At 37.3% G+C, this 72,089-nt stretch overlaps 1 protein-coding gene and 1 long non-coding RNA gene across 2 annotated transcripts; both read left to right on the forward strand.

Moving 5' to 3' along the window:
• The first annotated feature begins 25,463 nt into the window (after positions 1-25,463).
• On the forward strand, positions 25,464-42,886 carry CUNH11orf58 (chromosome unknown C11orf58 homolog). Its single transcript, XM_036259390.1, has 5 exons — positions 25,464-25,685; positions 31,647-31,730; positions 34,834-34,894; positions 36,446-36,555; positions 41,695-42,886. Exons 1-5 carry the CDS (start codon positions 25,623-25,625, stop codon positions 41,923-41,925), a joined length of 549 nt encoding a protein of 182 aa, XP_036115283.1. The 5' UTR covers positions 25,464-25,622; the 3' UTR covers positions 41,926-42,886.
• Positions 42,887-52,168: 9,282 nt separating this feature from the next.
• On the forward strand, positions 52,169-55,696 carry LOC118628220. The gene is made up of 3 exons (XR_004959267.1): positions 52,169-52,195; positions 52,289-52,409; positions 55,570-55,696. It is a non-coding gene; the product is annotated as an uncharacterized LOC118628220 (long non-coding RNA).
• Positions 55,697-72,089: the final 16,393 nt, after the last annotated feature.

The raw sequence follows: 72,089 nt of genomic DNA on the forward strand, positions 1-72,089 counted from the left end.
AATACAATGATTAACTAGCTAAAGGAAGTAAGAAATAGAGAAGAATCACAGATGGTAGAGAGAAAAGAGGCAAAGGTGGCAGAACTCTTCTTTTACTCTAGACTTCAGAGGAATGTGTGTGTGTGTGTGTGTGTGTGTGTGTGTGTGTGTGTGTGCTGTTTGTTACCACAACCCAGCCTATCCTTATGAACAAGCATTATCCAGACCTACCTTGTTGATTCCTACATATGATCTTTGGTTTCCTGTTGGAAAATTATAACATACTCAATCTCAGTTCAAATCTGTTTCTTCCTTAATGTCTTCAACTATTCAAGCTCAATAATCTCTCCTTTTATTAAAGTTCTATAATACATATGGTACTACACTATTATTACATATTTGACCCATATTTTCTTGCATTTTTAAACTTTTCATGTAAAAAATATATTTTCCACATTTATATTACAAACTCCTTAATGGCAGGAATTGTTCTTCAAAGATCTGAATATTTCCCAGAGTTTTTATATCTAACTATGCATTAGTGCTTAATAAATACATATTGAATAAAACTGAGTGAGTTGCTTTGGAGAAAATAACAGAAAAATCTTCCAAAGAGAAGTTGTTCTAAATCATTGTTAGAACAGGTAGGAGTATACATAAACTTAAATAAAATATATACATAAATATATAACACATACATACTTCCAAACATACTTCCAAAAGAAAGTCTAGTTTGATCTGAATTTTAGCATTAGCTCCATGTCCAAACATAATCCATCTGACCCACGCAGATGTCAACCTACATGCCTATTATCGAGTAATGATATATGGTAGGAAATCTTAAGTATAAGTTATACCTGAAATGTGGCTTCAGCCACTACAGAAATCAAAACTATTTGACTGAGCACTTAGATCAGTGCTATACAATAGAACCTTCTGCCATGTTGGAAATATTCAATATCTGTCTGGCAACTAGGTACATGTGACTATTGAGAATTTTTTGTTTGTTTTGTTTTTTTATCCTCACCCAAGGACATTTTTTGCATTTATCTTCAGATACAGCGGGAGGGGGAGGGGGGGAAGAGAGAGAGAGAAACATCGATGTGAGTGAGACACATTGACTGGTTGCCACCCACACAACCCTAACTGGGGCCGGGGACAAACTGCAACCAAGGTACAATGCCCTTAGCGGGAACCGAACTTGGGACTCTCTGGTCCGCGGGCCGACGCTCTAGCCGCTGAGCCAAACTGGCCAGGGTGACTATTGAGAATTTGAAAGTGAGACGGAAAAACTAAATTTTGAATTTTAAAATTTAAATAGCCACATGTGGTTAGTGGCAACCATATTAGAGAGTATATACCTAGATGTTTTGCTTTCCTTGAAATACATGTTGATTATTTTATAAACTAGTTTATGAGTTTTCTAATTTGTAAACTTTATTCATTTTTAATTAGTTATTTATTATGTGATAGCTTTTTGTGTTGAATTTTACTTTAAAAGAGCATTCTTCAAAAACCAACTAAAACGAAGACCTAGTGACCTACTTCCCTAATATAGAGCAAGGACAAAAACCCAGATCCCCTATTACAATTCCAGTGCTCTTCAAACTACCATATACTGCATTATCACCTACTACATTATAAATTCTAAACCGAGAATAAACTTTTCAAACATGATATACACTTTTTCCTATTATTAACTTTTATCGATTTTAACAAGGATCTTATGGCCTATGAAAGCCTCAGAAATCTGGCCCAGCAAAACAGTGAAATGTGAACATTCAATAACATGAGCATGCAGTTCTACCTTAAATAAGATCAAAAGCTCATGTTGGGAAAAAGAAAGATACTAATTGAAAGCTTTCTAAAGTAACACATATTATCTTGTTCCTAAAGGTAGTTTAAATGTAACTATTTGAGAAGTTTTATTTAATTATTTTTAAAGTGGTTTTGAAACTTGAAATATTTTATTAATACTTTGAGAAAATTCAAAGATGATTAACAAATTAATAAAAGTTCAAACTGATGGATTATCTAATTTTTTAGTATATCAATTAAGTATATTAATGTTCATGCAATTTTGGTAACCACTAAACATATCAAAACTGACTCCCAAATCCTTGTCATCTAAAATTTTATTTTATAAATAAAAGCTTCCATGTATTTTTTAAAATGCTATACTGGTAAGGAGAAGTAACTTCTCTAAGTTGCTTTAATCCTTCTATGAAATAAAAGCATGTGTCCATGTACCAGCAAGAAATGAATATGCTACTTGGGGAGAGCATGGTGACTATGTAAATTATTATACTCTATATGATTTCCTGAATCAGACCATTGGAAGGCACTTCTACAAATATCAGAACCCTCTTCTTACAGACCTTTTTCCAGTCCAAAGACACTGGCTAGCTCTCACGTTCAGCCTCTTTTTTCCATTAGTATCCTTCATTCCTTTTGGACAAGGAGAATTTGGAAAATTCCCCATTCCAAACCCAGTGGCCAGCATTCTTGTTTTCCTGAGTCCCAATCTTCTGAAGGTGTTTGATGTCCCAGGCACCTTCAGAAAGCCTATGTTGTACTGTAATATTTTATGAACAAAGGAAGAAAAATCCTGAATATTGTATTTTACATCTCAACTGAAATGTCAAAGAAACTAGCTATGCAATAAACATATATATAAAATTCTTCCCCACACATCTCTTAAATGAATAGGTTTCCCTTGAACATTTAGCAAATAAATAAATATTAAATAAAACAAGTATTATAAGGTCACAAATGGCATGAAATTTGAGTTTGCTTTCCTACAGCATTAAAAATGTGCCTTATATGTTTGTAGTTTAACAAGTTACATAGTGTGTGCATAGAATGTATTTTACTACATGACCAAATCACACTGATCAATGTGATACAATACATGGAAAATATATAATTCACAAATATGGATTAATGACCATGAGGGTATCACAAAATAATTCATATGCTAATACTAAATGATCAAATTACACTTGTAAACTGGTTAATGTAAGATTCTCAGAACACCTGGTAATAAAAACATTTTATTATTTTTGTGAATGTATAATGTCTCACGACTGCCAGAAACATTCTCTTAAATTTTTGTTTGATTAAAAAATGGCTGGTGAATATTTTTTTATGAAAAAGACTATTCAAAATAGAAAGAGACCTCTGTGCCAACTTCCAGCCCAGAGGAATTTTTAATTACAAAGACTTATTTAAATTACAAAGATCTTTTTCACTTTTGAGTTTCTCAAAGTGTTTCATAATAATATAAACTAGAAATACAAGCTGGAAAGTAGAGGGGAATGCTAATGGAAATCTTGAGTGTTATAAAACAAACTTGATATATCTTTGGCTTTTATTTCTCTCCCCACAAAAACAAACTTACTTTAAAATTTTTATTTGTGCTTATTTGTTTATTTCATCTTTTTTACAATGTGCTAAACCTGATAGCTAATGTTTAATTTTTAGCCATGGAGCAACACTTATGAGTTACAACACAGAGTAATTTGTATTTCTCTCAATAGTATCACTCTGTAATACACTTTGCAAATAGCTTTCATACACCTATAATTTTTCTATTTTTCTCTCACTAGCAGGTACCCAATAAATACTTGTTGAATGAGTGAATACATAAAGCTCAGTGAATTGTCCTAATTTATCTTACCAATCAATTATACAACTTCTACCTTAACCTCTCACCTTTGAACAGTTCCAATGTCAAACCAATAAATCTAATCAGCTATTGAAGGCACTGTCAATTATACTCAGAATCAGTTACACAAAGATCAATGTAATAAATTCCTTTTAGACTTGAATGCTAAAGAAAAGTTTGTATCATTTGAGAAACAGGTATAATTCCTTTTATTGGATAACAATACTTTTTATTCATTCTGGCTTACCAAGAAGCCTGAAAACAAATGTACTCAATTCAGGTAAATGATCTTCTCCAATTCATTACTTGAAAATAAATTACTTTGTTTCAAGAATTACAACGAGTTTCCTTTCTATAAGAACATGGAAACAATTTGCAAAGTACAATTTGCAAAGTACTATAATATATATGAAGTGGGCCCTTCTGTTGTTAATTATAAGATAAGAAAAGAAATGCAAAAATCCAAGTGGTAGTAAAACAACAACAAGCTAAGCAAACAATAGCAACTTTTTTTTATTTGTTTGTTTGTTTTTTAAGTAACAGTTTTTAAAACATCTTTATACCAGGCACTTCGGTAGACATACACCACCACAACAACCTTGCAATGTAGGTATTATGATGCTCGGGTTAATGTGAGGAAACTGAGCTCAGCACAAGACTTGGCACACAAAAGGTATTCAACAAATAACTTGTTGAATGAATAAAGCCTAATGAAGTGCCCTAATTACACAAGTAAGAAGAAGAGGTAGAACATTATATTTACCTTAAATTTTCTACAAAATACCCAAATTCACAGTTCATAGATTAGTAAATCTAGATTAGATTGCCCCAAATTTATAGGTGGACTTTATGAAACATAGTTAAGGATTCAAGTCTTCTAGGGTGCAAAATCATAGGGGATTTGGGGGAAGGTAAAAAATATTTTAAAGAATTTTCCAGTAACAATATTCAAATGCTCTCTTGGCAGCTTTTAAAAAATTACTTAAAAGGGAAAAAATCTATTTGACATGAAGCACACTAAAAGAAACTAGAGATCGTCGAATCTTCCACTACTTCTGCTCATAGTCATAAAGAGATAGGCAATTCCCTATATTATATGAAAGAACATTTCCTTCTACCTCTTAGAGGAAAAAGGAAAACTTTCTAATCAGATGTCTAAATTCCATCATTAATATCTTTGTGTTAAACAGTGCCTTCTTCTTATAGTCCTCTTCAAAACTAAAAGATCTTGAAAGGGGAATAGCCTACCACCCCTAACTTAGCATAAATGAGTTGATTAGATCTCAGAGTAACTAATAGGAAAGGACTGGGAGTCTGATGGGATGGGGTTGCTGAAGAATGACGATAAAGAACAAGAAAAGGAACCATAAATGCCTGAACAACTGAAGACAAAGGAATAGGTCATTAATATCACTTTCTCTCACTTCCCCTCATAATCTTTTAATCCCTGTCCTTCTCATCGAGTTAATTTTCTTACTTTCCTTTTCCCTTAACCACCTCTGACACATCCAATTATTTTCTTCTATTTATTTCTTAGTTTTTAACTCTCACTCCCACTTTCTTTCATTCACCCACACGGAGGACTATTCTAAAATGAAATGTATCTATAGATTTTCACTCTTCCTTTAAGCCCCTGTTGTCCTCTTACTGCCAGTCTTAACGACTTTGTCTCCCTCATTCCCAGAAACTTCTTATTCAAAATTAAGAAAGAAAAGCCCTGCTTAAACACTCCCAAATTGTCACATTTAACTGCCATCTGACAACAGATGGTTTCTTCATTACATCTTCCCTATCCTCAAAATCTCTAATTCCCCTTTCCTCACTCCTTCTACCTATATCTTTCTGGAACTCTGATAGAATGTTTTGACAGCATTTATATTAGTTGTATTGAAATATATTCACATACCACACAATTTACTCCTTTTGAGTGTTAAATCAGTGGAGTTTGATATACAGTCATTTCTTGGTATCCATGGGGATTGGTTCCAAGACCCCTGTGGTACCAAACTCCATCGATGTGCAAGTCCCTTATATAAAATGATGTAGTATCTTCTTGTAACCTACACACATCCTCCCCTATACTTTAAACCATTTCTAGATTACTTATAATATTTAATACAATGTAGATAACATTACCTTGTTTAAAAGTACAACTCTGTGATCAAAACTTTAACCGCTGATTTCTATAGATAAGGCTCAGGTTTAGTGTGTACTTCATTTTTCTAAAATTATAAAAATTAAATTGTTTTAAATTAAACCACTGAAGTAAAACATTTTTATCCTTGTCGATAATTTAGCTGTTTTAAAATACTTTTTATATTTTTTCACTTTATAGCATATCATTAGAAAACTATTTTTTTCCTACTACACTTGGATGACCACAATAAATTATTCTAGGCAAAAATTCTCCTATCTGTACATCTACTCTTTGTGAAGTTCATCGTCATTCCTTTCTCCATGTTACTGGTTTATGTTTGCTTTTGGATTTTTTTTTACTTTCAGAAAGACAAAATACACATTGGTGCACAAATGTATTTTTCTATAATACTATTATCACTTTAAATAAGCAAAATAATAAAAGGTGATTCTTAAGGGCAGTGTTCAACTTCCTGTTTATATCCCAGTCCTTTACTCTTTACCAGTACTCCAAAATAAATGCCAACTGAAACACTTAATATGGAATTTCAGCTTAAATGCTCACAAATTAAACAAAGTCAGTGTTTTATTTAAACTAAGTCACTTTTTCCATTTTTTGTTTCGGCCCTAAGAAATGAGATATAGTTCATTTTAAATGTAAAACTTTGTACACTATGCAAATCATGTCTGTGTGTCTAAGAAAAATAACAAACTTAATGAGGAATGTTAAAAAAAATCAGAACCCATTAGTTTAAAGATACATAGGAGCAGCCAAAGATGACAAACACGCATAAAATTCAAAACATAGTGGGAAAAGGAATAGGCACTGAAACACATAAATCAGTGTTTTGAATTCTTTTTCTCTGTGGGTATAATTGTACCTTAGTTTCTTATAATGATTTATTGAGGTAAATATTCTGTATGGTTTAACAGCTACAGCTTCAAAGTGTCAGGCACAGGCTCTCCTTTATTCATGAGGCAGCTGAGTATTGGGATGTGAATTCACTTCTGTATTCTGGGACTTGGCAAAGTTTGTTTTTAAGGTCCTTATAAAGAATTCATGTTGATGCAGTCTATTCAAATGTGAAAAACACTGTGCTGTAATGAGTGAAATAGAAAACCTTTACAGTAATTCTGGAGAAAAGGTACATAAATTGAAATAAGCCACACAGAATTACTTTCAGCAAAGTAAAAAATTCCCCTGAGTTCATCTCAATCATTTTTTCAGGTTTTGGGATGCCTATAAACCCCATCCTTGGATGGGCTAGTAAACTGGATACTAAATCTAGGATCAATACAAAAAGGAAATAGAGATAAATAAAATTAAGTCTCAGTTTGTAATATTCACGTCAAGAAGTCTTTTGGGTTGCTTTTCAATTTGCACATGCTACTGCTCTGGGACCAAGGTATATATAATAACAACCAGTAATACCAGTTACACAATAGAATGTTAAAACTACCATCTAGCAACTTCATAGCTTGGAGGTGGGCGGTGAGTAATTTACCAAATACAGTATGTTTCCTTTGAAAGCATCATGTCAATGGAAGTTACACATGAATACTTAAGGCACAGAGCCCTACCTAGAAACTCAATGATCTTATGCCTGTCTATATCAAGACTTTCAGCAGGAAGTTCAGAATTTTTCCATGAAATCCATGTACCTCAGATGTGTAAGCTCAACATGAAGTGGAAATGCAGCCTGCCTGGACAGTGGTTCTCTGGTGAATCCATACTCTTACTCATCTGCCAGAGTGGCTTTATGGTTCCCTACTAGATGGTTTGCCAGTTTGGGGATATAATGCCAATTAGAAGTAAAAATTTTTAAATCTCATAGTTTAAAATGTAACTACATTTTTTTGTAATGGGATACTCTCATTTCCAATTAATATAAATTAGGTTTTCAAATTTTGTCAATTGAAAGAGCAGTTCACATTATTACAGAGATGTCACTAATAATGGCTTTTACTTTTTGTACATTTTTTCCTTTAAAATTATGAATTACCTAAAATTTTTCCCTGCTAAAAGCTACTCATTAAATTATAAACTTCTTAGTTATCTTCACAGAGCCTATCAGAAGCATGCATGGGGTGGAGGATCAGTAAACAAGGACTTATATGAGATAGTAATTTATTAGTTTACAATGGCTCTGAAAAAGTTTTATAACTTTTCAGATGACATCTTTTTTTCCAGAATAACTTTTTCACCCCAAAAAAAAGAACACTAGCTGGTGTCGCTCTTTGGTTAGAGCATTGGCCCACAAACCGAACAGTTGCAGATTCGATTTCTGGTCAAGAGCACGTACCTGGGTTGCAGGTTTGATCCCTGGCCCTGGTCTCAGCACATGCAGGAGGCAACCAATCATCTGTGTCTCTCTCACATCAATGTCTCTCTCTCTCTCTCCCCACTCCCTTCCTCCCTTTCAATCTTAAAAAAACAAAAATCAATGGAAAAAATATCCTCAGATAAAGATTAATAACAACAACAACAAAAAAACACTAAATAAATATTCTGTAAGACAATGTTTTGATATTATACTCTCAGGCAAAAACATTAATCAATTTATTCAAATAACACTTTTTAGTCAGAGAATATCATCTGGAAAATTTGCATTGTGCACCATGTTTAGATGGCCCAAAATATTCTGCATTGCCAAAAAAGAATGAAGAGGTAGCATCTTCTACAACTCTATAAGTGTACTATAATTTTATATTAAGTTCATATGGAGGGAAGAGAATCATGAACCCCTAAAAGGCTGAAAGATTGATGAGGAAAAAGGTGCAGAAAAAACATGTCTTACAAAGAATGAATACCTTATACTCCTTTACCAGCCACCACCCATTATCAATTATTCTTTTCCTCTGTCAGCAAGTACAATAAACCTTTATTACTCTGTAGTTTATGTATATGTACATATGTTTTACATGTTTATGTTAAACATTTATAGTCTATGTTTATGTATATATAGTTTATGTATATGTATAGTTTATGTATATGTGTTCATCTATATTTGTTTACTTTCAAATATATCTGTTACTCATATGAACTTGTTTCCATTGTTCCTCAAATGATGTATTTTTCTATCTGTGACAATATTTGGGTATCTTGTATTGAGATAAAATATCTAATAATTTTTACTTTTAAAATTAATGAAAACATTTTTTATTTTATAGGTTTTTACTGAACAGCAGGATTTTCAGAAACAAATAAACATTTTTAAGCAAGGGATAGGTGTGCTCTATTCAAAGTTTCAAAAGGAATCACAGACCTGAGAAGGAAGAAATTAATATCAACTGAGCATCTCAAACTTGTCAGGCTCTGTTCCAGGTAAATACATGTTAGTTATCTTGTAGAGAAGTATTGTCATCCCCTTTTCTGAAGATGAGAAAACAACAATTCAATGATGTGAAATGAAATGTTCAAGGTCACATAGCTATTAAGTAGTAGGGCCAGAATTCAAATCAAATGTTGCCAAATCCAGTGGTCATTTCTCTGTGCACATCTTAACTTCACTTTTCATCAGCATTCAACACAATCAAAAACTTTCTCCTTCTTGAAGCACTGACCTCCTGGCCTCAAAATATCATACTCGCCTGGATTTTTTTTTTTTTTTTAATCCTTTATTGATTTTAGAGAGAGAGAGGAAAGGAAAGGGAGAGAGAGAGAGATACAAACATCGATGAGAGACATCTACTGGTTGCCTCCTGCATGCCCCCCACTGGGGATTTGGCCCACAACCTGGGCATGCACCCTGACAGAGAATCGAACTGGCAACCTCTTGGTGCGTGGGTTGACACTCAACCAGTAAGCCACACCGGCTGGGCCTCTCCTAGATTATTGCATCCTTACTAGTCAGTACCTCTTAGCCTCCACTGTTGGGTCTAGTTCTCCTAATGGACTTCTAAATTCTAGTTCTTCGGACACAGGCCAGAGCCCTCTGCGACTCATTTCTTTTCCTGGATTATTTCATCCATTCCAATGAATTTAAATACTATCCTTATGCTAATGATTCCCAGATATGTATCTCTAACCTGATTTAAATGAATTTCAGGTTTGAATATCTAATTGTCTACTCTTATTTGTTGACATCGCCACCTAAATATCTCAAAGACATTGTAAACTTAATGTGTCTGAAAAAAAATAAAATAAAATCATGATAACTACCCACCAAAATCTGTCCATCTTCCCCCATCTGAGTAGATAGAAATTGCTCCACATCTCTCCATCTCCACCACTACCACTTAACTCAGGTCCTCATTATTCCTCATCACCTGTACTACCGCAGCAGCTTCACTTCTACCCTTAAACCTCCCCTAACCCATTCTCTAGGTTGTAGTAAGAGTGAGCTTCTTAAAAACATTAACTCAATCACTCTTCTGCTAAAAAAAATCTTGAATAGCTTACCATTACACTTAGGATAAAATGTAACCTCCATATCATGATCTACAAAACTCTGCTGTACCTTTCCAACCTCATCTTATGCCACTCTCCCCTCCTCCTTTCACTACACTCTAATTCACACTTGTCTTCTTTCTACAACCAGAATACACTAAGCTTTTTCCAGCTTCAAGCCTTTTCAGATGCTATTCCCCAACCTAAAACATTTCCCCATTAATTACCTAGCTAGCTCCTTCTCATCTGGAGTTACTATCTCAGAGAGATAGTCCCAAACCACAGCGTTGAGTCCCTTGTTTATATCCTTATGACACTTAGAATATTTTGTAATTGTTTTATGTATTTGTCTTTTTGTTGTCTACCAAAATAGAACATAAGCTCCATAGATAATAATTAACTTGTTTATATTCCTAATTAATATTTCCAGTGACTGACACAATATAGCTCTCAATAAATACTTGCTGGATGAATGAAAACCAGATATATATTATTCTAATACCAATGTTCTATCCACTATATCATAGTACCACTTTTTAAAGGATTTTAGAAATCATCTAGTCCAAAACTCTCATTTTATATGAAAAAAATTGAGATCCAGAAAAACCAGCAATTTGTCCAAGTATACACAGTAATAAGTGACAGAACCACAATGACCTCAGGCTTTCTGACTTCTGATTAGGCTTTTTCTTACATACCATATTGCCTTATTCTGACAAATCCCACCCTAAAATATGCCCGAGAAGTTTTCTACAAAGTGGCCAAAAATACCAGTAAAAACTTTTGCAGCCATTTACAACCTCAGTTAATACAAGAAAGAAAGAAAATTAAATTGTAGTATACAAAGCATTTGCTTGTCAAAATCTTTTACATAATTGTTTTTAAATTTGAAAATATAGACAAATGGTTCTCTATTTTATATCACATAAATCATTTATTTCACAATATAAACAAAAAAGTACATGATATGGATAATATATTTAGAATAAATTTTCTTAGGGAAATCAGACTTTGTTCATAAAAATGTACTATAAGTTTTCTCAATAGCCAGTAATCCTCTAAAAATAATACAAAATATAAATTCATGAAGGTTTTAACCTAAACAAGAACCTAAGCAAAATATCTCCAGTTAATGATTACCACAGATAAAAGAAAAAACAGTCAGACCCAGGAATTCTATACTGCTTACTTCCAGAATCTAATCATTGGTCTGCAAAGCTTTTAGCCATGCATACTACCTCCAAGTCCTTCCACTCCTACAGAACCCAATCAAATTGCTACTAAATAGTTTCAAGCAGTACTATCACCTGATGGAGAAAACTCTGATCCAACTTTTCTTTGCCAACAACTTTTTACTTCCCTAATAAGTACATGTTTACGTAGGCTAGCCTACTGAATAAGACATTATTTACAGCATTGCTCTATGAAAGAAAATCTGCTCCTATGGAACTTCTGTTTGATATCCAACTTCCCTAAAGTTACTATGTTAAACTTTCAAAGTTGGTCTTAGTCTATTCAAAGTGCTATAACAAAAATACCACAGATGGAGTGGTTTAAATAACAAAAATGTATTTCTCACAATTCTGGAGGAATCCAAGACCAAGGTGCTAGCAGATTCCATGTCTGGTGAAAACCCACTTCCTAATTCATACACAGTTGTCTTTTTGCTGTGCCCTCACATGGTAGAAGGTGCAAGGAAGTTCTTGTGGTCTGTTTTAAAACAGCACTAACCCAGTCCAGCCGGTGTTGCTCAGTGGTTGAGCGTCAATCCGTGCACCAAGAGGTCACTGGTTCAATTCCTGGTCAGGACACATGCCCAGGTTGTGGCCCCAATGCCCAGTGTGGGGCATGCAGGAGGTGGCCAATTGATGTTCTTTCTCATCAATGTTTCTGTCTCTCACTTCCTCTCTCTCTAAAATCAATACAGGGAAAAATATTTTTTTAAATAAATAAAAGAGCACTAATCCTATCCATGAGGACTCTGCCTTCATGACCTTATCATCTCCCAAAGTACCACATCCAAATACCACCACACTGGGGATTAACGTTAAACAAATGACTTGGGGGAGGGACATAAACATTCAGTCTATAGCAAAGTTATTAACATATAATCAGTCATGTTCATTATTTGTCCCTCATAAAAACTTCACAGTTATTATATATACCTTTGTAATTTACCTACCAGTTGTTCTGACTCTGTCTTTAATTCTCATTGGGTCTTTTTAGTCCACCAGATGTGTCTCTTGCTGCTGCTCATTAGTATGCAAATTACTTCAGAATATACTGAACTTCTATAGGTTTCAAGGCTCTGTTTTATAAGTGATTTATAACACGGTAAAATAGTCCTGTTAGAAAAGTTTCAAAATATGAATTTCAGTAGTAAAGTTCAAGTTCTCTTTTTCTCACTTTAGAAACGCAAAATCCTATTTTTCAAACATAGACTAACAACCCACTATTAGTATGCATTACAATGGAATACTGCTAGAAGCATGACTAAATCATGTCCATTCTGTAAAGCATGGAACATTCTCCTATTCTATCGTGGAAAGCCCCCAAACTGTGCTGTCCAGTGTGGTAGCCAATAGCAACCTGTGGCTTATGGGGCACTGGCAATGTAACTAGCCTTAATTGAGATATGTTATAGTATAAAATACACAGTGGATTTTTGAAGACTTAGTATAAATAAATAATGTTAAATATTTCAATCAATTTTATATTGATTATATGTTGAAATGATACTATTTTTAATATAATAAAATCACATATAATATAATCACATAAAATGTATTAACATTAATTTCACCTGTTTGTACATTTTTTTAGTGTGACTACTAGCAAATTACATACATGATTACATACATTTGTGACTCATTTCTATAAACAGCACTGATCTCACTGTAATAAACAGAGTTCTACTGTACCTAGAATGTTCATTCCTCCTCCTCTTACAAAAAACTAAATTCACCCTGGCAGGTTTGGCTCAGCGGTTAGATCATCGACCTGTGGTCCAGAGAGACCCAGATTCGGTTCCCGCTAAGGACATGTACCTCCATTGCAGTTTGTCCCCAGCCCTGGTTGGTTATGCGGGTGGCAGCCACTCGATGTGTCCCTTTCACATCCATGTTTCTCTCTCTCTCTCTCTCCCTCTCTCTCTCTCCCACTCTATCTGAACAAAAAATGGAAAAAATGTCCTCAGGTGAGGATAAAAAATAAAAAAAACTAAATTCACTTCATGATCATGATGATGATAATAACACCTTAAATTTTACTGAGTACTTTCAAATATATGACCTCATTCGATTCTTTTCATCTTCTACTTGAAGTTAGTACCTCTCTCCACATCAGCTCAAACCATCACCATCTAGGATACCTATATTTTTGTAATGCTTTGGTTGGAGAAAATCTATTTTCCAGAATTAAATTGAAAACAATAGAAATATCAGGACACAAGTAGATAAAAAGCCTTTGAGGACATCCAGATTTCTATAGTAAGTCAATTTTTAGCATTTGTTTTCTCCCAAAGAAACAGCTTTTGATAATATATTATGATGGATAACCCATAGAAGCAAGGTCCTTAAATGAAAATGTATACTTTAAATGAGAATTGGGGCAAAAAAATAAAGGAGGGACAGAAACATCATAGGAATAAATAAATACTGATCTCCTTTCTCCCCAAAGCAGAAAGCACTATATATTCAAGAACATTATGCCCTGGCTGGTTTGGCTCAGTGGTTGGAACGTCAGCCTATGGACCAAAGAGTCCCGGGTTCGGTTCCCGCTAGGGGCACTTAGCAAAAAAAAAAAAAAAAAAAAGACGAAGAACATTATAACAGCTAAATAAGTGTATTATTAGAATATTGCTTAGCCAAGGAATTAAAAAGGAAAACAACAGTTCAATGATTTTGAAGTTTTACTTTTTCCCAACCACCCTCAGTTCTCTGGGGAAACAAAAATCAGCAAAAACAATCCATTGTTTTTTCTCATAACAAATTATAGGTAGTGAGAAATTCCAGAGTCCTAATCACCGAAGAGTAGCAGTACAACATTTTCATAAATAAATATTAGTAAGCTTAATCAGTATCTATATACACTTGTGGGGTAAGTTCAAACACTTCCTATTAGAGATCATTTCATTTCAATAATCATACAGGAGCATTTAAAATTTTATGATCTGAGCCAGTAGGAATATAAATAGACATACACACTTTGGAAAACCTTTTGGCATTATTTTCTACTACTATGCATATACCCATACACCCATCAACAGGTAACTTCATACAATTGAGTATTATACAGAAGTTAAGTGAACCAACTGCTACTACATAATGACAGTGATGATTCTTACAAATATAACATGTAAAGAAGCTAGATACAAAATACATACATGGTTCTATTTAAACAAAGCTCAAAAACAGTGAAAATTAATTTATGTTCTTAGAAGTCATGACAGCTATCTTTGAGGAGGATAGGAAAACTTAAGTGACACTGAAAATGTTTTATTTCTTGATGTGGGCAGTGGTTACCTAGATATGTATGTTTTGTGACAACTGAACTATACATTTATCGTCTGTACATTTTTCTGTAGGTCTATTATATTTCAATAAAAAATATTTATTTAAGCCTTGGCTAGTGTGGCTCAGCCATTAGAGCATCAGCCTGCAGACCAAAGAGTCGCAGGTTCAATTCCCGGTCAAGGGCATGTACCTTGGTTGTGAGTTCGATGTGGGTTCCATCCCCGACCTGGTCAGGGTCGTGCTGGAGGCAAGCAATCGATGTGTCTTTCTCACATTGATGTTTCTCTCTCTCTCTCTCCCTCCCTTCATCCCACTGGACCAAAAAAAAAAAAAAATTTCAATGGAAAAGTACTCTTGGGTGAGGATTAAAAAATATATATTTACTCAAAAAATAAAATTCCGGTTGGTGTGGCTCAGTGGTTGAGCATCGACCCATGCACCAAGAGGTCACCAGTTCAATTCCCAGTCAGGACACATGCCAGGTTGTGGGCCCAATCCCCAGTGGGGGGCATGCAGGAGGCGGCCAATCGATGTTCTCTCTCATAGATGTTTCTCTCTCTTCCTCTCCCTTTCTCTCTCTAAAAATCAAATAAAAAGAAAAAAAAATTTTTTAATAAAAAAAATAAAGTTCCATGGTCATACTAAAGTTTTCATATTACTAATTAAATTAAGACATCATTTGAAACTTAGGAATATTTTTGTAATATTCAGAAAAATTGCAGAGCCTTAGAAATGGAAGAAACAGAATAAACTAGTTTAGCTACAAGAGATAAGGTAACTTGGCTAAGATTAAATTAAAGGCGGTCATAAAACTCAAATTCAGAACTTTCATATTGCAGAAGTTTTAAAGTTGTTCATTAAAATAGAGTTAGACTTCATTAGAGAGAGTTGGAATTCTTCTACAATCTCGATGTTTTATAATGCTAAAAGGACAAAAAAATACAAGTCACTGAATGTCAGTCATTCATTCCTCCATTTCAGTTATAATAAAATAATGAATAAATCATAAAAGAAGGGAGGAAAGTCACTCTTGGCCTTTTCATGAGGAACTTTATAAGAATTAACAATCCATGTCTTTTGAACATTTTTTAAAACTTACTCTTTATGAAGATATAGTATTGGTGTTCCACCAAATACTGTATTAAAAACAAAATAGTCTCAATGCACATTGCCTCTTCCTCTTCTACTTTTTGAAATTTGTTTGTAAACAAGTTTAGGAGCAACAAAGCCAAGAGGTGTTGATTCCTCCTGGAAATGCATCTACATTTGAGCTACTAGCAATTCACAAGATTAAGGTTATAACTACTTATTCTCTTTGTTACTTTCAGACTTCCAAAATGGCAATTTTCTCTCTCTCTCTCTCTCTCTCTCTCTCTCTCTCTCAATCTTATTTTATTTTTTAAGAAAAATCTGTTTTTCTGGTTCAGATATTTAAAATAAGCTATTGGTAGCACCCTTTACGTTTGTTTTTATCTTGTTTAATTTCTTTTTTCTTTTTTTCAACTATTTTGTTTTGGAGGAAGGAGAGTTCTAAGAAAAGCTTTCATAGCAGGTTCAAAAGTATAAAAGCCATTTCAAGTTCCAGACATTTGTACCCTTTATTTCTGCGGTCCTTGAAAGGGCTTTTTAAATGTTAACAGCTAGGATAGGACTGCTTTCCTATACTGAAATTACAAGCTTCATTTCCTTTGTAGTCTTGGGTTCTTCCCCACCCTCAAACCCCCAGTAACCTCCTTGCCAGCTTCTTTTTTGAAACAAAACAAACAAGAACAGTAAGAAAAAAAAAGGTTTTATTCATCATGATGTGTGTATAGACAGACTTCTACGATCATATACAGAGTGCCTACCTCTTGTAATTTAGCACATTAACTTTTTTGCTTTAATTTCTTCTATATTTGTAGATTTCATATACCTATTTAATATGCTTTAATTTTAAAAAGAACATGTCACCTGCAAAGTTAACAGAGCTAAAACAGCTAAGAAGAACCTTAGATATCTGAAATACAATCTTCAAATGCTAAATGTCAAAAAGGTGCTCATTTATATACTCGAGTTAAAAAGAGGCTTATACCAATATAGAATACAGTAGTATTCTATTTTAGAAAAAATTACACAAGTACAAAAAATAAGTCTGAAACACTGTAGGTTTTAACAGTGATTATTATTTCTAAATGGTAAGATCATTATTGTTTTTATTTTTTAATTGTCTTCTTGCTTAGGAATATATTTTAATTCACTTTAAGTATTCATGCATTGTTTGTGATAAGGGAAAATATTACTTTTAGTTTTAAAATAAGTGCTACTTTATTACTTTTCAGCACATCATATGAGTAATTCTTAAATATACTTATATTTCATTATTTATATGTACATTATATAAGTAAATAAAAATTCTAAATAATTTCCAGAATGATAAAATCATGGCTCTCATATAAATATAAAAAAAGAGTCAAAATATTGTGTCAGAGATTTTATTTACTTATTAATTAAAGAGGAAATTAGTAGAAAGTGAAAACCAGTTCATAATAGAATTTGATTTACAGAGATTTCTATTCTTACTGCACAAAATACATTTGCATTGCCAAGGACAGGAATCATTTGGATTGCTATGGACAGAAAACATTTGCATTGTTTTAAGTTTTCTATAATTTAACTTTTATCATTTAGAATCAAATAAATTATGCAAGGTCCCTAGACATTCAGCATTCCTTTAAAAGGAAACCCAGTAATCACTTCGGTCCATTTCCAATTCACTGACAAATTTTTCTGATGTTTTACTAATTAGTAAACTGAACTAAAACTGTCACAATTAAAATTTAAATTCTTCCCTGGCTTGTTTGGCTCAGTGGTTAGAGTGTAAGCCTGCAGACCAAAAAGTTGAGGGTTCGATTCCCGGTTAAGGGCACATACCTCAGTTGTGGGTTCGATCCCCAGCCCAGTCAGGGTCATGCAGGAGGCAACCAATTGATGTGTCTCTCTCACATTGATGTTTCTCTCCCTCCCTCCCTTCCCCCCTGCCTCCTACTTTGTCTAAAAATCAATGGGAAAATATCCTTGGTTGAGGACTTAAAAAAAATAGTTTAAAAAAATATTTAATTCCTGGAATGCAGAAAACATAGTCTTTTTCTTATGTACCCCCTGGAAATATTTAGTAAAGTGTTCTGAATGTAATATAGCACAGATATATCATAAATATTTGGGGTAGTACAAACATTAGAAACTTTCAGACCAGTTTAAACGATAGAACATTAGTAAACTATAAAACATTATAAAATACTGATATATGAAATAGGAAAAGCTGTATAAAGAAATGATGAGTGCCCTGGCTAGTTTGGCTCAGCGGTTGAGCGACGGCCTGCGGACCAGAGAGTCCCGGGTTCAGTTCCCGCTAGGGGCACGTACCACACACACACAAAAGAATTGATGAGTAATTTATATGTAATATAAAATCACAATAACAAACACAAATGTCCATAAAGAAACAAGCTATCAAACAAAGCATGACCAACTCTGAGTTTTTCCATTAGTACTATACTAAAGTTGAGGAAATTTTAAGAAAGAAAATCTTAAAACTGAGAAAAATTCCATCTACTGAACTAAATTCCCCTCTCAACTAAGAAATGATCATCATCTGAATTTTATAATGGAAATCACAGAAGTATAGCTTGATGAAGAAACTGAGGCCCAAGTAATTTCTGTGACTCTCCAAGATCACACAATTACTTAAATATTCAATAATACCTGTTAGTGTAAAAATTATAATTCACAGTAGTCTTATATGTTACATAAAACTGGCTTATAAACATGAAAGTATTTTAAGAATTACTGAGTTAATTAATTACTAGACACAAACACATTAAGGAAATCCTTGAAAGAGAATACTGTCATTCTTTCTTGGAATTAAGCTTCCCAAATTTGTAGGAGATAAATTATTCCCAAGTTTTCATTCAATAAACATAATTTATACCATGTATGAATTAACTCTACATGTAACAGCATAACATAGTGATTAAGAGCATAAATACTAGAGCCAGACCAGGCCACCAGTTCCACTATATTTAGATATGTAATTTTAAACTACTTACTTAACATTTATATGCCTCAATTTTCTTAAGCAAATTTCTTAGTCTTTATATGCCTCAATTTCCTGATCTATAAAATGAGATAATAATAGGACATACCTGGGTGCAGATTATGCAAATTAACACATGTAAAATTTCTGACACATCACAGCCCTACTGAATCAGAAACTCTGGGATAGGGCCCCAAAATACAAGCTTTCACAAAAAGGCTTCCAGGTGATTGGGACATGCACTGAGGTTGGAGAACTATTGGTGCAAATTAATAAGATTTTCTCTTTCTCTCTTTACGTATATATAACCATTGGTATACATAGTGTTTTATACACCTCATCTTTTGTCACAAAATTACTCAGATCAGTTTTCAACACTGAAGATAATTTCATCTCCACTGAGATAGTTATAATCAAAAAGACAGATAACAACTGTTGGCCAGCATTTAGAGAAATTGGCCCCTTCATTCATGCTGGTGAGAATGTCAAATGGTGCAGCCACTTTGGAAAACAGTCTGACAGTTTCTCAAAAAGTTAACCATAGAGTATCACATGACCCAGCAATTCCACTCCTAGACATATACTCAGGAGAACTGAAAACATGTTCAAACAAAAACTTGCACACAAATGTTAATAGCAGCATTATTCATAATAGCCAGAGTGGAAACAACCCAAATGCCCATGAAGTGATAAACGCATAAACAAAATACAGTATATCCATACAATGGAATCTTATTCAACCATAAAATAAAGTAGTAATACATGCTACAACATGGTTGGACCTTGAAAACATTATGCTAAGTGAAAGAACCAGTAGCAAAAGAGCACATATTGTATGATTCTATTTATATGAAGTGGCTAGACTAGGCAAATCTCTACAGACTGAAAGTGATTTAGTGGTTGCCTAGAGCTAGGTAAGTAGGAGGAAAATAGGGAGTGACTGCTGATGGATACAGGGTTTCTTTTTGAGGTGACAAAAATACAGTAAAATTGAGTGTGTGATGGTTGCACAACTCTGTAACTATATTAAGAACATTTATTCATCAAACAAGTGCTGGATAGGGTGTGGAGAAAAATGGGACTTTAGTACACTGCTGGTGGGAATGCAGACCAGTGCAGCCACTATGAAAAACAATATGGTGTTTCCTCAAAAAATTAAAAATTGAACTGCCATTTGACCCAGTGATCCCACTTCTAGGAATATATCCTAAGAAACCTGAAACACCAATCAGAAATAATATATGTACCCCCATGTTCACAGCAGCACTATTTACAATTGCTAAGATCTGGAGACAGCCCAAGTGTCCATCAATAGATGAGTGGATAAAAAAGCAGTGGTACATGTACATAATGGAATACTATGCAGCTGTAAGAAAGAAAGATCTCTTATTTGAGACAACATGGAGGGACCTAGAGAGTATTATGCTAAGCGAAATAAGCCAATCAGAGAAAGAAAATACCACATGATCTCACTTATTTGTGGAATATAATGAACAAAATAAGCTGATGAACAGAATAGACCCAGAGACATAGAAAGGAGTACGGTTCAGACTGACAAACCTCAGAGGAGGAGGGTGGGGGGATGGATCAGATAAACCAAAGAACTTTTATGTATGTACGAATAACCAATGGACACAGCCAACAATGCTGGGGGGGGGGGGGTGAGGGGTGAGATGGGGAGAAGTGTGTCTAGAAGGAAAAAAGGAGAAACATCTGTAACAAAATTAATTAATTTTTTTAAAAAAGAGTACACAAACTGAAAAAAAAAAAAAATTTATGCCCTGGCCAGTTTGGCTCAGCGGTCAGGCCAAAGGCTTGTGGGTTCGATTCCTGGTCAATGTACCTGGATTGCAGGTTCACTCCCTGGCCCTGCTCAGGACCCGTGCAAGAGGTGACCAATTGCTGTATTTCTCTCACATTGATGTTTCTCTCTCGCTTGCTCTCCTCTCTCTCCTCCTCCATCCCTCTCTTCCACTCTCTCAAAAAAAAAAAATTTTATTGTGTACACTAAATAGCTGAATTATGTGGTATGTGAATTATATCTCAATAAAGCTGTTCTTTACAAAGCCTGAAGGCATATGCCAAAAATATCATTAACAAAAAAATCAATCTAATTACAATCATCTGTACCTAAACCCTAAATGATATTATCATGGAAGTGAGGGAAAAAATTATTACTATTGAAAAATTGAATGTATTTCCTCATAATCACTAGAAAAAAGAAACCAGAAGGAATTACACGTAGATGTTAACTGTGGTTACCTCAGAACCATGAGCGATTTTTATTTCTTTTTTGTACTTTATTTTCCACATTTTCTTCAATAGGTTTGTTTTATCTTTGTGAGTCTGTTTATCTTTGTGACTCTAACTTTTTAAAAGTCCATTTTACTTTAGTTGTGTAGTCATCTTTTTGTTAATATTTTAAATAGGTTAATAGTCAGATAATTTAAAATTCAATAGACACAAAAAGTATGGTAAAAGGTCCCCCTGCTGCCTGTGGATCTCAGCCTCCCAGCCACCTACTGCCCCAAACATGGAGTCTACAAATATCTATGTTTCTTGAATATCTTTGTGAAAATATTTTATGCATATATAGTGATTCCTTTCTGTTTTTGTTTTAATACAAATACAGTGTAAATATAAGGTGTTCTACACTTTGATTTTTTAATTCAATAATATATCTTAAAGACTGTTCCAGATATGAGTTTACTCTTTTTATTTTTTTTGTCAGTTTTTTAAAATTTTCAATTACAGTTTATATTCAGTATTATTCTGTATTAGTTTCAGATGTACAGCAAAGTGGTTTGAAAATCATGTACTTTAAAGAGTGGTCCCCTCCATTGTTTCAAGTACCCACCTGGCCCCATACATATTTATCTCGATATTGACTATATTCCCTATGCTATAATCTACATCTCTATGGCTACTATGTAACTACCAATTTGTACTGCTTAATCCCCTTTACCTTTTTCACCAACCCCCCACTTCCTTCCCCTCTGACAGCCATCAGTCTTCTTTCTTTTAATGGGTACATGGTAGTCCACAGTATGGATTTATCATAATTTGTTTAGCCAGCCTCATATTGACATTTTATAATTGGCAAGAACAACAAAGTAATTTTGGGGAAAAACTAGAATGTTCTAAATCCAATTTTCCCTTTAAAAAAAAAAAAAAGAATATCACCCATTTATTTAAACTCATAAATTCTCTTGAAATATTGGAATATTGCTGTTTTATGTATATACTGTACAGACCTTATGACCAGATTAGAAGACATGCATTAACAGTAATTTTACTGAAGAAATTTTATAAGCACATACCATTTTCATCTCCTTTTTCATTCTTTATTCTTTTGATTTTCTAGGTATGTATAAAACAATCAAGCCAATATTTATATCACATTTTAGTAGTACAGTGACAAATCTGCACATCCAATGTACAGAATGGAAATTCCACTTCTTATCATGGACTATCATTAACCACAAACTTTTTTTCCCTATACTTTGCCTTTAGAATTCTATGTGAGGCCTTGAAGTTCCCTTTATATTATGCCTTTAAAATTAGCTTCAAGATAAATTTCTTCTCTCGGTCTCCCACTGTTGAACAATGCATTCTTTATTTTCCCCTTAGCTTCAATGACACTTAACTTTCTTTGTTCTACTTCCACATCTGTTTTTTAATCTCAGACTCTTCTTCCTCATTCTACCCTTAAATGTTCTTTCTTTTCTTTTTTCTTCTCTTCTCTTCTCTTCTCTTCTCTTCTCTTCTCTTCTCTTCTCTTCTCTTCTCTTCTCTTCTCTTAGAATGTCTCTTTTACATGCCTGACCATTATAAACTCCTTGAGATAAGGGATTATACATTACTCATTCTGGTTTTCCATTTAGCACAATGTCTGATGCGTACAAAGCACCCCATATAAATGTTGAGTTATACTGGCACAGTGGAAAGTGCACAGGTTTTTGGAGTTAGACAGATTTAAGGAATGAATCACAGCTTAGCTACTCACTCATTAGCTATATGATTATGGACAAGTATTTAACTTCTCTTAAGCTTCATTATCTAGAAAATAAAAATTCTTACAAATTACTGTGAAGTTTTGAGATCAATTATAAAAAGCACCTAGCAAAGTATGTGGTGCATAGAGAATGTTAAATAACGTTATCATTATGGCTGCAGGAAATTTTTTTTAGTCTAGTAGCAGGTTTTTTGTACAGAGCTTTTATTTCTTCTTTAGGTTTGTTAACTATGCTCAGTTATTACTACCCTTGATTGAAGGAATATTAATATATGAACTCAACAAACATGAGTGCCTATTACATGCTAAGCACTAGGTATATAAAAAAATGAGGAAGGCATGGTCTCTACCCTCAGGAAAGTATTTTGAAGTTCTATTAACAACGCAGTCTCCTTTCTTTGTCTTTACTACCCAAAAAAAAGGCCATTTCTGAGTTTCTGGACGTTATATAAGATACCACTCTGTTACATTATATTATTTCATACTTCTTAGATTAATTAAAAAGAACTTATTAACTACTCTGTGTCAGGCATTGTGCTAGAAGATACAGAAACAAAAAATAAAATGGAACAGTTCCCATCCCAAAGATGTTATTTCAGAGTTCCACCTGGCACAGAGTATCTTCCTGTTTTTACAAAACAAGTAAGAGTATTACCGAGTTTCTATGCCATATATGCAATTCTATTACACTGTATAATTTCATCCTTACCTATAGCCTTCTGTATGTGAAGCCAAGTAAAATCTGATTAAATGATCCAGTCGTATTTTTTGGCTTGATTTGTTTTATGATAACATGAAGATTTAGCCTTACAGGTGCCAACAATTCTAGTGAAGAAATAAAAGGCAGGTTGCCAGTTCATTAAGCTTTTCTAGACTTTTACTAAGTAAAGTTCAAACTACTTAGTAACTACTAGCCTTATTGTCCTTTTTTATTTCAGAATTATTTTAGCAATCTAAATTACCGATTCAGGCATCCCATTTGTTTATTGGTAATAAAGCTAAGAGTTCTAAATTGTATATATTAATAGTCTGTCAAATGCTCTGAAGAACCATAGTCCATTCTTGAAAATTCTGTAAGTTAACTGCAATTTCATTGTAATTATATTTACAGAACTTTTGTAGAATCATAGTAGGCAAAATACTTTGATTCATCGTAACGAGCAAACCACTTCCAAAAAATACCTTTTCTCCTTATGAATTTACTCTTCTCCACCTTGATTTCTGGGGTATTCTTCACAGACCCAACTGATTAAGGTGACCTTGCATGATTATAAAAATGACCCTATCTGAGATTATTATCCTAATTAGTTTTATCCCCTTGCTTCCAAAATAAAAGGGCAAAATTTAGATATATGACTGCATAAAGAACTATATTCCACTGGTCACAGTTCTACAAATGGTCAGTGACTGTCAGAAATCAAAGTAATACTATTTTTACGCAGGCAGGCAAACTAGAGTTAATTGCTGAGTTCAGGGGCCAATAGTGAAGTTTCACAGGCTACCTTCAGTACCAAAATGCAACTATAACCTTACTGTCATCCCAACTTACTGATTTTTACTTAAAAAAAAAAAAAAATCAAAATTTTTATCAAGGTCAGAAAGCTTCAGCATAAGTAAGGACAAGGATCCTGACAGAGTATTAGGGGCGAAGGCAGCCAGGTTCAGGCCTGGTTAAAAATTCAAGATACCTTGATATTGCATGAATAAATTTCCAATAGCCAAATAAAACCTTTAGATACAGCGGATTCTGAGGAGATTAGGGGTTGCTGGGAAGAAGAGGTCATAGGGAAGGACTGCTTAATGGGTACTGAATTTTCTTTTGGGGTAATGAAAACGTCTTGGAACTAGATCAAGGTGACAGTTGCACAACATTGTCAATGTACTAAATGCCACTTAATTGTACACTTTAAAATAGTTAAGTGTTATGTTATGTGAATTTCACCTCACTAAAAAAAAAAGGAAGTATGTTTTAAAAGATACATGGCTTTCTGGCCCCGGTGGGTGAGGGGGGAGGGGAGGGGGTCTTCACTTGGTGAAGGCCCCCCAAGTACCTCGTCTACTCCAGCAGCCGGTGGATAGGATCACTCTCACTTCACACAAAGCCATGTGGAAAGCTTACAGAACTCCCTCAGTGAGCCCTGCTTTCAACAACAGCCAGTAAACTGGCACAACACCACATTGGGCTCATTTCAGTGAAAAAGAGAAAGCAGCAAAATATTCATCGGAAACTTCTAAAAAGCTGAGCCGCTGGTCACGTAGACATCTCCCACCAAGAGAGACCACCAGGGTGGAAACGGTAGAAGCCATATTTTCTCCAAAGGTTTTTGTCTGGGGAGTACGTTACTCGTGAGGATGCAATACGCCTCAAACATTACATTGAATCCTAGGTGCTTAGCTACTACGGACACGTATGTCAACGCTGCGCCATTTCAGAGAAAAGCGAAACCCCAGGCTAAGCCTCTTTCTGTGTCAACGAAGCTTTGCTACAACGCTCACCGCCATACCCATCCGCGGGAAAACTCCCTTCACCAGTCGGAGAAGGCGGAGTCTCAGAGGACACTCCCGCCGCACTGCGCGAGGTGTGCCGCTGGGCTTCCTGGGAATTGTAGGTTGAGTCACCCCTCTTTGTCTTTTGTTCAGCCAGTATAGAGTCCGCCAGAAAACTACATCTCCCAGAGTGCTCCGGGGTGACGCGCGGCTGCGGCGTGACGACTGTGGCAGAGAAGGCCCGAGGGGCTCTGCGTTCTGGAGTGGCGCTGCTTGGTCGGTGGCAGGTTGCAGGCTGCTGGTGTCGCGGCTGAGGAGAACAGCGAGTCGGTTTGGCATTTCCGTCGGGGGTCCCCGCAACGATGAGTGCCGCCAGGGAGTCCCATCCGCACGGGGTGAAGCGTTCAGCCTCCCCAGACGACGATGTAAATAACAATGGCGGAATGGATGAGGGTTGAGGCCTACTGAAGGTTGGGGTAGGCCGGGAAGGGTGGGTGTAGAAGGAGGACATGCCGAAGGTGGCCCGAAAATTGGGGGTGCGGGGACCCAGAGGAATGGGAAATGTCTCCTTGTCTTAATTAGGGTCGGAAGGTTTGAAGCGGGCCGCTCGCTAAGAGCCAGAGACCTGCGTAGGAAGGGAGACCGAGGAAGGAAATCCTGTAGGGTCGACAAGTGTAAGGGCGTAGTCAAAAGGTCATTATTTGCCTCTTTGGGTGCTGATGAGGTCTCTTGGTCGGGCCTTTCTACTCAGGATGGAGACGGCAAGACCTTTCCTATTTTAGGCTTAAAATACTTTTGTGACAGTGTCAAGATGTTCGTGCAATTAGGGCAGATCTTCCGGCCGGGATTATTTTTGCAACGTTAACATTTAAACTTTACTGTTAGGAGTAAAGTCAGAACCGTATTGAATGGAAAAATTGTACCGGGGAGTCATTTGTTACTGGCGCAAAGTGGCGAGGTCTAAGACGTTGAGACCTGGAAGCCAGTTTTGATGTCAAGTACCTCCCTCCCTCTCCCCTCCTCCCCCTTCCCTCCTCTTCCCCCTCCCCTTTTGTAACCCCCGCCCCCCACCCCAGCTTGTCAGTTTAAATAACAAACCATTTCTTAAAGTAACAACATTAAATATTTACTGCTGTGCCAGGTGTTGGAAATTAAAAGATGAATAAGTATGTGCTTATGCCTTTTTGTATATCTGTCCCAGCTCCTAGCGCATTGTCACGGAGATTGCAGTAACCAGTAAATTTAAAATTAGGTCCTTCTTACAGTGGGTAAATAAATGCCGCGGAAGCGTTGATGGGGACATTTGGGAGAGGGGGGCATGGTAGGTCAACTTTAAGAATGGTGAAGGGACAACATCTAGTTTTCTTTCCATTATTGTTTAAAGCACTTTCGACTTCTGAATATCGGGTTGTTTATTTTCTATAGTGCAGTTAAGTGTCTTTCATACTTTGTGAACCATAAAAGGCTAACTGCATACTACTAGTGCATAATTTGTAGCAAATGAGATAATGGTTAAGACCCTCTGGGTGGGTGGAAGGGTTAGGTCCAGGATAGTAACGCTCTTTTAACTTTGCAGAAAGATTTAGTAATCAGTAAAGATAGGAAGATGGAAAAAAAAAAAAAAAAAAGATTGGAGGATGAATAGTTATAGTGAGATTTCTGCATGCCCTCCCTTACTCCCTACAACTAGCTTTCAGATCTTTTCTTGTTGATATGGTCATCCAGAACATGCCAATAGTTTATCTAGGCTTTTGAGTAATCTGGATGCCATTTTAAAAGCTATTACAGCCCTGGCCGGTTTGGCTCAGCGGTTAGAGCGTCGGCCTGCGGTCCTGAGAGACCCGGGTTCGGTTCCCGCTAAGGGCACGTACCTTGGTTGCAGACTGTCCCCGTCCCTGGTTGGTCGTGCGGGTGGCAGCCACTCGATGTGTCCCTTTCACGTCGATGTTTCTCTCTCTCTCTCTGTTCCTCTCTCTCCCTCCCACTCTACCTGAACAAAAAATGGAAAAATGTCCTCGGGTGAGGATAAAAAATTAAAAAAAAAAAAAAAAAAAAAAAAAGCTATTACATTATTTTCCTCCAGGTATTTAACTGACTTGATTGCTAGAATGTTAGGCACCTGTTTTGCTAGACTCAGAGACATAACTCTTTTAGCTTGACAGAAAACTCTTGGTGATATTAATTTAACACAAAATTAAAGGGATTAAGTGATTGAGCTTCTGATGGGATCAGTTTAAACTAGGAGACCTTTAGGACCTTTTTCAGTCCTATAAGCATTCTCTTTGAAGTCAGTGGTTATAGTTGCAAATCAAATCAGGATTTAGCACCTTCACTTCCTAAAATTGATTATGTTGCTAATTTTATATTATAGTGCAATACTACAGCAATCTATCCCTTTATAGTGATTTTTTTTTTCTTTATTGATTTTAGAGGAAGGGAGAGGGAGAGAGAGATAGAAACATCAATGAGAGAGAACATCGATTGGCCACCTCCTATATGCCCCCACCAGGGATCGGGCCCACAACCTGGGCATGTGCCCTGACTGGGAATCAAACCAGTGACCTCTTAGTGCATGGGTCAACGCTCAACCCTGAGCTACACGGACCGGGTGATAGTGATTTTTGTTTAAGTCAGTTTCTTTCATATGAATTTTATTTTTGCTGGTAATTGGGAGTTACCTTGTAAGTACTTGTTTTTAAAATATTTTAATATATGTAAAACATTTTTAAATGTTTTTAAATATATATCTAAATTGTAGAAAATCAACTAATTATAATATGTGGTTGGTCAACAGTTTCTAATGAACATCCACTGCATGTAAAAGATAGTTGAAGTTTTCTTTGCTCGCTGACCTCACATGTTAAATGGGGATTACAAAACATTTTCAAAGATATTAAAAGTAGATACTAAAGCACAGAATCCAACTCTAGGAAAATGCTGACAGTGTTAGAATTAAATTCCAAGAGTTACTATGGTATTATTGGAGATAAATTGATTGTAGTTCTATAGTTTACAGACAGTTTAAAGGTGATTTCATTGGTTTGATTGGAGTGGAGAAATGAAAGCTATCTTTTAGGGAGTAGGAAGAGTGGGAAGTTAATTTTAGCACTGGTGTAGAACCTCTGAGAATGTGTCAGGGCACCTTGGACAAGGTACTTGCTATTGTATGCTAAGGTCTTTGAAAGCAAGAACCAGAGGACTTCATGGTTGAAAAAAAAATTAGGGTTATAAATTGTAAATTATAAATTATACATATGTAAAGACATTGAAGACATTTGCTCTTTTAGTAGAGAGTTTGGGGAAGTTAGGGGGTTTATTTGTTTTAATTCTCACCGAGGATATTTTTTCCATTGATATTTAGAGAGAGTAGAGGGTAGAGAGGAAGGGAAGGAGAGAGAAACAGAAACATCTATGTGACAGACACATTGATTGGTTGCTTCCTGTAATGCCTGAGGCCAGGGATTGAACCTGCTACCCTCTAATCCATGACCCTTCAGTGCCCAGGCAGATGCTTTAACTACTGAACCACACTGGCCAGTGCAAGTTTTGGTTTTTAGACAATTATTTTTAACCTAATTTTTTAAAAAAGTTAACCTAATTTCATATATTTTTATAACTATAGTTCCACTTGTGTTTAGTATGTGGAAAGAGCAGAGGATGGAAGCAAGTCCCTTAGCCTCTTTGCCTCATTGTCCTGATTTTTTAAATGGTCTCTTGAGAGAATGTAAGTGAAAGCAGTTTGTAAGTTGTAAGACACTGATTTTTAGGCATTGTTAAGACAGTCTTTTAAAGAAGCCTCTCTGTGTCAGTAAGAAATTAAAAGTAAGAAGATAGCCGTGGCTGGTATGGCTTAGCGGTTGGAGCGTTGGCCCACAGACTGAAGAGTCCTGGGTTCATTCTCTGGTTCGGGTCATGCGGGAGCAAGCAATCGATGTATCTCCCTCACATTGATGTTTCTGTCTCTCCCTTCCACTGTATCTGAAAAACATCAATGGAAAAATATCCTCAGGTGAGGATTTAAAACATTGAATTAAAAAAAAATTTTCTTTACATAAGTAGTTAAATGCCAGGTCTAGGTTTCCAGAGAGCAAGTAATGTAGTGGGACTTAGAACTTAAGCTTCACTAGTACTTTAATTTTTTTTTTCTACTATATTGAGCCAGAAATAGAAGTAGTTAAGAACTAACTGGTCTGTGAAAAGATGAGCTGTCAGATGGAAAGAAGCAGAAATTTGGAACTAAGGTAGTCAAAATCATGAAAGCATATAAGCCCCCTACCAAAAGGAATTTAGAAGAGCCATGGTTGTTCATGTATTAAAACAGTTTTAACTTCTATATGCCCAGAAGAAATGGCCATTATTGTTTCTTTTATATTCTGTTAGTCTTTTTTACAAATAACTTTCAGAAGTAAGAATAAAGTGATAGTGAAAATCGCTTTCATTAGAATGATTAGCACCCTCTGAATACAGCTAACTGCTTATCAGTTGCCATGTGTGAAAACAAACATAATTTCAGATTTCAAATCTATTTCTGATAGACTTTTGCTTTATTATGAAGTTATTCTAATTCTTACATTTGTATTATCAAAATATAATACTACTTGAATTATTTGAAATGTTTGATCGCTCATAATTTTGTGTTGAAAAGGGGTTGTAATTTTTGTTCCATAATTGTGAAACATTTTCATTTTTAGATTATAAACTCAATTAGAATGATCAGTGAATATTTTCATGTCTACATTCCTTCTAGTCACCTTTGTATACACACCTGCCTTCATCATTTGTCCACTTAAAAACCGTATCAAGTAAGTTTTGGTGTACAGATATCATAAAAGATGATATGAAATAGGCATTATTTTTTAGAAAAACAGATGGTCCAGGCTATTGTAGCAAAATATTACTACAGGATGAAGTTTTTCCTGTGAAGTGACTCTGGATGAGAGTATTATATTTCTTGTGTTTTCTTTGTCTATCACTGATTTCTGGGTTGGAGAAAAGTTATCTACATATGCAGTTAATTTTGCCATCACCTGTCATTTTGCATTCAATTGTTTATTTTTCTAATAATTGTGAAATGCCTTCTTGTCAGTTTTCAATTTTTACCCACTTGCAACTATGTCCAATGAAAGCTAGAAGCAACCAACAGAGGGGTGATGTTTTCTTGAAAGATGATACAATACTGTGGACATGAGAAAACTTTTATTTTTCTATTTTCTTATTTTAGTCATTTTTAGCATAGTTGGAAATAATTGATGAATTAAAATTAAATAATTCTTACATTTGTTTCAAGATGTAGGGAAAAATAGCATTAGGATTCCATAATATTCCTTAGATTTATCAAAGGGTTCAATATTTGATATTGATTTGGTCCATTTGATAATTATAAGGTAGAATGAGTTATTCTGTTCTTTAAAAAAAAAAAATAAGTAAATTTTCTCTGTATTCTTTGGAACAAAGAACAAAATTGGGTCCAGTAGACTCTGATCTTAAACTGTCCTTTAGAATATCACTAAAGCCAGTTAGTTACTAACAAGTTTGGCAGCCTTCTGGGTTCAAAGTCCTACATGCTCTAGGATCCTAACATTTGGTTGCCCACATGAACAGCATCATCTTCACTTAGGAATTTGTTAGAGATGAAATCCATGAGCCCCACATCAGACCTACTGCATCTGAAACTTCTGGTGTGTTCTAACAAACAAGCCCTCCAGATGATTAAGATAGAATTAAACTTTTGAGAACTTCCCTGGTCGGTTTGGCTTAGCGGCCAGAGCATCGGCCTGCAGACCAGAGAGTCCCAGGTTCAGTTCCCGCTAAGGGCATGTACCTCGTTTGCAGTTTGTCCCCAGCCCTGGTTGTGTCCTGCGGGTGGCAACCAGTCGATGTTTCTCTTTCTCTCTTTCTTCCTCTCTCCCTCCTGCTCTATTGGAAGATAAATGCAAAAATGTCCTCAGATGAGGATAAAAAACAAAACACTTTTGAGAACTAAGCTCTCCAGCTGCAAAAGAACTAAAAGCTTCTGCCTTAGGTAACAAAAGGAATACAGATGCTCCTCCAATGTGGTTACATCCCAGTAAACCCATCATGAGTTGAAAATACCATTACATCAGAAATGCAAACCTAACCTATCAAACATCATAGCTTAGTCTGGCCAGTTTCTGCTGAATGGGTATCACTTTCACACCATCATAAAATTAAAAATTCTTAAGTTGAACCATCATAAGTCCGGGACTGGCTGTATATTTATGATATATATGCTTAATTTCCTAAGTAAGAATGAGAGCCCTGTTTATAGTTAAAACTGATCGGGCGGGAAAACCTATGATTTACTGGTAGGTAAATTTTTTAATATTATTATGCAAAAAATATTAATAGGCTGATTTCTTTTCCAGCTTGGATCTAGCAATTGGGAGGCAGCAGACTTAGGTAATGAAGAAAGAAAACAAAAGTTCTTGAGACTTATGGGCGCAGGAAAGGTAAGCATCAGACAGTATGCATTATCTTTTCTGTGAAAATGTCCTCTTTTGTGTATGTTAATTGAGAAGGACTGAATACACTTGGATTCCGTTTCCCTGTTCTGCATGATTATTTTAGACTTTGGGTAATATAGCTGACCAAACTGAGCACTTAAAATTTTTGCTGTTAAGATTTTCATTGCCTTCGGGCTGTAGGTTTAGAGACTATATATAAAAAAATTAGTTTGAGGAGACTCCTGTGGAAGAAAGAAGATGTTAAAGTTTATGATTTACCATTTATTACGGAGTGATGATTTGATATGAGGTATTTCGGGACAGACCAATTGGTAGGTCATGTAGTTCCTTCCAGCTCTTAAAGCAGTAACCAAGGGAATAACCTTTATCCCTGATTTTTTAAATGTTCAATATATTTTTGTAAAATCCCTTTGTTTGATTAACATAATAGAAGATATAAAATTTGGGCGCCAGGAAAACATCACCTATTGGAAAAAACTCTTCTTGTTCCCAGCGATTCATTTTTACATGCAAACACAGTGATTTCTAGGTATTTATTTTTTTGTAAGCAAGTAAATTTCTTTTTGTAATATTGTCACAATAGCTTTCCTACGAATATAATATGAAGGAAATAGGGAAACTTTTCTCTTTTAAGGTCCTTAAAATGAGATTTTGCTTTTTTTTTTTGTTACTAACAAGGGGACTGTATTTGTGCATTTTAGTTTTATTGACCACTATTTTGCCAGGTATTGTAGTAGGTCCTTGGTGGTGGTGGTGGGGGGATGTCATATAGAGCAATAACACATGTTTGCAGCCATCATGTAATGGAGGAAACCAGATCATAACAATGTAGAATTAGAATTGCTATGAAAGAGCTATACACATAGTGCTGTGGAATCAACAGGCAAGGGTAGCTAACCCTGGCTTAGCTGTATAAGAAAGCTTTCTAGAAATAGAACTGATCTGAATCTGAAAGGATTAGGAGTTAGCCATACTACAACAGTGGGGTTAAGGGTAGGGAGAGATCATGCAATACATGTAGACCTATACAAAGGAAGCATTTGTATATCTCATTAATCCAGATTTTCCATAATTTGTAATTTGTCATAGAAAGTTGTTTGAAGTTCGCCTAGATTCATGCAAGCAAAAGATTTGCTAAGGATATATAAAGTAAGTGATAGTTTAGGGGATATGCTCAACATAGTAGAATGAAAACTCTTCAGGTACTTAGGAAGAATACCCTAACATGAAATGTATAAAATTTAGCTACCAAGCCCTGGCCTGTTTGGCTCAGCGGTTAGAGCGTCGGCCTGCGGTCCTGAGAGACCTGGGTTCGGTTCCCGCTAAGGGCATGTACCTCGGTTGCAGTTTGTCCCCGGCCCTGGTGGGTTGTGCGGGTGGCAGCCACTCGATGTGTTCCTTTCACATCAATGTTTCTCTCTCTCTCTCTCTGTTCCCCTCTCTCCCTCCCACTCTACCTGAACAAAGAATGGAAAAATGTCCTCAGGTGAGGATAATAAATAAATAAATAAATAAATAAATAAATAAATAAATAAATAAATAAATAGAATTTAGCTACCAATAGTCAATTATATTAGTAAAAGTGGGAGGGAACAGATTGAACAATTAAAAAAGAAATTTGGCTGCCAGTAAATGGGCTGTTTAGCATACATTAAATTCTTTGCTATGAAGGCAAAGATTGTAGCTTTATGTACGCTGGTTAGATTTGTTCTGGTTTGTGGCCACAAAGTATATTCCTAATCCTAACCATGAGTATTTTGTTGGTAACAGAACTAGCTGAGAAAGTATGAGTAGACAAGTGCAGTATTATCATCATAGAATAATCTGATGCAATTATATGTTTAGATCTTGTTAATGAAGTCTTTTCTACAATCTAAGGAAATAGCATATTGAATTATTGATCTGTTTATGTGTTAATGACACGTAAGTCAATAAGCATTAATGCTTGAAGCTTTCAGTAGTATCTTTGGATATGGGGAATGTCTGTCATCCTTTCACAATAGAAAGATTTGTTATTTCCTGTTATCTTCACAGATGATTAAGATTGTTTTGCAAAGTTACTCTATGTCTTAGTGAACAATTTATTGATTTACCTTATGAAACTGAATATGAACCTTAAAGAGAAGTTTGGAGCTGATAAATTGAGAGTAATTATGTAGCCAGATCAGTTGGTAACTTTGAATCAGATATATTTTTATGTTTTATAGAACTAGATTGTTTTAAATTGTGTTCTTTTTGACAGTTTGAGATTGGGTGTTCATTGCAGCCAAATACTAATGAGCTAGCTATTTGAGTGTGATATGTCAATAGTAATGATGATTTTCATTTTTATACTTAAAAGATCTATCACTTTGTTCACTGTCTTTCATTTTTAGCTAGCTAAATGGTTTCATTTGCAATCTCCATGAGATATGCCTGAGGCACCACCAAGAGAAGGTGGGAAAGTTAAGGCAGTCATTTAACTGGCTTTTTTGGAAAAGAAAATTTTTAGGTTGTCTTATGTTTTTACTTATCTATCCTTCCCATTTAAAATTCCAGCGTGATCTTGACATACTCTCTAGCCCTTCCTCTACTTTGTTTGTTTGTTTATTTATTTATTTTTTTAATCCTCACCCGAGGACATTTTTTCATTTTTTGTTCGGATAGAGTGGAAGGGAAAGAGAGGAAGAGAGAGAGAGAGAAACATCGACGTGAAAGGGACACATCGATTGCTGCCTCCCGCATGACCCAACCAGGACCGGGGACAAACAACAACCAAGGTACATGCCCTTAGTGGGAACCGAACCCAGGTCTCTCTGGACCTCAGGCCGACGCTCTAACAGCTGAGCCAAACCGGGCAGCGCTACTCTGTTTATGTGTTTTAATAGCATCTACTACCTTCTAACATACTATATTTACTTATTTTGTTTCACCTCCCCATCCCTGCCATTGCTAGAATATAAATTCCATAAAGACAGGGATCTTAATTTAATCTTTTTTCTGCACTGTATCACAGAAGCCTGGAATAGTGTCGGGCATGTAGTAGACACTCAATAATTATGTTAAATTGGTGGTCTCAAATTCTAATACATTTTCTGCCTCCTTATAGAAAGAACATACTGGTCGTCTTGTTATAGGAGATCACAAATCAACATCTCACTTCCGAACAGGTGAGAAACTTAAAACGTAATTAAAGTGGAAGAGTTAAATTTGTAATGTGGAATATTTGTACATATTTCAGGATATTCTAACTTCTGGGTATAGTTTCGTTGATAATTTAAAATATTAGAATTGGAAATGCACATTATATATTTGAACATGTTACATATATTATATAACAGTATATACTTTGATTTTTAAAAGATTTGAAAGTATATACATCAATATAATATTCTAACCAAGAAACTGGCCCTTTTCTGTTTTAATTTTTACTGATGCACAACATACATGTTAATTGTAGTAAGGTTTTAAGAGTTATTTAGCATGTATTGTTATAATTGGCATATTATATTGGTTTATAGTTTATTCACGGTTTTGCTCTGATATCTTTGAAGAGCATAAATTTATTGCAAAGCCTGAGGAAATTAACTTGGAAAATAAAATTGTGGGGGAAAAACTTTTAAATAAGAACTGAAACTGGATTTGGATTTTAATTTAGTCTACTGAAAAGTGAAGTTTTCTCCTATTTAAAATTGACCCTGATCATGGACATTAATAATAACAGGGCATAATGACCTTGGTATATTTAACAAAACTTACTTAAATCATTTAAATTAACCTTATGCTGACCTAAAATATGTACCACATTTTAGACATTAATAGGTCTTTTATATTTCTGGTATTAAACAATTTTGATTAAATTGATGCATTGCTACAAAAGGCTAAAAGAGAACCTGAGCTTTGTAAAATGGAAGTATATTTAAATGGGGTGGGGGGGCTTTATGAATAACAATAATGCAGAGCTCCAACATTTGTGATTAAAATGTGAAATTCATCTTAATATTTACAAATTAAAATGTCATGCACAGAAAGCTTTGATTGTATTGGTAACATCTAGTTCTTGTGTAGTATCTGCATAGGTAGTTTTCTGCTTAATAACTACATATAATAGTATATATGTAAAAATATATCAGATGTTGCATGATAAAAAAAATTTATGTTGCTTCAGTAAACTGATATGCAGAAAAAGGCATAAAGGAGAGCCATTACAAGGTCATTTTATTTAACCATTCTTTGACAGAATTGCATGCCTTTTCTTATTTCTGTTTCTCGTACAGAAGGTTTTGTTTGGAGGGGTTTTTTGGCTTGGAAAACTTTCACTTTCGGAAGAACAGTTATTAGACTATAAATAAGCTAAAACATACAATAGTCAGAGTTCTTCGTAATTAATATTTACAGTATCTGAATTTCAGGCACTTCTTTCTGAGACTCTTGTCTCTAATTGAACTATCGTGGAAAAACATAAGCTCTTTATCTTTTATAAACACTTGTAGTTCAAAGAGTTGGCTATTAAAGTAGTAATCATAAGTACATATTTCAGTTATTTTATGTCCATTATGTCCTATGGTATAGAAACCTGTCTGCTACATTAATTGTAAAATTAGTCACCGTTTGAGAAATCAGCCCTGATTATAATAGCATCTGTATTATGGGTTTTTTTGTGTAATCAAATATTTTTATTAATTTGACTGAAACATAACCAAAGTACCCTGGACATGCAGGGGAAGAAGACAAGAAAATTAATGAAGAACTGGAGTCTCAATATCAGCAAAGTATGGACAGTAAATTGTCAGGAAGATATCGAAGACATTGTGGACTTGGCTTCAGTGAGGTAGTAATTAACATATTTTCATTAAATGGGAAGATAATCGATGTTTAATTTGATATAATTTTTACAGTTACTTAAATTTTTATATGCCCAACTAGGTTTTGTAGATAATGAGTAGAGCTATTTTGAGAGATTTATAAATAAGTTTTCTGATACCAGATGTAAATTCTTCTTAGATAATCACTAGGGTACATTTTTTCAATTATAGTTGACATAAAATGTTATATTAGTTTTGGGTGTATAACATAGTGAATATACAATTATATACTTTACGAAGTGATCACAATAAGTATAGTACCCATCTGGCACCATCCATAGTAATTATGGTATTATTGACTATATTCACTGTACATCTCCATGACTGTTTTTATAACTGGCAATTTGTACTTAATCCCTTTCACGTTTTATACTCATCCACTCAACCCCAACCCCTACCCAATCTGGCAATCATCAGTTTGTTCTCTGTATCTGTAAGTTTGTTTCTTTTTTGTTTGTTCCTTTATTTTGTTTTTAGATCCCACATATAAGTGAAATCATAGGGTATTTCTCTTTCTGGCTTATTTCACTTAACACCTTCTAGGAGTAGGTCCTTCATATTGTGGCAAATGGCAAGATTTCATTCTTTTTTATGGCTGAATAATATTTCATTGTGTATATGAACCACAGCTTTATTCATTTATTTGTTGGATATATAGGTTGCTTACATATCTTGGCTACTGTAAATAATGCTTCAGGGAAAATAGGGGTTGGGTGCATATTTATCTTTTCAAGTTAGTGTTTTGGATTTCTTCAGATAAATACCCAGAAGTGGAATTGCTTGAAAATATGATAGTTCTATTTCTAATTTTTTGAAGAACCTCCATAATGTTGTCCATAAAGGATGCACTAATTTGCCATCCACTAACAGTGTATGAGGGTTCCCTTTTTTCCTACATCCTCACCAACACTTGTTGTTTGTTGATTTATTGATGATAGCCATCCTGACAGGTGTGAGGTGATAGCTCATTGTTACTTTAATTTGCATTTCCTTGACGATAAGTGATGCTGAGCATCTTTTGATGTCTATTGGCCATCTGTATGTCCTCTTTGGACATATATCTATTCAGGTCCTCTGCCCATTTTTTGATCATATGTTTGTTATTTTTGGTGTTAAGTTGTATGAGCTCCTTATATATTTTTGAATATTAACTTTCTTATCAGATGTGTCATTGGTAAATATCTTCCTCCGTTCAGTAGGTTGTTCTTTTGTTGGTGGTTTTCTTCCCTGTGCAAAAACTTTTTAGTTTGATGTAATCTCATTTATTTTCTGTTTCCCTTGCCTGAGGAGACATATCCAAAAGCATATTACTAAGAGCAATCTCAGAGAAATTTCTGCCGACATTTTCTTTTATGGTTTCTTTTTTTTAATCCTCACCCAAGGACATTTTTGCATTTAACTTCAGATAGAGCAGGAGGGAGGATGAGAGAGACACATCGACTGATTGCCACCCGCACAACCACAACCGGGGCTGGGGACAAACCGCAACTGAGGTACGTGCCCTTAGCAGGAACCGAACCCGGGACTCTCTTGGTCCGCAGGCCGACGCTCTAACCGCTGAGCCAAACTGGCCAGGGCTCTTTTATAGTTTCAGGTCTTACATTTAAGTCTTTAATCCATTTTGAGTTTGTTTTTGTATATGGTGTAAGAAAGTGGTCTAATTTCATTGTTTTTTAAATGTATCTTGTCGAGTTTTTCCTACATCATTTATTGACATAACTATCTTTACCCCCATTGTATATTCTTGCTTCCTTTGTCATAGATTAATTGACCGTTTAAGTGTAGGTTTATTTCTGGGCTCTCTATTCTGTTCCATGGTTGTGTCTGTTTTTATGCCAGTACCATGCTCTTTTGATTACTATAGCTAGGTAATGTAATACTTTCAACTTTGTTCTTTCTCAGTATGCTTTGGCTATGCAGGGTCATTTGTAGTTCTGTATAATTTTAGGATTATTTGTTCTAATTTTGTGAAAAACACTGTGTTGGTGTTTTGTCAGGGAATTCAAAGAATCTGTAGATGGCTTTGGGTAATATGCACATTTTAATGATGTTAATTATTCCAGTCTAGGAGCCTGGTATATCCTTTCATTCATTTGTGTCTTCAGTTTCTCTTAACAATGTCGTAATAGTTTTCTGAGCACAGGTCTTTCACATCCTTGATTAAATTTATTTGTAGACATTTTATTCTTTTTGATACAGTTGTAAATGGGATTGTTTTCTTAATTTTTTTTCTAATAGTTCATTGGTATATAAAAATACAGCTGATTTCTGAATATTGTATCTTGCTACTTTGCTGAGTTCATTTATCGATTCTAATAGTTTTTTGGTGGAGTCTTTAGGGTTCTTTATACATAGTAAGTCATCTGCAAATGAGAGTTTTACTTCTTCCTTTTCAATTTGGATGGAAATTTTATATCTTGTCTAATTGCTGTGGCCAGGATTTCTAGTACTATGTCAGATAAAATTGATGAGAGTGGACGTCCTTGTCTTCCTCCTGTTCTTAAAGGAAAAGCTTTTACTTTTCAATGTTGAGTATGTTAGCTGTGGGTGTGTCATATATGGTCTTTATTATGTTATCTTTCCCCGTGTTGCTGAGAGTTTTTATCTTAAATGGATGTTGGATTTTTTTCATGCTTTTTCTGCATCTGTTAATAAGATCATATCATTTTTATCCTTCATTTTGTTTATCTGGATAATCATGTTGATTGATTTGCAGATACTAAAGCAACACTGCGTCCCTGGAATAAATCCCACTTGATAGTAGTATATGATCTTTTGAATGTATTGCTGAATTCAATTTATTAATATTTTATTGCAGATTTTTGCATCTGTGCTTATTGGGGTATTGGCCTGTAATTTTCTGTTTTTATAGTGTCTCTGTTTGGTTTTGGTATCAAGGTAATACTGGCCTGATAAAATAAGTTTGGGAGCTTTCCTTCTTCAGTTCTTTTGAAACAGTGTGAGAATAGATATTAATTTTTCTTTGACTGGTACAATTCACCTCTGAAGCATCTGGTTCAAGACTTTTGTTGGGAGTTTTTTAATTTTTTTTGTCTTTATTGATATATAGAGAGAGAGGAAGGAAGAGAGAGATAGAAACATCAATGAGAGAGAACATTGATTGGCTGTCTCCTGCATGCTCCACACTGGGGATTTGGCCTACAACCTGGGCATGTGCCCTGACTGGGAATCAAACCGGTGACCTCTTGGTGCATGGGTCAATGGTCAACCACTGAGCCACACCGACTCGGCTGTTGGGAGTTTGATTTCTGATTCCATTTCGTTAGTAGTAATTGGTCTGTTACCAATTTTGTTTATCTTTTCAGAGAAACAGCTTTTAGCTTTACTGATGTTTTTCAGACTATTTCTTTTATTTTCATTGTGATCTTTATTATTTCCTTCCTTCTACTTGCTTTGGGCTTTGTTCTTTTTCCAGTTCTTTTGGGTGTAAGGTTAGATTGTTTATTTGAGTTTTGTTGTTTCTTCAGGTAGACTTGTATTACTCTGAATTTCCCTTTTGGAACTACTTTGGCTGTGTCGCATAGATTTGGGGTCATGTTTTCATTTTCATTTTTCTCTACATATCTTTTTAATTCCTTGATCTCATTGTTAACCCATTCATTGTTTAGTAGCATATTTAGCCTCCGTGTGTTTGTTTTTTTCATTTTCTCATAATTTCTAGTTTCATATTGTTGTGTTTGGAGAAGATGCTTGATATGATTTCATTCTTAAATTTATTGAGACTTGTTTTGTGGCTAATATGTGGTTGATCATGGAACATGTTCTATGTACACTTGAAAAGAATGTATATTCTGCTGCTTTTGAGTGAATGTTCTAAAAATATTAAGTAAGTCCATGTAGTCTAATGTGTCATTGAAGGCCATTGTTTCCTCGTTGCTTTTCTGTGTGGATGATCTATCCAATGATGTCAGTGGGGTATTAAAGTTCCTTACTGTTGTCTTACTGTCAATTTCTTCCTTCATGTCTGTCTGTCAATAATTGCTTTATATATTTAGGTTCTCCTAGGTTGGTTATGTAGATGTTTACAGAAGTTACATTCTCTTGTTGGATTGATCTCTATACCCTTCTTTGTCTCTTGATAGAATCTTTGTTTTAAAGTCTGTTTTGTCTGATATAAATATTGCTACCTAGCTTTTTTTCATTTCCATTCATATATTTTTCCATTTCTTTACTTTCAGTCTGTATGTGTCTTTCGATCTGAAGTAGAACTCTTGTGAGCAGCATATGGATGGGCCTTGGTTTTCTATCCATTCAGTTACCTTATGTTTTTTTTAATTTAAATTTGTCCATTTAAATTTAAAGTAGTTATTAATAGGTATGTAGTTATTATCACTTTATTGTTTTCTGATTGTTTTTATAGTTCTCTGTTCCTTTCTTATTCTCTTACTATCTTCTTTTTTATGTTGATGGCTTTATATAGTGTTATGTTTGGATTCCTTTATCTCTTACAGGCTTTTGGTTACCATGCATTTTATATATACCAAGCTATGTTTATAGCAGTCTTATTTTAAGTTGATGGTAAACTTATGTTTGGACATATCACTTCATTTTTTATTTACCCTCACCTCATGTTTGTTTTTGTCATTATTTTTTTTACCCCATGTGTGTGTCTCTACTAAGATACCTTAAATAGGAATGAATAGCATTCAGGGTAGATGAATATATCATGTCAGGACTGGTTTGGGAGAATTCTCTCAGATGTTTCCTAAGTCATCTTTTTTCATATTATAAATACTGGTTTATTATTCCAAAGTAATATAATATGCAAAACATTGATACTGTAATATCTAAAACACTGTTTTGCGCATTTCCATGAATCAGAGGTTAATTTGCCAAAAAAAAAGCTTGTCCCTCACTTTCAAATGGAGGACAGGTGAGTGGTCTTCAAAGCTTTTTTTTAAAATCCTACTCATGTCTAGTATATAAAACACGTGGAGATACCTAAGACCTCAGTTCTTCCTTTGGCAGCCTGTGATTATAGTACAGTCTTAAAACTGTTCATTTAATGGCAAGGAAGTAGTTTTTTTCCAGTTTTATACTTGATGATTGTATTTATTTAAGAGCCTGTTGATTGGTGTTTTTAGGTAGAAGATCATGATGGAGAAGGTGATGTAGCTGGAGATGATGATGATGATGATGATTCACCTGATCCTGAAAGTCCAGATGACTCTGACAGTGATTCAGAGTCAGAGAAAGAAGAATCTGCTGAAGAACTCCAGGCTACTGAGCACCCTGATGAAGTGGAGGATCCCAAAAACAAAAAAGATGCAAAAAGCAACTATAAAATGATGTTTGTTAAATCCAGTGGTTCATAACTCCCAAACACTTAGTCTTTGTATTAAAAGTAAGCCTTATTGTTATAATGCACAGTGGAGGACTGCTTATAGAGCACAGACCTTTGTATTATAATTTTTAAAAAGGCCCTTTTAAGTCATTACAAAGAGTGTTTGCTTTCAGATGCCATGGGTTACACTTTTATGGGCATGACTAAATCAATTTTGTAAAGAGTAAGAGTTGTATAAAATAAGAAATAAATACAATACTCAATTTCCTTTCATATTAGCATCATCAAACCTCTAATCTCACCTTTTTACCCCTTCAAATAGTTATGAGGGAGACACTATTTTTTGTTCATGGTAGCTGTCTTTTTTGTGTGTTCATATTTTTCTCATAAAACGTTTATCTGTACTGTGATGTGTTCATGAAAAAATTATTTTATTATACTTTGTTATAGTAGAACTATTCATCATGGATATTTCTGCTGCCAATAGCAATCTAAATTAATGTTGGCAAACAGTTAGGTACTTAGTTTACTCTTACTGATTCAGCTCTATTCTTTTGGACCAAAGCAACATGAGAGCAAATACTTTTCACACCTGTTAGAATGGAGTTACAACTGTAATACATTTAGAATACTATGATCCCAAGCAGTCTTCATATAATTTGAATTACATTGAATGTTAGATTTTTTTAAACAATATTTGACAAAGTTTTACAGAGGAAATTATTTCTGTGATCATTTGGTCCTATCTCTTTAGGAATATGTAAGCTTTTTTTGTTGTTTTTGGTTTTTTTAGGTACTATGTGACCAAAGTTAATTTTCTTCCTAAGGCCTAAATAAAGAGAAAGCAATTTCCCATATTTGGTTGTGATACCTTTATCCTCATTATCTAAAATTGAGGAACAAGCTTATAGAACAAGAAGCTGAAACAAATTCTCTTTATTTTATCCCAGTGCTGTTGTTTTGATTAATTCCTAAAAAGTAGTATTGCTTTCTTATGTAATTGCTAGTTCTGTTGGAGTAAGATTAGAATAATCTGACTACTGTTATGTGGTTGATTTGTACATCAGATTTACACAAACTGCATTGTGGGCTAGTCAATGAACTTTGAGTAATTGGGTCCAAAATAGTAATGTTTCTTAGTAACATGTTCAAAGGCTTGAATCAAACCCATTTACTGAATTATTATACACCTAGATACTTAAGTGTTTGATGTGTTGGGTTTTTAAAATTATTTCTGTCATTTTAAAAGGAATCTAGCAACTAGAACAGGTGATTTCCTGATTTATCCAATTCATTCTAAAATATTTTCCATACTATTTTTTTTTTTTCTTAATTTCCACATTGTTTTACAATAGGTGTTACCTAATATACAGGGTAAGGCAAAAGTAGGTCTACAGTTGTTCGTATGGAAAATAACACAAATAATAATACAAGAATAAACTGTGTTTTGTATACTCACAACTGTAAACCTACTTTCTCCCTGCCGTATAGTTAAATACTGAGTAAGTGGGTAATAGACAAGAGGTGTGACATTTAACAAAATTAGTTTTAAATTAGTTGGGCCTTATTTAACAAATTTCACATTGGCCACTGATTTTCAAATATCTAGTCTGTTGGGTTGCATGTTACAACTTATTCAGGTAGAAAATGAAGACTGGTTCATGTTTAAGAGTGGAAGAAGGAGAGGCAAGTATTATATTTTTTAAAGTATTTTCATTAATTTGTTGTTCAGATGCTGGGTTTGTAAGTCTTGGTTCTTATATGTAAATAGAAAAGCCTTCTAAAATACTGCACTGGAAGACCAGTTTTCTTCATCTCCAAATAGAGAAATTCTCATTTCAATTAATTCATATATTAGTGTACATTAATGTAATTCAAGGTTGGAATAAATCTAAGTCTGTTTGTCCCTGTTGCCTCATGTCCCAGAAAGAACATTAAATATCATGCTGTCTTTTAAGCATGAACTTTGGGGGTTTTTTCCTTTACAAATTGGGAGCATTAAAGGAGGACAGATGCTGTGTCACCCTGATAATCTGTTTTTGAAAAGTACCAGGTGGGGAAATACAAATTATTTTTGTGCAGTGAAACACTATTTTAATGGCAACTTTCCCTAACACTCAAGTGTTACCTATTGTATTCCAATGATCTAAGTCTTTTTAAAATACTTTTTATTAAAGTATAGTTGATATACAATATTATTTTAGTTTCTAGTGTACAGCAGTAGTAATTAGCATATATCTTTAAGTTGTGAACACTAAATTTTTGTACTTGTCACCATACAGTTATCACACTGTTATTGACTATATTTCCCTCCCCTTTTTCATCCATCCCTCTACTCCCCTCTGGCAATCAGTTTTTTGTTTCTATGTGTCTGTTTTGTTTTTGTTTTGTTTTTCATTTGATTTTTTAAAAAAATTTAACATAATTGAAGTCATGTGGTATTTGTGTTTCTCTGTCTGGCTTATGTCACTTATCTTAAAACCCTCTAGGTCTAACCATACACAAATACGAGATTTCATTTTTTATTGAAAAAATGAATATGGTGAGTAATATTTCATTATATATATTTCACATCTTTATCCATTCATCTGTTGGTGGATACCTAGGTGGCTTTCATATCTTACCTATTGTAAATAATGCTTCAGTGATTATAGGGGTGTGTGTTTTCAAATTAGTTTTTGTTTTCGTTGGATAAATACACAGAAGTGGAATTGTTGGGATTTGTGGTAGTTATGTTTTTAGTTTTTTTGGGAATCTCCATACTGATTTCCTTAATGGCTGTGCCAATTTGCATTCCCACCAATAGTGCAGGATTCCCTTTAATCCACATCCTCAGTAACATTTTTTTGTTGACTTTTTGATAATGGCCTTTCTAACTGGTATTTCATTGTAGTTTTGATTTGTATTTTCCTGGTTACAGATTCTGAACATCTTTTCATATGTTGGCCATCTGCATATCTTTGGAGAAATGTCTCTTTCTTTCCTCTGCCCATTTTTTATCAGATTGTTTAATTGTCTGTTACTGAGTTGTATATATGAGTCCTTTCATATTTTGGATATCAGCCCCGTATTGGATATGTCATTGGCCAATATCTTCTCCCATTCAGTAGGTTGTTTTGATGATGGTTTCCTTTGCTGTGCAGAGCCTTTTGGTGTATAGTCCCATTTGTTTATCTTTGCTTGTTTCCCTTGGACAAGAGGACATATCCAAAAACATAACTACCAAGATGTCGAATAATTTACTAATGTGTTCTAGAAGTTTTATGGTTTCAGATCTTATGTTTAAATCTTTAATCCGTTTTGAGTTTATTTTGGTATATGGTGTAAGGGAGTAGTCCAGATTTGTTTTTCTACATGTATTTGTCCAGTTTTCCCAGCACCACTTGTTGAAGACACTGCCATTTCTCCATTGTATATTCTTGCTTCCATTGTTGTTGCTTAATTGACCATATAAGGAAGTGTTTATTTGGGGGCTCTCCACTTTTTTCCATTGATTCTGTGTTTCTGTTTTTGTGCCAGTACCATACCGCTTTGATTATTATAGCTTTGTAGTGTATTTGAAATCAAGGAACATCTCATACATCCAACTGTTCTTTCTCAAGGGTTCTTTGCTGTTTGTGGTGTTTGGTGTTTCCATATTAATTTTAGAATTATTTGTTCTGGGTCTGAGAAGGATTTCATTAAATCTATAGATTGCTTTGGGAAGTATGGACATTTTCATGATAATAATCCTTCTAGTCTATGAGGTTGATATATTTTTCCATTTATTTGTGTCCTCTTCAATTTCTTCAGTGTCTTAGCATTTTCAGAATATAGGTCTTTCACCTCTTTAGCTGAAACCTTAATTTCTAGGTATTTTATTATTTTTGATGCAGTTATAAATGGGATTGTCTTCTTAGTTTCTCCTTTTCATCATTATTAGTGCATAGAAATGTGATGGATTTCTGTCTATTAATTTTGTATCCTGCTACTAAATTTATTCTATTAATTTTTGGTGGATTCTTTAGTATTTTCTATATATAATATGTCATCTGTAAATAGTGACCATTTTATTTATACCCTTCTGATTTGGTTAGTTGGTTTTTGTCTGATTGCTGTGGCTAGGACTTTCAGTACTATGATTGAATAGAAGTGAAAGTGGACATCCTTGTCTTCCTGATCTTAAAGAAAAAGCTTTCATCTTTTTACCATTGAGTATGATGTTAGCTGTGGGCTAATTGTATATAGCCTTTATAATTTTTGAGGTTAGTTCCTCCTATCTCCACATTGCTGAGATGTTGAATTTTGTGAAATGCTTTTACAGCATCTGTTGAGATGATCACAATTTTTATTTCTCCATTTGTTGATGTGATGTATCACATTATTTTGTGGATACTGAACCGTCCCTGGTATAAATCTCACTTGATTATGGTGTGTAATCTTTTTAGTGAATTCAGTTTGCTGGTATTTTGAGAATTTTTACATCTCTGTTCATCAGAGATATTGTTATTTATGGTCAGGATAATGCTGACCTCATAGGATGAGTTGAAGTATTACTTTCTGTTCAGTTTTTGTTTGTTTGTTTAATACTTTGAGAAGTTTAAATATTCTTTAAATGTTTAATGGACGTCACCTGTGAAGGCTTTTGTTTGTTTGGAGTTTATTACTGTCTCAATAGTATTGCTATAGTAGTTGATTCAGATTTTCTGTTTCTTGCTGGTTCAGTCTTAGAAGGTTGTATCGTTAGAGAAGTTCATCCATTTCTTCTAGGTTTTCCAATTTCTGGGTATATAATTGTTCATACTAAATTACATTTAAAGTAATATTGATAGTTATTTTCATTTTATAGTTTTGTGATTTTTTTATAGTTATCTTTTTGCTTTTCTTGTATGTTGATGACTTTCTAAAGTGTCATGTTTGGATTCTTTTTTCTTTATTTCTTGTATATCTTTCATAGATTTTTGATTTGTAGTTATCATGTGCTTCATAAGCAAACTATGTTTATAGCAGTCAATTTTAAGTTGGTGGTCATTTAAGCTCTAACATACTCTAAAATCACTGCAAGTTTTACTAATCCTCCCATTTGTTTTTGTCATTTTTTATCTCTCTTGTCTGTGTTTCTGTATACCCCTTAATTGTACACATGATCTTCCTACTTTTGTCTTTTAACCTTTGTACTAGCTTTATGGTATTCTTTTACTAAGTTCTTTGTCAGTGGGAATTTTTTTCTTTCCAATATTTTCTTACTCATATTTTTTCATTTTAAAGATGTCCCTTTAACATTTCTGGTAATGTTGGTTTAGTGGTGATGAACTTTAGTTTTTGTTTATTGTTTTGTTTTTTGTCTGGGAAACTATCCTTCCATTCTAAATGATAGCCTTGCTTGGTAGAATAATCTTGGTTATAAGTCTTTACCTTTCATTACTTTGAATATTTTGTGCCAATCCTTTCTGGCCTGCAAGGTTTCTGTTGAGAGATCAGCTGACAATCTTATGAAAGCTCTCTTGTACTCTTCTAGATTCTCTCTTTGTCTTTAACCTTTGGTGTTTTCATTATAATGTGTTTTGATGTGAGCCTTTTTGGATTAATCTTGTTTGGGACTCCCTGGACTTACATGTCAATTCCCTTCACCAGGTTAAGGCAGTTTTTAGCCGTTATTTCTTGAAATAGGTTTTCAGTCCCCATTTTCTCTTTTCTCCTGTGATACAGATGTTAGTATACTTCATGTTGTAACAGAGGTCTCTTAAACTATCAATTTTTTAAATTCCTTTTTATTTTTGCTGTTCCATTTGGGTGTTTTCCACTCCTTGTCTACCAGATGGCTGATTTGATCCTTTACTTCATCTCTCATTTTCTCCATCTTATGTATTCATCCGAAGTTCATTGAGCGTCCTTATAACCAGTGTTTTAAGTTCTGTGTGATAGATTGCTTGTCTCCATTTTTTTAGTTCTTTTTGTGGAGTTTTGTCTTGTTTCTTATTTTTTATTTTTTATTTTTTTCATTTGAGACTCCCTGTGTTTATGTATTAGGTATATCTACTACGTATCTTGGTCTTGACATTGTGGCCTTATGTAGAAGGTGTCCTATGGGACCCAGTGGCACAGTCTATCTGATCACCAGAGCTGGGTGCTCAGGGGGTGTCTCCCATGTGGCTTGTGTGTGCCTTCCTGTTGTAGTTGAGCCTCGATTGCTATTGGTACATCAGTGGGTGGGGTTGACCCTTAGGCTGACTGGCTGTGAGAACTAGCTATGACTAGTACAGCAGATGAGCTTTTATACGGGGCTGACCCTGTGGAGCGGGAGTCACTTTAACTGGGCTCTAATGCCAGCTGAGTCTGACTTGGATGTGTCATTTCTAGAGCTGGTTGGGTGGTACTGTGTTGTGGTCTGAAACTGGCCACTGGGTGTGTTGGGTATGGAACTTCTTTGTGGGGCTTGGTTTATGCCAGTCAGCCACCTCTTGTGCCTGGCTTAGGGCCTCTTAGTAGGAGCTACAAAGTGATCTGTTGATTGCGATTTGTGCTGGGCTTGGAAACACTTGGGAGGAGCTATGGTGCAAGCCGAGGCTGGCTGCCCTTTGTTCTAGGCTTGAGATCCTTTGGTGGGACTACAGTGTGAACTGAAGCCAACTGCCAGTTGTGCTGAGCTTGTGGTCACTTAGTTGAAGCTATATGCCAGACCAAGACTGGCTGCCATTTATGCCAGTCTTGGGCCAGCTGATGGGAGTACTGTGCAAGGTGAGACCAGTCACAACTTGTGCTGGGCTTCTGGATACTTAGGGAAAGCTACAAGGCACGCTAAGGCTGGTTGCTGCTTGTTTGGTTGTTTCTGGACCTTTGAGTGTTCGGAGAAAATCTGCATCAAGAGCTGAAGCAGGCCACTTGTGTGGAGGAGCCACTGAAAGAGACTCAGGCAAGGCAGGCAAGTTGGGTGGCACACGGTCTTGGAATCACCAGGGTGAGAGGAGTGGTGTCAGCCAGGTTGATGAAGAGGTCAAATTCGGTGCCTGCCAGTACTTCCATCTCTGGAGTTGCCTCTATCCCTGCCCCTCAGGCCCTTGCCCTGAAGTTACTCATTTTAGTTCCTCCCTGTGTCCCTTTACTAGTTTCTGCCTCTGTACTGGAGCTTAGAGTGCGTGGTCCCTTTAGAAGAACCGCCTCAGCTTTAGAAGAAAAGCCCTTTGTCTTTCTTGGTCACAATCCACTCTGAATTTTTTAGCTAGATGTTATGGGAACTCCCCTTTTCAGCACTGATGCTCCAGGTCAGGGAGCCTGGTGTGGGGCTGGGACCCCTCACTTCTCAGTGGGGACCTCCATAGCCAAGATATCCCTCCTGATTCTTAATTGCCATACAATGGATGTGGGACCTGCCTGTTCTGCCCTTCCTACCAGTCTTGATGTGGCTTCTCTATATTCTTAGTTACAGGAATTCTGTTCAACTACTCTTCAGGTAGTTGTCCATGATGGTTGTTTATTACTTAGTTGTAATTTTGATGTGGTCGTGGGAGGAAGCAAGCACAGTGTTTGTCTAAACCATCATCTGGACTGGAAGTCCTCTAAAGTAATTATTGATAGGTATGTGCTTATTGCCATTTTGTTAATTGTTTTTATTGTTGTTTTTTTGGGTTTTTTTCTGTTCTTTTTTCCTTCTGATTTTTGTGGGGTGGGGTGGGGTGGGGTACTGATTTTCTTCAGTGTTTTGTTTTCCAGAGGTTACCATTAGGTTCATATATATGATAATAGCGGTCTATTTTAAGCAGCTAGGCATTTAAATTCAAATGCATTCTAAGAGTACTACATTTTTACTTCTCCCTCCATATTTTACATTTTTGACATCATAATTTATATTTTTCTGTGTGTAGTCCGATTATTATAGTTTTGCCACTTTTGTCTTTCAACCTTTATATTAGCCTTTTAAATGGTTTCTTCATTGTGTTTATTACATATTTGCCTTTACTAGTGAGATTTCTTTTCTCAATTTTCTTATTTCTGGTTATGGCCTTTTCATTTCTATAGAAAGAAGTCCCTTTAACATTTCTTATAAAGCCAGTTTAGTGGTGGTTAACTCCCTTATTTTTTGCTTTTCTGGGAAACTTTCTTTCCATTCTGAATGATAACCTTGCCTGGTATAGTATTCTAATTTCCTTTCTTTCAACATCTGAAATATTTTCTGCCACTCCCTTCTGGCCTGTAGAGTTGTTGCTAAGAAATCAGCTGATAGCCTTTGAGGGTTTTCCTTGTATGTGACTTTTTGCTTCCTTCTTGCTGCCTACAAGATTGTCTCTTTAGCCTTAACTTTTGCCATTTTAATTATAATATGTCTTGGTGTGGGTTCATCTTGTTTGGAACTCTCTCTGCTTCCTGAACCTAGATGTCATGTTTCCTTCCCAAGATTAGGAAAGTTTTCAGTCATTATTTCTTCAAATACACATTCTGCCCCTTTTTCTCTCATTCTGGGATCCATACCATGTGAATACTAGAGTGCTTGATGTTGTTGTCCCAGAGGTCCCTTGTCCAGTCATCTTTTTTTTTTTTTTCCCATTTTGCTGTTCTGATTGAATGATTTCCACTATTCTGTCTTGCATGATGCTAATCTGTTCTGTGTTAACCTATTGTCAATTCCTTCTAATACGTTTTTTATTTATGTTATTGTATTCATCATCTCAGGTCTTTGTTTGCAGGGGTGGGCAAAAGTAGGTTTATAGTTGTTCATATTTAAAATAACATAATTAATGAGTAATACAGCCCGGCCGGTGTAGCTCAGTGGATTGAACATCACCCATGGACCAAGAGGTCCTGGTTCAATTCTTGGTCAAGGTATGTGCCTGGGTTGTGGGCTTGGTCCCCCAGTAAGGGGTGTGCATGAGGCAGTGGATCAATGTTTCTCTCTCTTCCTTTCTAAAAAAAATAAATAAAAATACTTTTTTTGTTGTTTTTTTAGTCCTCACCTGTGGTTACTTTTTCCATTTATCTTCAGACAGAGTGGGGGAGAGAGGGAGAGAGAAACATCAATGTGAGAGAGACATTGATTGGTTGCCTCCCACACCACCCCAACCAGGGCTGGGGACTGAACTGCAACCGAGGTATGTGCCCTTGACCAGAATCAAACCTGAGACTCTGGTCTGCGGGCCAACACTAACCGCTGAGCCAAACCTGCCAGGGCAATAAAAACATTTTTGTAAGTAGTATAAGAATGAACTTGCATATACAACTGTAAGCCTACTTTTGCCCACCCCTGTATTGCTAATTCTTTGTTGAAGTTCTGCGTTCCTCTATTCTATGCTCTAGTTTATTGAGCATCCTTATGACCACTTCTTTGAATTCTTCATCAGGCAAATTGTCTCTATTTTGTTAGAGTTTTTCTCCAAAGTGCTTTGTTCCTCTATTGGGCATATTCTTCTGTCTCCCTACTTGACTTTCTGTTTTGTTCCCATGAGTTAGATGATATATCTCTTTCCCAATCTTGAAAAAGTGGTCTTTTATAGAAGTGATCACCATGCAGACTATGCCAGGTGGTTTTGGCAGGCAGGCTGGAGTCAGGGCAGGTGCATGCAGTATCTGGTGTGCTGCCCGGCCAGAAGGAGCAGGTTCCAGGCAGGGCAGCCTGGTGTACACATGTGTGGTAGCTCCCTGATCTGGCTGTCCACGGTTAGAACAGAATCAGCTCAGGAAAGCTTGATGTGTGTGCACTTCATTGCCCTTTTAATCCAGGCAGGTGGCCCTGCGTGCTTGTGGTGCCCACTGTTGCTTTATTACCTGAGTTAGCTCTGAGCAAGGCAGCCCTGTGTGTGCACATGCAGCATAGTGGGTGTGTGCAACAGTGCCTTCTACCTGCTGGATCAACTGGGTGGAGTGCTATGGCACCTTCCTGTTCCTGCTCAACTTAGCTCTAGAAGGGGTGGCTGGGGGCACAGTGCAGTGGTCCTGCAGGTCAGCCAGAGCATCTGGATGGGCTCTCACCCACTATCCAAGTGCAGGAGAAACAAACAATGGTGTTCCCAGTTCCTCTGGTCCTGAGGAATTCTCTTAGCTCCTGAAGAGCTTTTTTTTTTTTTTTAATTAAAAAATATTTTTTTTACAGATGTCCCTCTTTTTTCTCCCATTGACACCTTCCACCCACTCCCGTTCCCCTCACCCACCTTCACCGTGCTGCTGTCTGTGTCTATTGGTTATGCATATACGTTCTTAGGTTTATCTCTTACTGCTTTCTCACCTCTGAAGAGCTTTTGTAGTTCCCCAACGTTTGTATGGTCTCTTTTGTTGTGCAGAAGGTATTCAGTTGGCCCTCAGATGTCCCTCAGGAGGAATTGCTCTAAATAGAGGTGTGCATTCAGTGTGTTCTTGGGTGGCAGTGAGTTCAGTGTCCTATGGACCCACCTTAGAATGTTACTTTTTTTCTTTCAAAAATCTTCTAGTCATGTGCTGCTTCATGTTTCGGTCAGTGTCGGACCACATACACAACGGTGATCCCACAAGGTTATATTGGATGAGAACAAAAAGTGGGCAATACTGAAAGAAAAGGCTGGACCTGGTGAGGTGAGTCTGCTAGCGCCAGCTGGTTTAGGTAGAGGCGGCTCAGCATGCTGTCTGCCCACCTGCACCCACCCAAGACGGGCCCAGAGTTGACAAGGGAGCAAGGCGAGCGAGCTGGGGAGAAGGTAACAGTCTTGTGATTGAAAAATGTATTAATAAGTAAAATTTCTCAGATCACTGTTTAAACCTGGGACATGGACAGTACAGAAGAAAGTTTGAAGTGACTATTGTGATTAAACTAATTTTGAGAGCTGAAAGGTCACATTCTTTCAGTAAATTTTGAGGAAATTTTCAACTATCTGGTTGACATCAGTGACCATTTACATACAGGGTTTTCGTTGTATTACTTTGTCTCCATGTAAACCATATCCTGGGTACTTTTAATATCCAAAAACAACTTTACCTCTGAAATCACAAATTTAGAAATTCACCTCTTATCGTAACAGCTCTATTTCTTTACACATGTTCAAATCAGATTATTATCAATCTATTTTCACCTGTCTCATACGCCCTGTCTAGATTTTTATTTGATCTATCAATTCAATATCACTGTTGTCAGTATCCCAACTAACCCTCCCCTATGTAATACCTTCCTGGAAAATCCCGACCCTTGAAATATCTAATCTTCTACAGATTATTTCTAGAGAAAAACACTAAATGCACAAATCAGTATTATGAAAAATGAATGTTAACTGACCTCTACACTGCATGTTATCTTAGCATTTTCTCTAGTCAAACTCTCCTCCCATTCCCCTTACAAACTTTTTAAAACCTCTATGTGACCCTCTCTTCTTCGCTCTTAACATGTCTTTGCCTTTCAGCTTACATAAGAACTATTTTATCAGGCAGAAATTCTCTGAACTTCTCGGGGGGTATGTCCCAAGGACCCCAGTGGATGCCTGCAACTGCAGATAGTACAAAACCCTATGCATAATATGTTTTTTCCTATACATACATACCTATTATAAAGTCTCTATATTAGGCACAATAATAAAAGAATAATAAAATAGAACTATTATATAACAATATACTGTAATAAACATTATGCTGTACTTCCCCTTGTGATGACGTGAGATGATACAATGAAGTAATGACAGCCTTCGGCTACTGCAAGGGTTACCTGAATACAAGCACTGCGATGGCGAGTCAGTTGACCTGGTAACCAAGACAGCTATGGAATGACTGTTGGGCAAATAGTATATACAGTGTGGATTCAGTGGACAAAGGGATGGTTCACATTCCAGGTGGGACAAAGCAGGATGGCTTGAGATTTCATCAAGCTACTCAGAACAGGACACAATTTAAAACTTAAAAATTGTTTCTGTAATTTTCCATTTAATGTCTTCAGATCGCAGTTGACCATGGAAAACTGAAATGACAGAAAGTAAAAATGTAGATAAGGAGTGGGGCTACTGTGCTCCTGAATTGATCCCCTGAAAACTACCTCTCCTTTTGAGGCAGCCTTTCTCCATCTCAGAAGCTCCTCACAAGGTGTCCCCGCTGCAGTTACTAAACAATGCCTTCCCTGTTTCCTCCAACACCCAAAACTTCACTTCCGTCAGCTGCTTTATTCCCCCCCCCCCCCCCATTTATTGGTTTTTAGAGAGAGGAAGGGAGAGGGAAAGAGAAATAGAAACATCTATAAGCGGGAACATCGATTGGCCGCCTTCTGCATGCCCCCCACTGGGGATTTGGCCCACAACTTGGGCGTGTGCCCTGACCAGGAATCAAACCAGCTACCCCTTGGTGCATGGATCAACTGCTCAACCACTGAGCCACACCAGCTGGGCTCTTTTTTCTTTTATAAAGCAGATTATTGGTAGTAAGTTCCAAGTAGAACTTACATGTGGGTCTTTCTTGTCTGGAATATTATCCTTAGGTCAGTAGTTTTCAACCATAAGGGATTTTGCCCACCGAGGAACATCTGGCAATGTCTGGAGATATGTTTGTTTGTCACAACTGGTAGGTGCTACTGGTAGGTAGCAAGGAGAGACAGGGATGTTGCTAAACATCCTACAATGCACAAGACATCTCCTCAACAAAGAATTATCTGGCCCAAAATATCAAGTGTTGATATTGAGAAACCCTATTTCAGACCCAGGTAAAATGGGATACTGCCTTGGGGCCCATGCTAGAGGGCTCTGCATGTTGCAAATACATATTTATCAGAGATGTAAGTACCTCTGTCACTGAGAATCTGCCACAGAGGACTGGCGTGGTGCAGCCTATAACCTTAAATAGTTAACCTTGTGACCACGAAAGTTCTCCACATCTTTTGCCCTATGTCCTTAAAACAAAGGTGACTATGTCCAAAGTGCATGAACATTTGTGGGTGTCGCCACTGCTAATGACAGAGCTCCAGTTCCAGGATACAGGAGAATTAGCATGGCAACGCGTTTCAGTAAGAGAAAGACTTCTCACATGGATGTAATGGATTCTTGCATAACGAAATACTGTTTCCCCAGAGTGGGAAATAGAGTAAAAAGAGCTAGTATTTATATAATTGAAATCCATAAAAGAGAGAACATCGAATATGGGGAAAATAAATTTTTTAAAAAGAGATAAAGGATATCTTACCAAACTGACAAAAAACATCACCCGCATTTGAAAACTACAAATCCCAAACTGGATAAAGACAAAATCACATATAGGCAAATTGTACTAAAAAGAAGAAAAATACATGCAAGAGTGACCACATCATCACAGTGGAGTGAGAAGTCCGGTCCTTTATTTCTCTCCTTAAATTTACAAGTCAGACAAGTATAACTCAACAAAGGATGCCCTACTCAACAAAGGAACATGCCTAAAAGTACATCTGAAGGTGGGCCAATTGGAATGAATATGGAGGTGAGTTGGCAGGATAGACAGGTATGGTTGCCACAGCTGCAGTTTAGTGCCCACCACAGCTCCCAAGAGTGCAGTAGCAGGGGAAGAGTCAGCTGCCACCTTCACACTAAAGCCTGGATTGTAAGAAGAGTAGAAGTAGCCCAGCCAGTGTGGCTCAGTGGTTGAGCATCAACCCATGCATCAAAAGGTCGCCAGTTCAATTCCCAGTCAGGGCACACGCCCAGGTTGTGGGCCCGATCCCCAGTGGGGGGCATGCAGGAGGCGGCCAGTCAAATGTTCTGTCTCACCAATGTTTCTCCGTCTTAAATCCATAAAGGGGGAAGAAAAGCAGAAGTAGTGGTCCCCCAAGAAAAGACATCTCCCATCCACCCTCCCAATCGCAGCAGACATGGATAGAGGTGGCTGGAAAGCTTAAAACACAGCACTGGAGGACTTCCGGTCAAGATGGCGGTAGGTAAACGCGGTATCGCGTCCTCCCACAACCACGTCAAAATTACAACTAAACTACAGAACAGCCATCACTCAAAAATGCCTAAAATCATGCTGAATGGAAGTCCTACAACTACGAAATTAAAGCAGCCGCCACATCCAGACTGGTAGGAGGGGCGGAAGCACAGATGGGCTGGCCCCACACCCACATGTGGCGGATAAAAATCAGGGGGACACCTCAACTGGGAAGGTCCTCCCTGAGGACTGAGGGGTCCCCGTCCCACACCAGGTGCCCCGCTCAGGGTTCCAGTGCCAGGAAGAGAATCCCCATAACTTCTGGCTGGAAAAACCAGCAGGAACTGAGGCAAAGGGAGGCTGAGGCGGCTGGAGCCACAGGCAGCTCCTCTTAAAGGGCCCGTGCACGGACTCCCTCTGAGCTCCAGTGTCGGGGAGGCAGCTCGAGGGGCACCAGAGATATACGGGGAAGAACTGAACTGTTTGGCACTGGAGCGAGGGCTGGAGAGGGGGCTTTCTCCTGGACAGACGTGCTGTCAGAGGCCTTTGCTCCTTTGGTGAGCCCTTCCCTGGGGCGGCAGACGCCTGCCATATGTGGAACTCCAGCAACCTGGTCACACTGTTTGCCCTGCCCTGGTGATTCCCTGAGGCCCCGCCCCACCCAACTTTCGGGCCCACCCAAGCTATTACCAGTTCCTTTACCATAGTAATGGCCTGTCTTGGATCCTGCTTCAGATTTTTCTAAATTCTCTCAAACAAGCAGCATCTGGTCTCAGCGAGCCCCATACCTCTCATGAAGTGGCCCCAGGCCTGGCACTAGAAGCGGCCAGCTGTGGTTCACAACTTGGCTTTGCCTGGGCCCCTCCAAGTCCAGCACAAGAAGCAGCCATCTGCAGATCGCTTTGTAGCTTATGCCTGGTGGCCCCAGATAGAACACAGGCAGTGGCTGACCTTGCTCCTAAGCCAACACACCCAGTGAACAGCTTCAGAACACTGCAAAGCACAACCACCCAACCATCTTCACAAGTGGCACACTCAAGGAATGAACTCAGTGAGTACCAGAGCCCACTGCACAGCTGAAACTCCAAAGAAGTTAGAGGTCAGTGGAGAGTGGGAACAGCCAGTCCTTGCAGCTGATCAGCCTGAATAAAACCCTCTCATTGATGTGGCAACAGCAATCAAGACTCAATTACAACAGAAAGGTGTAAAGTCCACACGAGGAGTGCACCTTGAGGGCCCAGCTGGGAGACCAAGGATGATGTGCCACTGAACCTTACAGGACACCTACTACAATAGGGAACACTAGGAAGCCCAGGAGACATAGCAACTCTACCTAATACATAGAAACAAACACAGGGAGGCAGCCAAAGTGAGGAGACAAAGAAACATCTCCCAAATGAAAGAACAGAACAAAACTCCAGGAAAAGAACCAAACAAAACAAAGATAAGCAATCTAACAGATGCAGAGTTCAAAACACTGTTTATAAGGATGCTCAATGAACTTAGTGAGAACCTCAGTGAACTTAGTGAGGGCCTCAAGCATAAAAAAGGAACAGTCAGAAATGAAGGAGGCACTAACTAAAATAAAGAATAATTTACAACCCTGGCTGGTTTGGCTCAGAGGTTAGAGCGTCAGCCTGCGGTCCAGAGAGACCTGGGTTCGGTTCCTGCTGAGGACATGTGCCTCAGTTGCGGTTTGTCTTGGCCCTGGTTGGGTCGTGCAGGTGGCAACCACTCAATGTGTCTCTTTCATGTTGATGTTTCTCTCTCTCTCCCTCCCACTCTATCTGAACAAAAACTGGAAAAATGTCCTCGGGTGAGGATAAAAAAAAAAGAGAGACAACAATTTACAGAGATTCAATAGTAGAGTAGGTAAAGCCAAGAAGCAAACCATCAATTTGGAATATAAGGAAGCAAAAAACACCCAATCAGAACAGAAAAAAAAAAAAAAGAATCCAAAAAAATGAGGCTAGTGTAAGGAGCTTCTGGGACAACTTCAAGTGTACCAACATTCACATCATGAGGGTGCCAGAAGGAGAAGAGAGAGAACAAGAAATTGAAAACCTATTTGAAAAAATAATGACAGAAAACTTCCCTAACTTGGTGAAGGAAACAGACTTACCAGTCCAGGAAGCACAGAGAGTCCCAAACAAGATGAACCCCAAGAGGCCCACACCAAGACACATCATCATCAAAATGCAAAAGGTTCAAGACAAAGAGAGAATCCTTTTTTTTTTATCCTCAACCAAGGACACCTTTCCATATTTTGTTCAGATAGAGTGGGAGGGAGAGAGAGAGAGAGAAACATCAATGTGAAAGGGACACATCGAGTGATTGCCACCCGCCCAACCCAACGCCAGGGACAAACTGCAACCAAGGTACATGCCCCCAGCAGGAATCAAACCTGGGTCTCTCTGGACCACTGGCTGACTCTCTAACCGCTGAGCCAAACCAGCCAGGGCCAAAGAGAGAATCTTAAAAGCAGTAAGAGAGCCCTGGCTGGTTTGGCTCAGCGGTTAGAGCATCAGCCAGGGGACCAGAGAGGCCTGGTTTGGTTCCTGCTAAGGGCATGGACCTCGGTTGTAGTTTGTCCCCGGACACGGTTGGGGTTGTGTGGGTGGCAGCCACTCGATGTGTCTCTCTCACTTCTATGTTTCTTTCTCTCTTCCTCCTTCTCTCTCTCCCATTCTATATCTCAAGATAAAAGGCAAAAATGTCCTCAGGTGAGGATTGAAAAAAAAAAGAAAAGCAGCAAGAGAAAAGCAGTTAGTTACCTACAAGGGAGTTCCCATAGACTGTCAGCTGATTTCTCAAAAGAAATTTTGCAGGCCAGAAGGGAGTGGCAAGAAATATTCAGAGTGATGAAAAACAAGAACATACAACCAAAACTACTCTATCCTGCAAAGCTGTCATTTAGAATCGATAGACATATAAAGAGTTTCCCAGACAAGAAAAAGCTAAAGGAGTTCTTCACCACCAAACCATTATTATATGAAATGTTGAAGGGTCTTCTTGAACAAGAAGAACAACAACAACAACAACAAAAACATGAATAATAAAATGGCAATAAATACATATCTATCGACAATTGAATCTACAAATAAAATGAACAAGCAGAACAGAAACATTCTCATAGATACAGAGAACATTCTGTTGGTTGCCAGATGGGAGGAGGGTAAGGGGAATGGATGAAAAAGGTGAAGGGATTAAGAAGTACAAATTGGTTGTTAGACTGACAAACCTCAAAGGGAAGGGGAGTGGGGAGGTGGGAAGAAATAAACCAAAGAACTTCCATGCATATATGCATAACCAATGGATACAGACAATAGTGTGGGGAAAGGCAGGAGGGGTGTGGGAGTGGGGAGGAGGGGGCCAATAGTGGAGAAAGAAGGAACATCTTTAATACATTCAACAATAAATATAAGTTTTAAAAATAAAAACAGCGCTGCTGATAGTCCTTACTGGAAAAGAGGCAGAGCCTCAGACCTTAGGGCCTTCATAGCCCCGCCCGTCCCTGCAGAGCCAAGGAAAGAACGCTGAGAGGCCCTAGGCAGGGCCGAGATGCTGAGGACCACTGCTGGCAGGGCAGCAGAGCCACAAGATTGCCAACATGCTTCCCTTGCCCCATCCAACCTGCCAAAGCCAGGAAGAGAACATTGAGATGCTTTAAACAGTATAGCAGGCCATGACAACTTGAACTTGGCCTCCACACCCCACCCATCCTGGAAGAGCCCTATAAAGGCTCAGTGGGCCAGAAAACACAGTGGGCCAGTGACCATTAGTAAAAAATAGGTAGTGCTGGAAGCTTACAAAACCAGTTTACACCCACCACAGTGGTAGTGCCCCATTACTGAGGTGAGCTGGCCATAGAGGTGATACCCACCATCCCAGTGGGTATGCAGCATCTTCTTTAACCTAAGCAACACCACTTCATCTTGATTCTAGAGACACAAATAGTATGGATAAGAGAAAACAAAAACTTGCACTCTGACACCATCTACCAGAAAACAAAGAAAAGTACCCTACCAATCAACCTGCTGAATCATTGAGAACAAAACAGCATCTAAACAAGAAAAAAGCTCACTACCTCAAATACTCAGGCAGAGAAATGAAAGAGAAGTTACAATAGACACCACAGAAATACCAAGAATTATAAAAGAATACTGTGAAAGGCAATGCACCACCAAATTCAATAACCTATAGAAAATGGACAAATTCTTAGAAATATATAACCTTCCTAGGCTGAAATAAAAAATTGGAAAATCTAAGTAGACCTGATCACTAGTAAGAAAACTGAAACAGTAATCAAAAACCTCCCCCAAAAAACAAAAGTCCTGGGACCACATGGCTACTGATCATTCAAGAAAACTTAATATCTATCCTTCTCAAAGTCTTCCCAAAATTTGAAGAGGAGGAAATACTTCCTAACTCATTTTATGAGGTCAACATTACCCTGATATCAAAACCAGGCAAAGACAACACAAATAAAGAAAATTACAGCCCACTATCCCTGATAAACATAGATGTAAAAATCCTAAACAAAATACTAGCAAATCAAATATATAATACATTAAAAAGATAATACATCATGATGAAGTGGGGTTCATTCCAGGGACCCAAGGATGGTTCAACATATGTAAATCAGTCAATGTGATGCACCACATTAACAAAATAAAATATAAAAATCGTATCATATCTATAGATGCAGAAAAACATTTGACAAGATACAATATCCATTTATGATTAAAATGCACAATAAAATAGGTATAAAGGAAAGTACCTCAACATAATAAAGGCCATATATGAAGAACCCATGGCAAATATCATACTCAAAGGTGAAAAATTGAAAGTTTTTCCACAAATATCAGAAATAAGACAAGAAACACACTCTCATCACTTTTATTCAACATAGTACTAGAAGTCCTAGCCAGAGCAATCAGGCAAGGAAAAGAAATAAGAAATAAAATTGGGAATGAAGAAGTAAAACTGTCACTATCTGCAGATGACATGATTCTATATATACAAAACCCTAAAGAGTCCATAAAAAGACTACTAGAAACAAACAAATACAGTAATATTGTATAATACAAAATCAATATATAAAAATCCAATGCATTTCTATACAATGAGAACAAAATATCAGAGAAATAAAGAAAACAATCTCATTTACAGTTGCAACAAAAAGGGTCAAATAGGTAGGAATAAACAAAGAATGAGAAAAACCTGCACACATAAAACTACAAGACATTGTTGACACAAAGAAATTGAAGACACAAAGAAATGGAAAGATATTCCTTGTTCATGAATTAGAATAATTAACATTGTTAAAATGACCATATCACCTAAAGCAAGATAAGCATTTAATGCAATCACCATCAAAATTTCAATGGCATTTCTTCACAGAAATAGAAAAGAAAGCATCACATTTATATAGAACCAGAAAAGATCCTAAATAGCCAAAGCAATCCTGAGAAAGAACAAAGGCAGAGGTATCATATGCCCTGACTTCAAACTATCCTACAAAGCTACAGTAATCAAAACAGAATGATATTGGTAGAAAAACAGACACACAGACCAATGGAATGGAATTAAGAGCTCAGGGTAAACCCAGAACATATGGCCAACTAATTTTTTACAAAGGAACCAAAAACGCACACTAGAGAAAGGAAAATATCTTCAATAAGTGGTGTTGGGAAAACTGGGAAGCCACATGCAAAAGAGTAAAACTATACTGCTATCTGAAACCATATGCAAAAATTAACTCAAAATGGATTAAAAATTTGGATATAATACCTGAAACAATAAAATACATAGAAGAAAACACAGACAGTAAACTTATGGACCTTGGTCTCAGGAATGCTTCATCACACAATTTAGCCACATGTTCATAATTTCCCATAATGGTCTATTATTGGGGGTGGGGGGTGGGGGGTGGAGATAAAGTATTGTGAAGTGATCTGAGAGCTGTGAATGCAGAATTATATAACAATAAGAAATATTTTCTTAAAAAGATTAGTGTTTAGAAATACATTTGAAGTTAGGTGTTACTGAAAACATACTATGTTGGTCAATTCTATTTTTTTTATGCAGCTCTAAACATAATTTTGATTGGGATCAATATAAAAAACTTTGTTGAACTTCTGGTCAAGTTGCCAGCGTAGGTAAATGGGATATCGCCTCCTCCCACAACCACATCAAAATCACAACACAGCCATCATTCAGAACCACCTGAAATCAAGCTGAATGGAAGTCCTACAACTACAAAATTAAAGAAGCAGCCACATGGAGACTGGTAGGAGGGGTGGAGGCGCAGATGGGATGGTCCCACACCCATGTGTGGTGGATAAAAATCAGGGGGACACCTCGGCTGGGAAGGTCCTCCCTGAGAAGTGAGGGGTCCCTGTTCCATACCAGGCACCCAGCTCAGGGTTCCAGTGCCAGGAAAAGAAGTCCCCATAACTTCTGGCTGGAAAAACCAGTGGGAACTGAGGCTGAGGGAGGTTGAGGCTGTGGGAGCCCCAGTCAGCTTCTCTTAAAGAGCCCAAGCATGAACTAACTCAGACTTGCTCCCTCTGAGCTCAGAGGGGAGGGAGTTTGAGGGGCACCAGAGACATATAGGGAAGAACTGAGCTGTTTGGCCTCAGGATTAGGGCTGGAGGGGCAGCTTTCTCCTGGACAGATGTACTGGCAGAGGCTGATGTTCCTTTGGTGAGCCCTTCCCAGGGGTGGCAGAGGGCCACCACATCTGGAACTCCAGCAACCTGGCTCACACGGGTTGCCCCGCCCTGGTGATTCCCTGAAGCCCTGCCCCGCCCAACTTTCAGCCACTCAAGCTGTCTCTAAAGGCTTTCCCATAGGATTGGCCTGTTTTGGATCCTGCTTCAGAGTTTTCTAAAATATGTCAAACAAGCAGCATCTGGTCTCAACGAGCCCCATACCTCTCATTAAGTGGCCCCAGGCCTGGCACTAGAAGCAACCAGCCTTGATTCAAACTTGGCTTTTCCTGGGCACCTCCAAGCCCAGCACAAGAAGCAGCCACCTACACATCACTTTGTATCTAATGCTGGGTGGCCCTGGGTAGAACACAGGCAGTGGCTGACCTTGCCCCAGAGCTAGCACACCCAGTAGACAGCTTTAGACCACATTGAAACACCACCACCCAACCACCTCCACAAGTGACACACTCAATAAGTGGACTCAGTGGGTGCCAGAGCCCTGATGAAGTAAGTCTTGCTCTGTGTGGTGGGTCCCTATGCAGCTGATCCTCCAAGGTAGTCAGAGGCCAGTGGCTAGTGGGCAGCTGATTAGCTTGAGTAAATCCCTCCCGTTGACATGCCAACAGCAATCAAGACTCAATTACAACAGAGGGGTGAGCAGTCCACACTAGGGGTGCACCTCAAGGGCCCAGCTGGGGTGACCAGGGAGACTGTGCTAGTGGATCCTACAAAACACCTACAACAATATGCCACCCTACGAAGCCTCGGAGACATAGCAACTCTACCTAATACATAGAAACAATCACAGGAAAGCAGCCAAAGTGAGGAGACAAAGAAACATGTCCCAAATGAAAGAAAAGAACAAAACTCCAGGAAAAGAACTAAACAAAATGGAGATAAGCAATCAATCAGATGCAGAGTTCAAAACACAGGTTTATAAGGTTGCTCAAAGAACTTGGTGAGACATTCAATGAACTTAATGAGACCTTCAAGGAACTTAAGGAGACCTCCAAGGAACTTAGTGAAAACATCAACAACATCAAAAAGGACCAGTCAGAACTGAAGGGTGCACTAACTGAAATGAATAATTTACAGGGAATCAATATTAGAGTAAGTAAAGCCAAGAAGCAAACCATCGATGTGGAATATAAGGAAGCAGAAAACACCTAATCAGAACAGCAAAAAGAAAAAAGAATCCAAAAAAATGATGATAGTGTAAGGACAACTTCAAGTGTACCAATATTCGCATCATAGGAGTGCCAGGAGGAGAAGATTGAGAGCAAGAAATTGAGAACCTATTTAAAACAATAATGACAGGAAAATTTCCTAACTTGGTGAAGGAAACAGAAATACAAGTCCAGGAGGCACAGAGAGTCCCAAACAAGTTGAACCCAAAGAGGTCCACACCAGGATACATCATCCTCAAAATGTCAAAGGTTAAAGACAAAGAGAGAATCTCTTTTTTTTATCCTTACCCGAGGACATTTTTCCATTTTTTGTTCAGATAGACTGGTGGAGAGAGAGAGAGAGAAACATCAACATGAAAGGAACACATCGAGTGGCTGCCTCCCGCGGGACCCAACCAGGGTCGGGGACAAACTGCATCCGAGGTATGTGCCCTTAACGGGAACCAAACCCGAGTCCCTCTGGACCACAGGCTGACACTCTAACCAATGAGCCAAACCAGCCAGGGCCAAAGAGAGAATCTTAAAATCAGCAAGAGAAAAGCAGTCTGTTACCTACAAAGGAGCTCCCATAAGACTATCATCTGATTTCTCCAAAGAAACTTTGCAGTCCAGAAAGGAGTGGCAAGAGATAGTCAAGGTGATGAAAAGCAATGACCTACAACCAAGATTACTCTATCCTGCAAAGCTATCATTTAGAATCCATGGACATATCAAGAGTTTCCCAGACAAGAAAAAGCTAAAGGAGTTAACCACCACCAGACCAGTATTATATAAAATGTTGAAGGGTCTTCTTGAAGGAGAAAAAGAACAAAAATATGAACAATAAAATGGCAATTAATACATATCTATCAACAAGTAATCTACAAACAAAATGAGGAAGCAGAATAGAAACAGACTCATAGATAGAGAACTTTTTGTTGTTTGCCAGATGGGTGGGGGGTGGGGAGATGGGTGAAAAATATGAAGGAATTAAGAAGAACAAATTGGTTGTTAGACTGTTGAACCTCAAAGGGAAGAGGGGAGGGAGGACAGTATGAGATAAACCAAAGAACTTCTATGCATATATGCATAACCTATGGACACCGACAATAGTGTGGGTAAGGCAGGAGGGGGACGGGATTAGAGAGGAGAGGGTCAATGGGGAAAAAAGGGGGAACATCTCTAATACATCCAACACTGAAGATGAGTTAAAATAAATAAATAAATACATAAAAATAAAATTAAAAACTTTGTTTTCTCACCATCACCACCCCCCACCAGCGTTGTTGAGGTAAAATTGAAAAATTAAAACTGTATATATTTCAGGTGTAAAAAAGAAAAAGAAAAGTAAGTGCAAACAGAGGAAAAAAAGATAACTATCTTTAAGGATGCAAGAATAAGGCAGTAAACCTCTCAACATAAAGAAAAGAAGCCAAAACCCCAAAGAGTCCATCAAAAATTTACTAGACTTAATAAATGAATTTGGCAAAGTAGCAGGATACAAAATTAACGTAAGAAATTGATGGCATTCCTATATACCAAGGATGAACTCACAGAAAGAGAAACTAAGAAAACAATCCCATTTACCATTGCGGCAAAAAAATTAAGATACCTAGGAATAAACTTAACCAAAGAAATAAAGGACCTATTTGCAGAAAACTACAAGTCATTGAAAAAAGAAATAGAGGAAGATATAAAAAAGTGGAAGCACATACCCTGTTCATGGATTGGGAGAATTAACATCATTAAAATGTCCATACTACCCAAAGCAATCTATAGATTCAATGCAATCCCCATCAAAATACCAATGGCATACTTCACAGAACTAGAACAAATACTTCAAAAGTTCATATGGAACCAAAAAAGACCTCAAATAGCCACAGCAATCTTGAAAAGGAAGAACAAAGTAGGAGGGATCACATTACCAGATTTCAGGTTATACTACAAAGCCACTGTAATCAAAACAGCCTGGTATTGGCACAAGAACAGGCATATAGACCAGTGGAACAGAACAGAGAACCCAGAAATGGACCCAAGGCAATATGCTCAATTAATATTTGACAAAGGTGGCAAGAGCATATAGTGGAGTAAGGACAGCCTCTTTAATAAATGGTGCTGGGAAAATTGGACAGATACATGCAGAAAAATGAAACTAGACCATCAACTTACACCCTACACAAGAATAAACTCAAAATGGATAAAAGACTTAAATGTGACTCATGAATCCATAAAAATCCTAGAAGAAACCGTAGGCAACAAAATTTCAGACATTATACGCAGCAGAATTTTCACTGATACATCACCTAAGGCAACAGAAATAAAGGAGAAAATGAACACATGGGACTACATCAAACTCAAAAGCTTCTGCACAGCGAAAGATACAATCATCAAAACGGAAAGGCTACCCACTGTATGGGAGAGCATAATTGCCAATGATATATCAGATAAGGGGTTAATTTCCAATATATATAGAGTGCTCATACAACTCCACAAAAGGAAGACAAAGAACCCAATTAATAAATGGGCAGAGGAACTAAATAGACACCTTTCCAAACAGGACATACAAATGCCTTAGAGACATATGAAGAAATGCTCATCATCACTAATCATCAGAGAGATGCAAATTAAAACAACAATGAGGTACCACCTCACACCTGTCAGAATGGCCGCCATCAACAAATCATCAAACAACAAGTGTTGGCGAGGGTGTGGAGAAAAGGGGACTCTGGTACACTGCTGGTGGGAATGCAGACTGGTGCAGCCACTATGGAAAACAATATGGTGTTACCTCAAAAAATTAAAAATTGAACTGCCATTTGACCCAGTGATCCCACTTCTAGGAATATACCCTCAGAAGCCTGAAACACCAATCAGAAAGAATATATGTACCCCCATATTTGGAGCAGCACTATTTACAATGGCCAAGATCTGGAAACAGCCCAAGTGTCCATCAGTAGACAAATGGATAAAAAAGCAGTGGTACATATACACAATGGAGTACTATGCAGCTGTAAGAAAGAAAGATCTCTTATCCTTTGAGACTAAATGAAGGGACCTGGAAAGTATCATCCTAAGTGAAACAAGCCAAACAGAGAAAGACAAGTATCATATGATCTCACTTATTTGTGGAATATAATGAACATAACAGTCTGAGGAATGGGGTAGTCCCAGAGACGTGGAAGTGGGATATAGACTGACAATCCCCAGAAAAGGGGGCGGTGGGGGAGAGATAAACCACAGAACTTATATGCATGTATGCATGAACAATGGACATGGACAACAAACTGGGGACAGGGCAGGGAAGGAGGGGGAGGGGGGAATCAGTGGGGGGAAAAGGAGAAACATCTGTAACAAAAATTAATTAATAAACTCACACTTCTGATTAAAAAAAGAAAAAGAAAAGAAGCCAGAAAACAATAATGGTATCTTCAAAGAATTGAGAAAATAACCACCGATTTAGAATCTTATACTCAGTGCAAAGTTCCTTCAAGGATAAAGATAAAGAAATTTGTTTTGGCCAATCCACGCAGGCCTTCTGATCATGGAAAGAACGGAAGCACACACAGTGAGCCCCGCCTTCCACCCAGATTTCTCCTGGAGGCCCTTTTTCAACCACAGGAAGGGAAACAAGCCCAAACAAAGAGGCAGACTCACTGGCTGGAGTAAACTGAGACCAGCATTCAGAGCTGTCAGGAGACGGGGATTTGGAAGAGTACTGGAGGTGTGGGAGCTGTGCAAACCCCAAACTAATTGAACATGCTCCCCGGGTCCTTGACTGACTCCTACGCTGCACATGAACAGAGTGAGACCAGGGAGCTTGTCGAAGAACACCTGCTTGAAGAGCGATAGCTAAACAGCCCTCAGGCTCCCAGCCCGAGCTGTTGGAACGGGCAGCCCACTCTGAAGGGAAAGTGCTGACCTCACACTTCCAACCTTTTCTCATTTCCCCTGGATCTCGACTTCACAAATTTTCAATTTTGATAGCTCTCCAGTGCCTTCAAACATGTTTTAGCCTCCTTTTCTATTTGTTCTCAGTGGGAGAGTTGGTTCAGAGCAACCTTGTTCACTATTGCTAGAAGCAGTCTTCATTTTAAAAACATATTTTAAAATTTATTTTTAGGGAGAGAGGAAGGGAGAGAGAGAAACATAGATGGGAGAGTGAAACATCTATCGGCTGCCTCCTGCACACCCTGCACCCGGATTACCCTGGCAACCTGGGCATGTGCCCTGACTGGGCATGGAACCGACAACACTTTGGTGCATGAGATGACGCCCAACCAACTGAGCCACACCAGCCAGGGCTTCTTTTTTTCTATAAAATATTTCAGAGAGAAAAAAATTTAAGGCCTAAATAATGTTTATGGATTACAACACTCAATATTATAGAGATGCAATTCTTTCCAAAGTCATCTATATACAATATAGTCTAATAGGAAAAATATCCAGTAGAGGGTTGAGGGTGGAGGGGTTGAAACTTGGCAAGTTGGTTCTAAAATTTATGAGAAGCCCTGGCCAGTTTGGCTCAGCGGTTAGAACGTCGGCCTGCGGTCCGGAGAGACCCGGGTTCGGTTCCCGCTAAGGGCACGTACTTCGGTTGCAGTTTGTCCCCGGCCCTGGTTGGTCGTGCGGGTGGCAGCCACTCGATGTGTCCTTTTCACGTCGATGTTTCTCTCTCTCTCTTCCTTCCTCTCTCTCCCTCCCACTCTATCTGTACAAAAAATGGAAAAATATCCTCGGGTGAGGATAAAAAAATAATAATAATAAAATTTATGAGAAAATGCAAAAGACCCCCTGTGGAAAATAAAAACAAGATAGGCGCCTTGCTTTTCTGGGTATCAGTACTTACTATGAAGCTCCAGTAATTAAAATAATGTGATGCTGGTACAATAGAGAAAGAGACAATAGAAGAGAGAAACCAAAAATAGATTTACACAGATTTGATTATGACAAAGGTGCCATGTGAAAAAATTAAAACTGACTCCCACTTCTCACACCTTACTTAAAAATCAATTCCAGGTAGACTGTAAATCTGTGAAAGGCAAAACGATAAAACTTCTAGAAAATACCACAGAAGAATATTTTTATGGCCTAAGTACAGAAAGACATTTTAAACAAGATACAAAACCCACAAACTACAAAGAAAAAGATTTACAGACTTGATTACTTTAAAATTAGTGATTTCTATTCATCGAAAGACACTGCGAAGTTAAGCCACAGAGTAGAAGATACTTGCACTGTGTATAATCCGTAAGAGGCTCTGTGTCAGATACTGGTGCTCCTCTGCACAACCTCTCAGCCCGTTGTACTCTGGCTGTTACTGCTGCAGGGTCTTACTTTAGCTACACCTCTCATTTGATGCCCCAAGGCTTCTTAGCTGTCCCGGGGTGGGGTTCATATGGGAGTAACTCACACACGTGGATCTGGAGACATGAAAGACTTAACATGCTGAGGGGGAACCATCCCTTGGTCATTGGGAACCCTGAGCTAGGGGATAAATGCGCTTCTCTTTCATGCCTCAGGTGAACAATTTTGAGGTGCATTTTACATGGCTTTTCAGAAGGTCTCAGTGAGATTGAGCCCAAGTTTCACACGACAGTGGTCAGACCAACTACAGAAGGTGCCATTCTATTGTTTTCCCCTCCTTTTGTTTCCACTTCTGTTTAGAATTATTTTCCAAATAAACTATCTGTCTGCAAGCCCCTGCCTCTAGCTCTGCTTTCTAGGGGTAACCCAGTCTAAGACAGGCTCACATTCAGAATCCCTACAAATCAGCAAGAAAAAGATATACAACCCAACAGAATAATGACAAGAGACTTGGTAAGGACTTAACAAAAAGGAAATCCAAATAGTCGATGAATATTTGAAAAGATGCTCAATATCATTAATAATCAGGGAGATGCTAATAAACTTATTTCATACACATCAAAATGGCTAAAAAAGTTTTTTTGCATATATTATCTATTGTTCTGTAACAAATTACCCTAAAAATCAGCATCTTAAAGTAATAAACATTTATCTCATAGTTTCTGTGATTCAGGAATCTGGATTTAGCTGGTTACCTCCGGCCAAGAGTCTCTACAAAGCTATAATCAAAATGTCAGCCAGAAACCAGAATCAAAATGAAAATGGAACCCACTGTATGGGAGAACATACTTGCCAGTGATCCACCTGATAAGGGGTTAATTTCTGCAGTACTCATACAACTGAACAATAGGAAAACAAACAATCCAATTAAAAAATGGGCAGAGGACCTGAATAGACACTTCTTCAAAGAGGACATACAAATGGTCAAGAGACATATGAAAAAATGCTCAACATTACTAGTAATCAGAGATGCAAATTAAAACAATGAGGTATCACCTCACACCTGCTGGAATGGTGGCCATCAACAAATCAACAAAGTGCTGGTGAGGATGTGGAGAAAAGGGAACCCTAGTACACTGTTGGTGGGAATGCAGACTGGTGTAGCCACTACGGAAAACAATATGGAGTTTCCTCAAAAAATTAAAAGTGGAACTGCCATTTGACCCAGTGATCCCATTCCATATATCCCAAGAAGCCTGGAACACCAATCAGAAAGAAAATTTGCACCCTTATGTTCATAGCAGCACTATTTACAATAGCTAAGATCTGGAAACAGCCCAAGTGTCCATCAATAGATGAGTGGATAAAAAGGCTGTGATACAAATATACAATGGAGTACTACACAGTCGTAAAAAAGAAGGATCTCTTACTCTTTGAGACAACATGGAGGGACCTGGAGAGTATTATGCTAAGTGAAATAAGCCAGTTGGAGAAAGACAAGTATCACATGATCTCACTTATATGTGGAATCAATGAACAAAATAAACTGATAAACAAAATAGATCCAGAGACATGGAAGCAGGGAACAGGCTGACAAATCTCAGGGGGTGGGGGGTGAGGGAGGAAGAAATTAACCAAAGAAGCTATATGCATATATTCATTACCCATGGACATAGACAATAGTGAGGTAGGCCTGGGTCAGGGGAGTGGAACAGGTGAAGGGGGGGTCAATGAGGAAAAAACAAAGGAGGGCATGCATCTATAATACTCTCAACAATAAAGAGAATTTTAAAAAATGGTGTTAGCCAGGACTGGCAATCATCTCACTGTTTAATTTGAGGGAGGACCCACTTCCAAGCTTACTCCCAGCTCTCAGAGATGTCAGTTCCTTCCCTGTGGGCCTCTTCATGGGTTAACTCACATGACTCCCCTCACAGTAAGCAAGAGAGGATGCCCAAGACAGAAGTCACAGTCTTGTCACCTCATCTTGGGAGTCACATTCTATTATATTCTATTTATTAGAAGTGAACAGATTCAAAAATGGCAGCAGAGTGAATGGAAGCTACACAGACCATCTCCCAGGACCAAACTGGAATTACAACTAAAATAAAGAAAAATCGTCAGGAAAAAGCAACAGAAAAGCAGCTTGGAGGACCATATAACCAGGGACACCGATCTATCCTGGTAGGATTGCAGAGGTGCGAGAGGGGGGCTGGGAGCCCACAAACAGCAGCGGGCCTTAGCTGTAAGCAGCACCCTCAGGTTAAACTCCCAAGCAGCTCCACAGACCAGATCCGGGACAGACAATGAAATAGCCACAGCCACTTACCTTGCGCTCCAGCAAAGGGAAGGTGGACTGGACTGGAACTGTGTGGGGACACTCAGGATTTGGAGGTCGCTCAGAGCTTTTGCTGAGTTGCGGCCACGCAGGACAGTGGTTATCTTACTCCTTCCCAGGGCTCTGGGGAGAGGCAGTGGCCCCTCCCTCGGAGATTCAACCCCACCCGATGGTCATTGAAATGCAAATTGAGGCCCATTAACAACCAGCATCTGGCCCACCCTTGGGAAATCCCATTACACTGAGCATCTGATGGAGTTTTTCATTCAACTGAGAAGCCAAGGCTCTTCAAGTAACTGCTACAGATAGCCTCCAGGCAAAAAGCTAGAGGATAACTGTACCATTCCTGGGCTAGCAACTCTAACCAGGAAAGTAAGACTTGACAAGTGGTATTTAACGAGGGTCCTCCCTGGCTCATACAAACCCAGGAGAGGGAGCCAAAAACAGCAGAACACCAACACCCACAGGAAAAATTTGGCAGGCTCCCAAGCCCACTGTGATAGCCCAAATGGTGAAACACAGAAACAAAAGCCAAATGAAAGAACAAGAGACCTCTACTGAAGATGAGATAAATGAGGTGCAGTTAAGCAAGTTAACAGAACTAGAATTCAGAGCCATGATCTTGAGGAAGCTCAACAGCATGTGTAAGGACATGAACACCATGAGTAAAGACATAGAAATGTTCAAAATCAACCAGTTGGAAATTAAAAACCACCAAGAAGAAATGAAGAATGATATATCAGAAATAAATAACACATTGGAAAGTCTAAAGAGCAGAGTAGAGGAAGCTGAGGACCGGATCAGTGAATTAGAAGACAGGGTAAAAAAAAATCAACCAATCAGAAAACCAAAAGGAAAAAACAATTAA

Source organism: Molossus molossus, unplaced genomic scaffold (genome assembly GCF_014108415.1).
Source record: "Molossus molossus isolate mMolMol1 unplaced genomic scaffold, mMolMol1.p scaffold_m16_p_13, whole genome shotgun sequence".
NCBI lineage: Eukaryota > Metazoa > Chordata > Mammalia > Chiroptera > Molossidae > Molossus > Molossus molossus.

Excerpts from the sequence above, each read along its gene's own strand:
- CUNH11orf58 (XM_036259390.1), top strand. The coding sequence starts at position 25,623 with ATGAGTGCCGCCAGGGAGTCCCATCCGCACGGGGTGAAGCGTTCAGCC. Across the intron at positions 25,686-31,646 it reads CAGCCTCCCCAGACGACGAT|CTTGGATCTAGCAATTGGGA; the intron begins GTAAATAACAAT and ends TTTCTTTTCCAG. Across the intron at positions 36,556-41,694 it reads GTGGACTTGGCTTCAGTGAG|GTAGAAGATCATGATGGAGA; the intron begins GTAGTAATTAAC and ends TGGTGTTTTTAG.